Source organism: Lathyrus oleraceus, chromosome 1 (genome assembly GCF_024323335.1).
Source record: "Lathyrus oleraceus cultivar Zhongwan6 chromosome 1, CAAS_Psat_ZW6_1.0, whole genome shotgun sequence".
In the NCBI taxonomy this organism is placed as follows: domain Eukaryota; kingdom Viridiplantae; phylum Streptophyta; class Magnoliopsida; order Fabales; family Fabaceae; genus Lathyrus; species Lathyrus oleraceus.
This window is the reverse complement of record NC_066579.1, coordinates 292,726,514-292,798,602: the sequence shown is the minus strand read 5'-3', so window position 1 is coordinate 292,798,602 and position 72,089 is coordinate 292,726,514. Positions and strand designations below refer to the sequence as shown.

Below are 72,089 nucleotides of genomic sequence, written 5' to 3'. Positions count from 1 at the left end.
CTTTGAAATGTCATTATTGTGGTAAATATGGTCATATAAAGCCTTTTTGTTACAGACTGTATGGTTATCCAAAACATCTAACACAACCTATGGTTAATCACGTGATGATTAAAACTAGAAAGGAATGGAAACCTAAGGTTATTGATACTAGTCTTATAGCCCATACTTATCTTAATGCTTTAGCTAGAGAAGACTGGTACTTTGACAATGGATGTTCTAGACATATGACATGGGTCAAGAAGTATTTAGTGGACATCAAGTCTTATTCCACCAGTTTTGTCACATTTGGTGACGGAGTTAAAGGTGAAATTAAGGGAGTAAGAAAGTTAGTTTGTACTGGACTTCCTAGACTAGATAATATTCTTCTTATGAAAGGATTGACTACAAATCTGGTTAGTATTAGTCAGTTATGTGATCAAGGTTTAAAAGTCAATTTCACCAAGTCATAATGTTTATTTACCAATGAGAAGAGTGATGTTTTGATTAGGGGAGATAGATCTAAAGTCAATTGTTATTTGTGGGTACCACAAGAAACTACTCATTCTTCCACATGTTTAATGTCCAAGGAAGATGAATTCATGTTGTGGCACCAGAAGCTTGGACATCTGAATCTCAAAGGTATGAAGAAGATTATGTCAGAAGAAGCTATTAGAGGTCTACCAAAGCTCAAAATTGATGAGGGTAAAGTTTGTGGTGAGTGTCAAATTGGGAAGCAACCCAAGATGTCACACTCAAAGGTGCAACATCAGACTACTTCCAAAGTTCTATAACTTATTCATATGGATTTAATGGGGATGATGCAAGTTGAAAGTCTTGGTGGAAAGAGGTATGTCTATGTGGCTATAGATGATTTTGTAAGATTTAATTGGGTGAACTTTATCAAAGAAAAATCAGATACTTCTGAGGTTTTCAAAGACCTTTGTCAACGCCTTCAAAGAGAGAAGGAAAGTGTATTTGTTAGAATCAAAAGTGACCATGGCAAGGAATTTGAAAATGCCAAATTTTCTGAATTTTTCTCTACTGAAGGTATTGGTCATGGATTCTCATCACCCATCACTCCTCAGCAAAATGGAGTTGTATAACATAAGAATATAACTCTATAAGAATTAGTTAGAGTCATGCTACATGCAAAAAATCTTCCTTATCATTTTTGGGTTGAAGCCATGAACATTGCATGCTATACTCACAATCATGTCACTCTGAGAGCTGGTACATCCCCTACACTCTATGAATTATGGAAAGGGAGGAAGCCTACTATTAAATACTTTCATGTTTTTGGGAGTAAATGTTACATCTTGGTTGATCGAGAACAAAGGAGAAAGATGGATCCCAAAAGCGATGAAGGGATATTTCTTGGTTACTCTACAAATAACAGAGCTTATAGGGATTTTAACTCCATAACCAAAGTCATGATGGAATCCATTAATGTTGTGGTTGATGATTCAATCAATGAGAAAGGGATTGATGTCGACGAGGATGTTGGAACATCATCTCAGCAGATTGATGATCTAGAAAATGAGGCAAAATTTGAGTCCAACATTTAGACAACAAGTATTGAACAAGATAATCCTCTAGCCAACAAATGTCCCTCTATTAGAATTCAGAAAAATCATCTAAAGGAGCTTATTATTGGAAATCTTGACGAAGGGATCACCACTAGATCCAGAGATGTGATATCCAATTCTTATTTTGTCTCAAATTTTGAACCTAAAAATGTGAAGGAGGCCTTAACTGATAAATCATGGATCAATGTTATGCAAGAAGAACTAGGTCACTTCAAAAGGAATGAAGTGTAGGACCTAGTACCCAGTCCTGAAGGAACGAACGTTATTGGCACAAAATGGATTTACAAGAACAAATCTGATGAAAAGGGAATTGTAACCGGAAACAAGGCTAGGCTTGTAGCTCAAGGATATACCCAAATTTAAGGAGTTGATTTTGATAATACTTTTGATCATGTTTCCCATCTTGAATCCATAAGATTGCTCTTAGGAGTGGCATGCATGCTAAAATTCAAGTTATTTTAGATGGATGTGAAAAGCGCCTTCTTGAGTGGGTACTTAAATGAATAAGTATATGTTGAACAACCCAGGGGGTTCATAGATCCTAGTTTTCCATATCATGTTTACAAACTAAGGAAAACTCTATATGGATTGAAGTAAGCATCTAGGGCTTGGTATGAAAGCTTAGCTGAGTTTCTGGTCAATAATGGCTACAGGAAATGGGGAGTAGAAAAGACCTTGTTTGTTAAAGAAGAGCATGGTAAACTCATGATAGCTCAAATATATGTTGATGACATTGTGTTTGGAGAGATGTCGAACCATATGGTTCAACATTTTTTCAAGCAAATGCAATCTGAATTTAAGATGAGTCTTGTTGGTGAATTAACTTATTTTGTTTGTCTTCAAGTTAAAAAAATGGATGATACTATCTTCATTTCTCAAAGCAATTATGCTAAGAATATAGTGAAGAAGTTTGGCCTAGAAAGTTCTAGTCACAAAAGGACACTTGCAACAACACACTTGAAATTAACTAAAGATGAAAAAGGTGTTGGTGAGGATCAAAGTTTGGACATGAGTATGATTGGTAGTCTTTTGTATCTTACAGCTAGAAGACCATACATCACTTTGGCTGTAGGAGTATGTGCTAGATATCAAACTGAGCCCAAAACTAGTCACATTACACAAGTGAAGAGGATATTGAAATACATCAATGGTACTAGTGAGTATGGCATGTTGTATTCTCATAGCACTAACTCCATGCTTGTAAGGTATTGTGATGTAGACTGAGCAGGTAGTGCTGATGATAGAAAAAGAACTTATGAAGGATGTTTCTTCTTGGGAAAAAATTGTATCTCTTGGTTCAGAAAGAAGAAAAATTGTGGGTCATTGTCTACAATTGTGGCTGAGTATACTGCAACAGAAAGAAATTACTCTCAATTGATTTGGATGAAACAAATGCTAAAGGAATATAATGTTAAACAGGATGTCATGACATTATATTGTGACAATCTGAGTGCAATCAATATATCCAAGAATCCCATTCAACATAGCAAAACAAAGCATATTGACATTCGTCACCATTTTATTAAGGATCTTGTTGAGGATAAAATTGTTACTTTTGAGTATGTGGCCACTGAGAAACAACCGGAAGATATATTTACTAAGGCTTTGGATGCAAATCAGTTTGAGAACGAATTGAGAATTTTCACTTTTGAGGAGTTATAGCAATTACAGGTTTAGAGACGTGCAACTAATACTTTCTCTGTCCTCCATTTAGTGGTGCACGAAATTTCAGGGAAATCATTACAAACTTTCCATAACTTACTTCCAACATGCCTTTAACTCCCTTTTACCTACATTATCACTCTCATTCTCTCTAAACTCAGAAAACTATTCAACATTGCTCTTACTTACTCTCATCTCACAACATTCTCTCATACCATCAATCTCAACATAAAATTTGTCGAAGACTAAGATTTCAAGATGTCTAAAGCCTCAGACTCAACACCCAACAAAAGTTCCAAAGATCAATCGGCCCCAAATCCATCAAAGGTTAGGGTTACGCGTGGTAATACCAAAGAGGGTTATTCGGATGTTATCACTGATGCCACTCCCATCACCGTTATTCCAGGATGCATTCCAACAAAAAGAGGGACTAAAACACCTGCTGCAAAAATGACTAAGCCTTCAAATGTAAGTGAATCCTCTACCCCCTCTGTGTTGGTTCAAACACCCCTAGTGATGTTAGGAGTGTTGAATCTTTTGTTGCTATCAAGAAATCTCATATTATGAAAAGTTTGTATCTTGAACCTATCAAAACCCCTAATGTCAAACCAGATGTTATTCCCTCTACAAAAGGTCTTGTCATTTCGAATGTTGTGGGTAGTGTTGGAACATCTGGAAATCTTCCTCTGAAATTGTAAGTCTAGATAACCCTAGAGCTGAAAAAGACCCTAGGTCAATCTAGTTTGAATGTTGTTGTTAATGACTTTGTTAATAAAAGTATTCATGTGTTACTCTCTAAAATTTTGGTTGTTGACCTTGAGTCTGGTGTTGCATCGAATGTCGCAAAATCCTTGGCCCAACCTAATCATCATGTCGAAACCACACAAGAAAACTCTCATGGTGAATCTGACAATGAGTCTGTTCCTATTGAGTCTCTTGAAAAATCTCAAGAGGATGTATCTAATAAGAAGTCATAAGAGGATATGTCTGAAGCTGAATCAGTTAGTGGTGAGAAAGATAATTTTGATGATGAAAGTATGTCTGTTGAGAGTGAGAAAGATTTGTCTGACGAAGAAGACAAAGAGGAAAGTGCTAGTGTGAAGAAGGATCAGTCTACTGATATTGTCATTGTAGTTGATCTAGATTCTGATGATGAGTCGATAGGAAAGAAATTGACTCCTGGTATTGCTAAAATATTAAAGAATAGGAAAGGGATGGTTGTTGTGTCTGCAAGCAAGCCTTCTAAGGCGTCCAAGAAAAGTGTTGGTGTTTGACCTACAAAAGGGTGGAGCAAAGTTGTGACTCATGCTACCAAGAAAATGTATTTGAAAAGGAAGGAAGTTCCATAAAGTGAGTATGAGTATGATGTCAAAAAAATGTTCAAGACAGCATGCCTTCAGCTAAGAAGAGAGTTGTTGGAAAAAAGATTCCTGCAAATGTGCCTAAAGTTCCCATTGACAACATTTCTTTTTATTCTGTGGAAAAAGATGAAAAATGGAAATATGTGTACCAAAGAAGACTAACTTTGGAAAGAGAGCTTCGTAAGGATGCTCTTGAATGCAAGGAAATGGTGGATCTTATTGAGGATGCTGGTTTGATGAAGAGTGTTTATGGTTTTTGTAATTGTCATGAGATGTTGGTGAAGGAATTCATTGTGAACATTTCTAAGGATTGTGGTAGTAAGATGAGCAATGAGTATAGAAAGGTTTATGTCAGAGGTAAATGTGTGGATTTTTCTCTTAAAGTTATCAACAAGTTTAGGGGTAGGAGAGAGGAGGAGCAAGTTGAGATGGAAGTGACTGGTAATGTTATTTGCAAGGAGATCACTGCAAAACAGGTTAAATAATGGACAAGGAAGGGTAAGCTGTCAACTAGTAGTTTGAGTGTGAAGTATGATGTGCTCCATAGGATTGGGGATGCAAATTGGGTTCCCACCAATCATACCTCTACCATTACTACAGGTTTGGGAAAATTTATCTACATTATTGGGACTAAAACTAAGTTTGATTTTGGGTCATATGTGTTTGAGCAAACCATGAAGCATGCCAATTCTTTTGCTATGAAGATGCTCATTGCATTCCCCTTTCTGATTTGTGGTGTGACTCTCAATCAGCACCCTGGTATTTTGTCCAGCTTTAATGTTACAAGTAAGAGGGAATATCCTTTATCTTTCCACTATAGGTTATTTGCAGGGACACATGTCCCAGACATTGTTGTGACATCTGGTAAGGATGCTTCCAGCTCAACTTCAGGGGAAGGAATCATTGTTGAGCTTAAGGATACATGCAAAGCTTTAAATGAGACCATTGAGTCTTGTACTGAGAAGAAAATCAGACTTGAGAGCTGGATCAAAGCATTGTCTAAGGAGGATATTTATGGAAACTTGGATGGTGATAAGGAAGAGGGAAATAAGGATGAAGGAAATGTTGTTGCATGTGGTGATAAAGATGAGGAAACATATGGCAGTGCTGACATCTGATGTGCCATGTTTTTTTTTTGCTTTTGTATCTCTTTTCATTTGTGGGTTATGCCCTAGATATTTGTGCACATTGAGTGCATATGGTTTGTAACCTAAAACTCTGTATGATCTGCTACAACTTTTCTTTTTTGTTTTGTTTCTGTTCTTGGTGAATGCATTGTTGTTTTGTCAAAATTATGACTAAAAGGGGGGGGGGGAGTAGTTTTGGTAGTTTTTATTATTTGCCTTATTTTCCCTTAAGGGGGAGTAGTATTTGTTTATGACTACTATTTAGGGGGAATATGATTTTATTTTCTAGCTTGATGATGTCATGATAATGTAGTGCTAGTTTATGTGCTTGATATATGGTTGCATGTGGGGTCACATCTGATGTCTTGAGATCCTGACTGTGAGAATTTATTTTTCTCTGAAGAAGGTTCTTTTTGTGAGAGTTTATTTTTCTTTGATGTTGTGCTCTGTGAGGCTGAGTTTTATCTTTTTCTGTTGCGTATGCCTCTGATATGTCTTGGTGAAGTTCCAATTTTCACTGTGCATTTTTTTAAGACGTTCTTTTGAGGTAATGTTGAAGTTTTACCTTCTTTCAAGATGATTATGTATCCCTTTTGTTCTTGGTTATTTGTGCAAATTTATTGGTATATGCAAAATGAATTTTGCAAAAGTTGTTTTAGCCAAAATTTGTCAAAGGGGAAGATTGTTAGGTTGATTGTGTTGTGATTGGCCGCATTTTGTTAAAACAAGTGTTCTAACAAGATGTTGGACAAGATGGTTTGACATGTTGGTACGACATCATAGTGTGCCTTGTTTCACATTCTTGGAAGATTTGTTTCATGTGTGAGATCACTACAGATTCTGTGAAGATATGATTCACGTATACTACGGTACAAGAAGCGTGTGTTTCTAGAAGCAACAAAGGTCGGTTCAAGCTTTCTCGTGTTTCCTAAGAATGTATGTCAAAAACATTTAAGGAAACATTATATTCTCTTTAGAAAATTATGCTGAAGATCGTATTGGATCAATTGTTTTTTTATCCCGAATTGTTCATTAAGTCCATACTGCTCTCAGACTATTTAAAGGAAGACTTTAAACCTAAGAAGGTTTGTCACATGTGTGGAAGTGTCAATTAGGTTTTAGTCTGTTCATTGTTGTTTGTGAGCCACTCTCGTATCACCTTGATGTTAGAGTTGGACTGATAGTTGAGTTGTAATTGTGAATCACTCGTAAGCTTTTAAGCAAGAGTGGATTCTTTTTATTGGAGCGTGCCTCCTCTTTGATTGTTATCTTTGTTATCATGAGTTGTGTGATTGAGAGGAAGTGAGAGGGGTATCATATCTAGGAGAGTCTTAAATAGAAATATCACGGGTAATGATTAGGTGCGAAGACTGTAAACCGGAGGTTGTTTACATAGGACTTCAAAGTAATTCTATTATAGTGGATTTTACTTCCTAGCATGGATGCCCCCAGATGTAGGTGACGTTGCACCGAACTGAGTTAACAAATACCTTGTGTTATTTACTTCCTGCAATTTACTTTAAGTTGTTTATTATTATTTGTGTTGTTACACGGTCTTGACATTGCATTCGAAGTTCTGGTGTCCTGACATCGTATATGACATTTGTTCTCTACGTGCCGAAATTTCAATGGTGTTCTATTTGCTTGTACCAATTTGAAAGCTTCTTATCGAGTATACAAGGCCATTTATATTTGGTACAAAATTAGAGTGAAATCTTATAGACATAAATTGAACTTTTTAATGGCTATTTCATTGGTTCTCCATTTGAATTTTCTATTTTTGCTCTCGGCTTGACTAAGCTTGTTGATAATAGTAATTTTAGTCTCTTTATATTTTAAGTTGATTCCTTTGGTTATCTTGTTGTACCTTTTGGATATATATATATATATATATATATATATATATATATATATATATATATATATATATATATATATATATATATATATAAGTTTTCTTGATTGTTATGGTGTGGCTTTGATAGAAGTGTGGACTTCTAAACAAGCCATGGAGAGAATTGAGATCCCCATTGGTGGTTCCTGCAAATCAATTATGCAGTATAAACAACTGTTTTTCAATGCTTGTGATGTTACCTTCTGTTTTAACACGGGGTTGCTTATTTAGAACCCAACAAATGGAGTTGAGTAAGAAAGTGGTGAATAGTGTTTCCGCACCCATAGCTTTAATTGTTGATGCTATAAACAAGTTAGAATATTTTGTGTCTTACAATTACTTGGTTACTTGTGTTTCATTCGACAAATTCAAGGGTGGCAGTTGTTAGATGTTAATCCTAATGGGACTGGAAGATATTCTGCAACAACTACAAAAGTTGGCCCCTGAACCATATCATGTTAACTCTTAGCTATATCATGACTTTCCCATGATGGTGATATGAGAGTTGGGGGCCTAATTTCTTTTTCTGCTGCAATTTGTGTAGTTACTTTAATTGAAGGTTTACTTTATGATATGACATTGGGCCTTGTAATTTACATGATAAACATTGATAATTTCTTAATGCATCATATATATATTATTAGTACACCAAGTAAAAATATTGAAATGCTCCCAGATTTCGGAGATGCATCTCCAGACGCACTTTGAAACATTAAATGAATCGGAGATGCATCTCCGTAACAATTTAAAACATAAACCATATATCACACTTAAATGTCATTTTACACTTTTATTGTCCCGGAGATGTATCTCCATTTATTTTACGGAGACACATCTTCGTAACCTATCATAACAAAATAATTCATGTTATGTTTTGTTTATATTTATTCAAATGAATATTCATAAGCGTTACGTACCATGTTATGTGACGAGATTTAAATCATACAATCGATATGAAAAAAATGACATATATAAATTCAGATGGTCTAAAAATGTCATATATAAATAAAGTCAAAAACAACGATAAATTAGCATGAGGTGAAAACAAAGTACAATCCATAATGAATCCAAAGCACAACTTTTATATACTACTACACTACTATGTATCTTGGACTACATATCCTCTGCCTCCTTAGGATCCTCGACCATCAATCCTCCCTACCCTCCAACATTGTCTTTGGTACATCAATTCCCTCTGTGCCTCCGTCATGATGGCATCTAGGACATGGCTCACATCAGACTCATAAGGGAAGATACCTCTGTCAATGTATGCCTACGTAATCTCCATTATGTGACGACATCTAGTCAAGACTTCCTCAACATGATCTAATTGTTCTTGCTCCCTCTCTGGTATCTCCTGATGAGATGGCCTAGGTGAATCTCCTGGAGCAGCCTGTACCATATACATATGTGAGACACTGAAGAACCACCTGATGTACCTGTCAATGTAGCTCCAATCACTCTCATCTATGGTACTCCGTACCTGCTCTGGTACCAAATGACTCTCATAATAATCAAACATGGAATTCATCTGTCTACGTGTCAAATTAGAAGGATCAGAGACAACAGGGTGTCTGGGAATGATATAAGTGTAGTCGAACTTCCGCATGACGCGTTTGGGAATATGAGGAGCAGTGAGACGTGATCCGCAAGCCAACCATTCTGATTATAACATTATCTCGTCAAATGGTCGCATCTCACGATGATCGACATAGTTGTTGAAGTGCATTTCCTCGGAAACCAAGCAGTCAAGATACACTCGGAACGACCGTGCCACCTGGTTTCCTCTGAGAGGGACAAATGTAGTAGCACGCCACATATCCTCAGTGTAAGTCGGTACACTCGCCCAGCTGAAGATGCTCGGGAAGTGCTAAAGGATCCAAGCCTGAAAAGTTTAAAACATACAAATCATTGGTAATGGTATTGCAAAGATGAAATGAAAATGACATAGAAACATTAAAAGACCAATAAATATTACCGTTAGTAGTGTGATGTTCTCGGTGACCTGCTTCGTCTTCCACCTACAACCCTCTAATAACTTTGAGTAAAAGTAGACCAAACAAGCGGCCCCTAGTTGTACTCATGGATCCGCTCGAAATCCTTGAAAAACCATAGGTAGACGACATTTGTATAAGTGGAACTCTTGTTCCCAAAAATCGTACTGCCAACCAAAATATAGTATGTATGCTCTCATAGGATAGGCTCTATAGAGCCTCACGTGATCGTCATCGCCTCTAGCCTCCTCAACTCTTTGGAGCTCATTTTTATATACAGTGACAACTTTATAGGACCTCCTCCAAATGGCTCTGGCTCAGCAGCCTCATCATCCGGAGGTGGCACTGGCTCAACAACATCAGTAGTAGGAGGCGACACTGACTCAGAAGCATCATGCGTCAGAGGTGGCACTGGTGCCTCCGGTATCACCGGTGACTCGGGTACCTCTAACGCTTGTGGGAGGATGGAGGGAGTGATGCGTTGGTAGGTAAAACCCGTCTCCTACGGGAAGAAGAAAATGGAGAAGTATGAGGAGAAGCATGAGCCCGAGAAATAGATGTCTCTGCATGGCCAGAGTGAACATGAGCCTCCGAAACCTGACTTTTCTCCCGTCACACTGATGCATGATGTACAATCCTCCCGTGCCTCAGCCTATCGTGTCTGTCAACTATAATGCATGTAAGTTAAAGTAAAATAGACAATTAATGCAAGCAAGCAACACTACAAACAAGAAAATAAAAAGCAGCCTGCTATTTTACAGAGATGCATCTCCAGGTAATATCAAACCAAATGTTAAAAAATTCCGAAGATGCATCTTCGGAATTTTTTGCAACACTTTAGTTCATCAATGAAGGCAATACATAAACGCAAACCTCAAAATAAACGGCTTGATCATGATTTTCAACAAACAAACATGTTTTACAGCATGTATAAACTAACATTCTTGCATTTGCTACTCATTTGATACCTAAATACTCATTTTCTACTAATTTACACAAAAAACTCAAAACTTATCAAAACATCAAAATCTTGCAATTTTTCACTTTGCTTAAGTGTTGGATGATGTTTCTGATGTTGATTGAAGATCCTTTGAGCTCGGTTGTTTGATTTTGGACTTGATGATGAAAAACAAGAGTTTGAAGAGAGTTTTGAGTATTTTCATAAATGAGGAAGGAGAAGATTTTTTGCGTGATATACGCTCTAATACATTCAAGAGATATATCTCCGAAATAAGTTTGAAGATGCATCTCTGGATATTTTAACGTTAATTCAGAATTAGGTGTGTCTGGAGATGTATCTCTGAAATCTAAAAACATTTAAGTATTTTCATGTGGTATTTAAATAATATATATAGTGCATTAAGAAATCCCCAAAAAGATTAAACAGGATAAAGCACATGTTTGTAAAAGCTCGCACATGTGGGAAGCTCAAAGAGAGACATGAATTTGTCATACTTTATGCTTTCTATTGCGATCCGTTTGAATCGCCCGTTTGAGTCACTGATTCATCATACTAGAGGTGAAGTTCTCAATTAAGTATGAGCCAATTCTCATAATGGGATCACCAACACAAACTGCACTCTTGACATTTAGACCGTATATCAGGGGAAATGTTTACATCTTCAATGGTTTACTATGGCTTCTATTAATTTTACTATTAGCTACAACCATGAGCAAAGTCCTTAATGCTCAAAAGACATACTCTAATACAACACTAAAAAAGCATGTTCAAGAAAATATTCACATTTACTTTGAGATTTTTGAGAGCAATCCGCCATGCCATTCGACCATGTACCAATTTCCAGAAGAAGCACAGGTTCAAGATATTATTAATTGGTTGTCCAGAGAGCTTATGAAAGACTAAGCTATTAAATTTTATATTTCATCCGTTTTATATATCATTGTTCTGAACACTAATTACCTATACACATATTTCAGCTGAGTTTTCAAAACACCAATTAGACTAATTACACATTTTTCCGTATGAACGAGTCCTAAAAAAAATATAAAAATTCATGTAAACAAAGAAATAAATTGAGTCAAGAAAAATAGGGTTTTACCTAAAATCAATCAAAATACAAATTACAACACAAACCATGACTGGTCCTGTATAGTGTTGTATTCCTTCAAATTTCATATTTCATACAAGTGCTAATTAAAAAATAAAACCCTTAAAAAATATCACCATGTATTGTAATGACTGGAAAGCCTTAGTAAGGGTTTGCTTGAGTCCTAAAATTAGGGCCTTGTAACCGCCAAATTTGTTTATAGTTGGTTTTGTTGATTTTTATGGATAAAGCTGGAGATTGATATTAAGGTAATGTTTTTCTTTAATATTAATATTTATTAAGTTTTAAAATTATTTTAGTTTAATATAATAAAACAAAAAAATAGTATTATGCACGTGGCTTAATCACTTTTAAATTTTAACTTATATCAGAATATCAAAATTATAATTGTGACAATGATTTTTTCAATGGATCATAATTGAGGATTAAAATTGTAATTTAGAGTGTGTTTGTTTCAAGGTTTACAATTATATTCCTTGGAATAATATTCTCAGGATTATTATTATCAGGAATATTATTCCTACTCATATGTTTGGTAGAGATTTAAGTTTCTTAGGAATAATTATAAAATTTATTTAATTTAAAATTATAAAAAAATAAAATTAAAAATAAATGTGAAAGATAGTGGGAAGTTATAGTTGGTTAAACTTATTTCCATGGGAATGTTGTATTCCCACCCTTTAAGCATTGGAATAAAAGTAAAAATTCATGTGTAAATAAGATTCCTAAGAATAAAAGGTTCCTTGTAATAATTTCGTAAAACTTGAATCAAACATGGGAATATTGCATTTTCATAATCATATTCCTGGGAATATTTTTTCAAACCTTGAAACAAACACACAATTAGTTTATATTATTTTGTATTAATATTATTTAAAATAGTATTTTTTTTTATTTAATGTAACATTTTAAATATTATTAAATTATTAATTTATTTTAATATGTTAATATATTTTAAAGAAAAAAACTAAATATATTTTAAGTAACTTTTTTAAATTATTGTATAATCTATTATATTTGATATTAATGCATATAAGTCATATTTTGGAGATATATTTTTTAAATTAAGTAAAATTTATTATTATTGTGTAATATATCATATTTGATATTTTAAATTCATGTTAAGTATTCAATCCATTGAGTTTGAATTTTTACGTCAGTTTATAACAATTCAAATAGTAAAATACATAATAATAATAATAATAATAATAATAATAATAATAATAATAATAATAATAATAATAAAGATAGATAGATAGATGTATATTCAAAGAAAGATAGAAAAAAATTATTAAAGTTAATTATTAGTCAAGACAAAAATATTATTAAAAAATAAGTAAAAAATAAATTGATTTGATACTATTTTGCCTTACTATTAGATAGAAAATAGAAAGAATAAAAACTGCATTATAAGTCTTGCATGAAGTGTGGTGCAATTTGTTGGTGAAGGCTAAATAGAGAGTGTGCTTCTCTCAATAAATTATTTGTGAAGGCTAAATAGAGAATATGCTTCTCTCAATATTTTATATTTTGAACCCTTTAAGCACTATCGATCCTTATGTAATCATTCAATTTTAAATTTTTTGTATACAAATTGTTTGTAGAATTGAACTTAGCTGATATAGTGTGTAATAATTAATAAAACTCACATCTCAAAACTCAAATTACGAGACCCATCATCAACAAATCAAAAACAAAAATGAAAACCAACCTCTAAACCAATTCAAACACTTCATTCTGATCTAGTATTTTTTATTAGGTGATCAAGGTTTTCACTAAGTTTTTTTTTCATTTCTTTAATGGAAATTTAAATGAAACTGTGGCCGACCTATATTAGTTTAAATTATTTTTATTCACTTGATTTTGTAGTAGTAGTATATTCATAACTTAATTATAGGTAATACTAAGCAATATAGGTGATATACAGTGTAGAAGAAGAAGTCAAGAGGCCCGTGAGTGTAGGGTACTAGGCTTGGTCTTTGTTTCCATTTCACATACCCATGTTATACCATATTTATATTACTCCACATGATAATGTATTTACTTTGTCCTTACTTCAAGACCTTGTACAATAGATATGGTTTGAGAGATGAATTTGTTTCAAGTAATATTGGATCCAAGAATGTTTCAACTAATATGTTTTTTTATGTTTTAGAAGGTTTTTATGTGTAACTGCTAATAAAAATGGCTCGCGGACAAATTGTAACACCCCGATAAAAATAAGATAATTATTTAATTTAAGTTAATATTATATTTATTAATTTAATTAAATAATTGGAATTATTGGATTATTATTATTATTGGAATAATATTATTGGATTTTTATTATTGGAGTATATAAGTTGGAATAAGGAAAAGAGTTCCATTTTTTGGTAAAGAGGGTTTTACGTGAAAAGCAGAGAAGCGGCTGAAAAGAGGAAAAGGGCAAAGAGCAGAGCAAGAGGAAGAAGGTTGGAGAAGAGAAAAGCTTGAAGCTTAAAGATTCGCCGGATTAATTCAGGTAACGAGCAGTGATTGAGTAGAAGCTAGTGCTTGGGGTCTAGTGTAGTCTCCTTAGTGGGTCATGCTCTGATAGATGTAACATCGGGACGGGATGTTTCACCTTGTGGAATAATTCTCATGTAATGTGTTACATGTGTTGAATGATCGATTTGATCTCTATCCGCTGCGTATTTTGCAATGCTTTATGTTTTGATATAATAAAAGAGCATGACAGTTATTATGATGAATGGTGTGAAATGATTGTGTGACACCCTTAATTGCGTATTACTCTGATTGATATATTGTTATTCTAATTAAATATTTGGGGAATTTTAGAAGGGTGTTACATTAGTGGTATCAGAGCAGGTCGGTCTGTCCGGCCAGTTGTCGTGTCGTTACTGTCTAACAATTGTGTATTGTTACTAATCTAACTTTTAAGTTGTGTTGTGGTGATAAGTTGAAATGGCTGGAAGGAATGACGCTGCAATGGCTGCCGCAATGCAAGCGATGGCACAAGCTGTGCAGAACTTGCCAAATGCTGGTGGAGATGCTGGATCACGTAGCTTGGCGACTTTTCAAAGAGAGAATCCGCCGGTGTTTAAAGGGAAGCATGATCCAGATGCAGCCTTGGGATGGTTGAAAGAGATCGAGAGAATCTTCCGTGTTATGGATTGCACTCCAGCTCAGAAGGTTCGGTATGGTACTCACATGCTAGCAGTCGAAGCTGATGACTGGTGGCTAGAGACTCACGAGAGGTTGACCGTGGCAGGTGAAGTCATTACTTGGGATGTATTCCGTAGGGAATTCATGAGAAAGTATTATCCGGAGGATGTCCGTGGTAAGAAAGAAATTGAGTTCCTTGAGCTGAAGCAAGGAAACTTGTCTGTCACTGATTATGCTGCAAAATTTGTGGAGTTGTCCAAATTTTATCCTCATTACACTGATGCTGGTGCTGAATTTTCAAAGTGCATCAAGTTTGAGAACGGACTGCGCTCTGAAATTAAGAAGGTTGTTGGGTATCAGAAGATACGCATTTTTACTGAATTGGTGGATAGCTGCAGGATATTTGAAGAAGACAATAATGCTCATTACAAGATTGTCAGTGACCGCAGGGGCAAGCAACATCAAAATCGTGGCAAGCCGTATGATGCTCCAGTGGGAAAAGGGAAACAAGGAGCTGCTCCGGCTCAGAGGACTAGTAGGGGAGGTGCTCCTGCTGGTATAGTTTGCTTCAAATGTGGTCAGGCTGGTCATAAGAGTAATGTATGCACTGCTGAAGTAAAGAGGTGTTTTCGCTGTGGTAAGACTGGCCATGCAATAGCTGATTGCAAGCACAAGGAAATGATTTGTTTTAATTGTGGCGAAGAAGGGCATATTGGAAGTCAGTGTCAGAAGCCAAAGAAATCTCAAACTGGAAAGGTGTTCGCATTGACCGGAACTCAAACCTCCAGTGAGGACAGACTTATCCGAGGTACATGTTTCATAAATGGTACTCCTTTAATTACTATTATTGATACCGGTGCCACACACTGTTTTATTTCTGCTAACTGTGCTCGAAGACTGGGTTTAAAATTGTCCGCTTTGGATGGTGAATTGATTGTTGAGACCCCAGCTAAGGGATCAATAACTACTTCCTTGGTATGTTTAAATTGTCCTTTGTTGATCTTCGATAAAGATTTCTATGTTGATTTAGTATGTTTGCCGTTGAGTGGGATGGATGTAATTCTTGGTATGAACTGGTTGGAGTATAATTATGTTCATATAAATTGTCATCATAAGTCGGTGAGGTTTTCCACTCCTGAAGAGGAAGGAGTTGACTTATTACCTTTCAGAGAATTGCGAAAATTGATGAAAGAGGGAGCTCAGATGTTTTCTTTGATGGCGACGTTGTCGGTTGAGAGTAAAGCTAAGATAGAGGAACTGTTAGTGGTGAAAGAATTCCCTGAAGTTTTTCCTGATGAAATTCCTAGTGTGCCGCCAGAGAGGGAAGTTAAATTTACTATTGATCTGGTGCCTGGTACTAGGCCTGTTTCGATGGCACCGTATAGAATGTCGGCATCTGAATTGTGTGAATTAAAGAAGCAATTGGAAGACTTACTTGAGAAGAAGTTTATAAGACCAAGTGTGTCACCGTGGGGAGCTCCAGTGTTGCTAGTAAAGAAGAAAGATGGTAGTATGAGGCTTTGTATCGATTATAGACAACTGAATAAAGTAACGATCAAGAATAAGTATCCACTACCGAGAATAGATTATTTGATGGATCAATTAGTGGGTGCTTGTGTGTTCAGTAAAATTGATTTGAGATCGGGCTATCATCAGATCAAAGTGAAAGATGAAGACATCCAGAAGACAGCGTTCAGAACTCGGTATGGACATTATGAGTATTCTGTGATGCCTTTCAGTGTGACTAATGCGCCGGGAGTATTTATGGAATACATGAATCGTATCTTCCATACTTATCTGGATCATTTTGTGGTAGTATTTATTGATGATATTTTGATTTACTCTAAGTCCGAAGAAGAGCACAAGGAACATTTGAGATTAGTGTTGGATGTTTTGAAAGATAAGAAATTGTATGCGAAGCTGTCCAAGTGTGAATTTTGGTTAAGAGAAGTCAGTTTTCTCGGCCATGTGATTTCAGGAAAAGGTATTGCTGTAGATCCTTCCAAGGTAGAAGCTGTATTGCAATGGGAGACTCCTAAGTCGGTTACCGAGATTAGAAGCTTTTTGGGGTTAGCTGGATATTATAGAAGGTTTATTGAAGGATTTTCTAAGTTAGCACTTCCGTTGACTAAATTAACTTGTAAGGGTAAAGCTTTCGTGTGGGATGTTCAGTGTGAAGAGGGTTTTAATGAATTAAAAAGGAGATTGACGTCGGCGCCGGTTTTGACTTTGCCAAATCCGGAGGAACCGTTTATAATTTACTGTGATGCTTCATTGATGGGTTTAGGAGGTGTGCTCATGCAAAATAATAAAGTAATTGCTTATGCGTCGCGACAGTTAAGAATTCATGAAAAGAACTATCCTACGCATGATCTTGAACTTGCTGCTGTGGTGTTTGTGCTAAAAATCTGGAGGCATTACCTTTATGGTTCCAGATTTGAAGTTTTCAGCGATCATAAAAGTTTAAAGTATCTATTTGATCAGAAAGAGCTGAACATGAGACAACGTAGGTGGTTAGAATTGCTTAAGGATTATGATTTCGGTTTGAATTATCATCCAGGAAAAGCAAATGTTGTGGCCGATGCTTTAAGTAGAAAGACCTTGCATGTGTCAGCAATGATGATTAAGGAGTTGGAATTAATTGAGCAATTCCGTGATATGAGTTTGGTTTGCGAAGTAACACCGCAGAGTGTAATGCTAGGAATGCTAAAGATTAATAATGATTTTATGGATAGTATCCGAGAGGCACAGAAATTGGATGTGAAATTAGTAGATATCCTTAATCGTTGTGGTCAATCAGAGAAGAGTGACTTTAAGATTGATGCAAGAGGTGTGCTAAAATTAGGGGAAAGAATTTGTATTCCTGATGACGCGATTTTGAAAAGAAGCATTCTAGAAGAGGGTCATAGAAGCAGTTTGAGTATTCATCCAGGAGCTACTAAAATGTATCAGGATTTGAAGAAAATATTTTGGTGGCCCGAAATGAAAGAAGATGTGGCTCGTTTTGTGTATGCGTGCTTAACTTGTCAAAAGTCGAAGATTGAGCATCAGAAGCCTGCTGGGTTGATGCAACCGTTGGAAGTTCCAGAGTGGAAATGGGATAGCATTTCTATGGACTTTGTAACGGGGTTGCCTGCTACTTTAAGAGGGCATGATTCGATTTGGGTGATCGTTGATAGGCTCACGAAGTCGGCTCACTTCATACCTATTAACATCACTTACCCAATTGCGAAGTTGGCAGAGATTTACATCCGAGTAATTGTAAAATGGCATGGTGTTCCTCTGTGTATTGTGTCGGACAGAGATCCGAGGTTTACATCGGGATTTTGGAAAAGTCTGCAAGATTCGTTGGGCTCTAAGTTGAGGTTGAGTTCGGCATATCATCCTCAAACTGATGGCCAAACGGAGAGAACTATTCAGTCATTGGAGGATTTACTGAGAGCTTGTGTTCTTGAACAAGGAGGTTCGTGGGACACTTATCTTCCATTGATCGAGTTCACATATAATAATAGTTACCATTCTAGTGTCGGAATGGCGCCTTTTGAAGCATTGTATGGTCGTAGATGTAGAACTCCGTTGTGTTGGCACGAATCTGGTGAGGGTGTAGTACTTGGACCAGAGTTAGTTCGAGAAACTACCGAGAAAGTGAAGTTTATCCGAGAGAAGATGAAAGCTTCTCAGAGTAGGCAGAAGAGTTACCATGACAAGCGGAAGAAGGAATTAGAATTTCAAGCTGGTGACCATGTGTTTTTGAGAGTCACGCCTGTGACCGGTGTTGGGAGGGCTTTGAAGTCTAAAAAGCTCACTCCTCGCTTCATTGGTCCGTATCAAATCTTAGAACGGGTTGGAAAAGTTGCTTATCGGATGGCATTACCACCTAATCTTTCGAATTTGCATGATGTATTCCATGTGTCGCAGCTTCGGAAGTATGTCTCAGATCCGTCTCATGTGGTTAGTATGGATGATGTGCAAGTGCGGGATAATTTAACAATGGAGACAAAGCCTGTACGAGTTGAAGATCGTGACACAAAGACTCTTCGAGGAAAAGAGATTGTGTTGGTTAAAGTTGTTTGGTTGGGAGCTGCGGGCGAAAGCATGACATGGGAACTTGAGAGTCAGATGAAGGAGTCTTATCCGGAGCTATTCGCTTGAGGTATGTTTTCGAGGACGAAAACTCTTTTAGTGGGGGAGAGTTGTAACACCCCGATAAAAATAAGATAATTATTTAATTTAAGTTAATATTATATTTATTAATTTAATTAAATAATTGGAATTATTGGATTATTATTATTATTGGAATAATATTATTGGATTTTTATTATTGGAGTATATAAGTTGGAATAAGGAAAAGAGTTCCATTTTTTGGTAAAGAGGGTTTTACGTGAAAAGCAGAGAAGCGGCTGAAAAGAGGAAAAGGGCAAAGAGCAGAGCAAGAGGAAGAAGGTTGGAGAAGAGAAAAGCTTGAAGCTTAAAGATTCGCCGGATTAATTCAGGTAACGAGCAGTGATTGAGTAGAAGCTAGTGCTTGGGGTCTAGTGTAGTCTCCTTAGTGGGTCATGCTCTGATAGATGTAACATCGGGACGGGATGTTTCACCTTGTGGAATAATTCTCATGTAATGTGTTACATGTGTTGAATGATCGATTTGATCTCTATCCGCTGCGTATTTTGCAATGCTTTATGTTTTGATATAATAAAAGAGCATGACAGTTATTATGATGAATGGTGTGAAATGATTGTGTGACACCCTTAATTGCGTATTACTCTGATTGATATATTGTTATTCTAATTAAATATTTGGAGAATTTTAGAAGGGTGTTACACAAATCAACCCATAATAACTGGAGATGGAGGAAATCAAGAAGATCTTACTTCTAAGTAACTTAAACAAATCACTTTGTCATGTCATGCATAGGCCTTTTATGTCTTTTTAAAAGGGTAATCTAACAACTGATTTGGTAGGTTCCTTATCCCGTTTTATGAACTAACTTCCATGTACCTACTATTTTCGTTCAGTTTTATAGACTAAGTGTGGTTCAAATTTATCTTCTAGTTTACAAAGACTAATCTCAACTTCAAAAAAGATACTTTTCTTTGGATATGTTGCTGGTGTTATTTTAATTTTTTGAGTTACTCTTATAATTTAATATGTGGTTTAAAAGCAAGCTAATGATATAGATTTGTTATATTTAAATAAATAAGTTATTCTATTGCAATTCCAACTTTAATATAAGGATATTTTATATAGAAAAATATTTATTATTAAGAAATCATGAAAATAAGAAATACAAATGAGTTTGAATATGATTATTTAAATTAATGGATTATATGAATACATATTGGATTAGTCGAGTTGTATATTTGAAATTATATTTTAATCAGAAAAATGCTCTATTAATCACTACTTTTAATGATTTTGAACCACCTTAAAGCTTAGTTATAAAATGTTCTAAGTTATGAAGTTTTCCACATTGTTATTATCACAAAATTTATCACTAATTCATCACTAATTTTAAATATTATTTTATCAATATTTTTAATTCATTAAAGTGCCATTAATTGTTAATTCATTTTTTCTTCGCAGGTAAACTTGGCTTTAGATGTACGGTAAGCTTGATTTGATATATAAAAAATCGTTAATTAAAACTATTAATTATTAAACATTAATTTTTAAAAATGTTATTTAAAATTATTAATTATTAACTTATTATCTAAAAAATATTTTTAAAAAATTAGAATTTAATTTTGATTTTTTTTAAATAATCCAAAAAATATTTTATTTTAAATTAATAAAAAATTGATATGGAAAATACGATGGACCAGCTTAGTACAGTAGTGTTCAGCTCACTTAAAATAGACCACCTATTAATTTCTTTTATCCATCCAACATTTTTTAACAAAATTTAAAAAGGAAGACCAAAACTATTTAAAATAAAATAGAGAAGTTAATTTTGTGAATGAATTATAATAGAGGGAAAAATGTAATATAACCTAAAACAAAAAATACATAATAAATAGCATTGTGCACTTCACTAAAAAATGTATTAATTGTACTAAAAAATGTATAAAAAAAAAAGAAATTATGAAATATTTTATAAAATTGTCTTTTATTAATGGTATTGAAAAGATAAATTTATATAATTGAAATGAGAGAGAATAATAAATATTTAAGGATATAATATAAAAAATAAAATTAATGATTCATTGTTATTATAAAACGACTTATATTATGTTACAAAATATTTTTCTAAAACGACCAACACTTTATCATATCAAAACTTTTTAAAAATAAAATAGGACAAAATTGACCATAATACGGACCTTAATTATAATTTAGTCCATATTATTTTAAATTAATATTATTTAAAATATTAGTATTTTATAAAATGTAACATTTTAAATATTATTAAATTATTATTATTTTAAAATGTTAGTAAATTAAAAAAAAATACACACATTTTAAGTAAATTTTTTAGATTATTGTGTAATCTATATTTATAATAAGACATGCAATTCTTATGTTTGAGATATATTTTTTAATAATTAAATAAAATTTCTGATTATTATGTAATATATTATATTTGATAGTTATATATACCACCCTATTTTAGTCTAGTGGCATATCATATCATTCTAAATCCATATTGAAAATTTGATTTTAAATCATAAAATATTTAAAATTATTATTATTATTATTATTATTATTATTATTATTATTAAATAATATTCTGGGGTCATTATTCCGGTATATAGCATTATATATTTGCTTAAATGTTTGTATTTTTTTGCAATGTAATGTTTGAATAACATAAGATTTGTTTACAAATTCAATGTATTTAGTGCTGTTATTATATTGTATGTTATAAATACATTAAGTAAATATTTTATAATTCATTTATTTTATAATCAATTAGGTAAAAACTCAAATTTGACAATCTTAAATCCAACAACTAATTTTTAATTAAAAAGTTCAGACCACTAATATATTATAGTAAAAATGGTTGCATAAATAGTTGAATTTGAGACTCTACTTGCTTTATTTCAACTAGTTTGTAGTAAAAAAATGTTACATAAAAAATTAGTCAATACAAATCAAATTAATATATTAAATAAGTTAATAAAAATTATAAAATATATATTAAGATATTATTATTATTATTATTAGACATAAAGATTTTACAACAAAAAAATTATTATAGGAAAATTTGATTAAGAGAAATAAACGGACAACGTTTCATTTGTGAAACAATCTAAAATTTAGAAAGAACACAAACAACTTCTACCTTTATAAAATATAAATAATAGATAACAGCGAAAAACTATTTCTTTTAAAATGACTAAAACATGATACTAAATGTATCATAACTCACTACTTGAAATGAATAACTCATGATATTCTTATGAGTCATTCTTTAAAAAAAATTACAAAGATGAAAAGAATGCTTTTTTCAGCTTAATAACTTCTTTACTACTTATCATTATAAATGACAAATATCATAGATTCAATTCATCATGACATGTGGATGATATCAACTACTAAATGAAGGTAGCAAAGTTCATTTTCATTTTTCATGATTCACACCTAATAGATTTCAAAATATTTCTCATAGAATGAAATGTTCAACTAACATCAAGTTGACGAAATTTGTGACTAGGAGTATTAAAAAAAAACACTTAATCGAACCGAAATTAAAATAAAAGATTAATGACTATCCACTGTCAAAGTTTTATACGATTAATTCATCACCATCACTCATTTGTATTACTTTATAAATTTTTAAAATAAAAGTCAAATTTGTTCCAATATCCAACGTCTATGATTAACGGACTGCGTAGTGTAAAATCCTTTTACACTATCGATGTATTTCAATTAAACTCTAAAAATAATTCAACAATTATAAAACCGAACAATAAACTAAATAATAAATAAACTGGAATCGAAAAATACTAAAAGCAATTTTAAATATTTTATTAAAAAATTTGAGGAAAAAAGTATTATGGTTCAATTTTTTAATTAATGATTCGAATGGAGAAAAATCATCTTTTTAACAGTTTAGTACAAATTAGAATTTTGATTAAGTTTCGTTCAGAGTAAATTCATATAATTTGGTTGATTGGGTTAACCTTTTCCTATGGTTCGACTCATTTTTTGAATAAATTCATATAATTCGGTTGATTTGGTTAACCTTTTCCTACGATTCGATTCATCACTATACCATGAACTTGTGAGACTAGTTCAGCAACTTATAATCTTGACTAGACATGCTAATCTACATAAGATTGTAGTTTAGTAGTAAAAGCAATAGTAATGCTGATATAAATTGTACATGAACTTGTAATAGCAAAGTGATAGACTTAATAAGAAATAGACAGATTAATTTGAGTATTAATTTGTGATACATGTCACATAAAAAATAAATAACACAATTTGAGAAAATAAGAGCAAGATAGACACATTTAGCAACAAAATCTATCAACCAAGTCAAAGTTCATATTTCACTTAAAAATCTTAATGCCAAATAATTTCATGAAAGTCCTCCATTTCGGTTGTTGCGGCATTTAAGAGTTATTCAAAGATATAGTGCTTGTCGACAGCAACAGAAACATCCCAAGTACAACTCATGCCTTTAGGAAACACAACCAAATCACCAGCACCAAATTCAACCGACTCATTTGCTCCATTTGGTGTTACCTTAACTTTTCCTTCTAAGAGATAGCATGTCTCTTTTGAATCATAAGTCCATGGGAATTTGCTTGGAGGACAGCCCCATCTGTTACATCAAAATAGAGAAACAATTTTAGGAAGAAATTGAAGTTATGAATCATTTGGAAGCAGATAATCAAGAAAGAAGAGCAAAATATAAAGAGTGAATTTTCAACCTTAATTCAACATTGACACAAGAGAATAGAGTAATTCAAGAGTTTTGAATCTTAACTCAAGAAATTGAGATAAAGGTGTCTTTTGGTGAGCATTTGTCAAAAATGATTTTAAATAAACTAGATTTTGTAAAGTTGAGTATGAAGTAAAGCAATTTATATTTAAATGTTAGTATTCTAAAAGCAAGTTTGATATAAAACTTGGAGAAACTTTTCAACCTTACACAATGCTGATTCAGAATAACCAAACATCTCCATGAGAAAACTCAAGTTTTACACTCCTTATTGTGTATCCAAACATGTAAAGCTTGTGTTTGGTTATGTCCAAACACTGCAGAATCACACTTGGGTTGGTCAATCTTTAACCCTTTTAAAATGTATTTGAGATTTGTCCAAAAAATGTATAAGGTGTATCGAAACAAAAGCTAACATTTTCTATGGGACACTTGTCTTAATTGTTCGACACCGTGTCGAATGAGTGTCATACACAGTGCTATCAAATATTTTCCATGGAAGCGTTATGGTAGTTATACATGACGGTTTTTGGGTTCACCGCAGTAGTAAAGATCGGTTAATAATGCAGGATTTTTTTCGCTATAACGGTACCGCTTAGCGGCCGGTATGACGGGATTTTGGCTCTCCGCCATGGATCGTCATCCATCACCAACAACACCGGTCATACGGGAGTTAGGTACCACGACACGCCTAATCCTAGAGGTGTCAAACCAAAGAATAAATTCTATATTTTGGAAATACTTGTTTGAGTTTTCCAACATGTATCGTACTAATGTCAGACACCGTAATGCGTCTATTCCTAGAGGTATCCTTGCTTCATAGATAGATTCTAACCACAAACTCAATTTTACAAATGTCAGACACCGCAACACTTGTTAGATTTCTAGCTTTATGGTAACATGAAATCAATAATCAAATTGATTGAAAGTAAAACATAAATCACTTTAAATTCAACTCACTTTTCACTAAAAATGAACTCATTCAAAACCAATTTTCATCTCTACATAACCAAAGAAGCGCTTAATTACAATAACAGATAACATTCTCAGACATCGTTCCTACAAGTTTAGCAACAAAACAGAATGAAATCAAAATCACAAAACTGAACAATAAATAATAAAAATAGTCCATTGCTAAGCTTTGAAGATCACATTTCAGAGGATTAACCAAAAACACAACGCAGAAAGTAAAGGGTATAATGATCTAGGTTATACCAAGCTCATTTTTTTTATGAAATCATAATAAAAATATTTTAAAACAAATACAAAATTAATGCAAAATGTTGGAATAGAAAGAGAATAGAGAGATTACTTGGACCATTGCCTAACACCGAGTTGAGTGAGTTTTTCCTCAGATGGGTTTGTTTCAATCTTGACGCCCAATTTCTCGGTAACCTTGCTCATATTCTCTCTTTCTTCGATGCGAAACCAGGAGTGTTAATAAGGTAAGATATCGTTCACAAGAAAACGTAGTATATGAGAGGAAGGGTTTGGTTTGTTGGTAAAAAAATGAAAAGCACAATTATCTTTTAAAAATAACTTATAAGGATGAAATTGTCTTTTTAATTATATTTTGTGTCTTCAAACTTACATTAATGATATTCAACAATTATATATTTGACTAGATAAGTCACGAATTATTTTTTAAAATAATCAATATTTTTAATTTATATTTTAAAATAATCAATATTTTAAATAAGTTATTAAATTAATTATTTTCAAATAAAAAAATTAACTGACAAGAAAAATAGTTATTGCAAGTGGCGCATGCTTTCAAAATTTGTATACAGACGTCATTCCGTATCACGTGCATGCATCCTTTAGGAGCATGTGCCATAGGAAGTTGTTACTATTTTATTTAGGGTTTATATAAATATTGCATCTCCTCACATAATTTTTCACATATCTTCTAAATTTCTCCTTTAATATTTCTTCAAAATGTTTTCATATATGTGTTCTTATATTCACAAGAGAAATACCAATTTGATTTATTCGGTAGTAAAGCCTCTGATGAAGATCCGACTCTGGAACACATAGACGTTTGAGCATCTCAATAGGAGCTTGATCTGTTGGTTAGATGGAGACATTGTAGAGGGCGAAAAAATCAGAAGAGTTTAAAGACTAGTTACGATGTACAACGACAACGGAGAAATTCATTTTTGGGAGTCAGTTAAAATTGATAGAGATGTTTGCATTATAATGCACAGTTGTGAGGAAATTATCCGGATGGTTGTAATCGCATAATTATGTTGTTTAGTCCTTGTATTTGTTTGCCTTGTTGTTTAGTTGTTGTTTAAATTGGTGTAACCAAATGTTATGATATTTATGAAATGAACGTTATTTTCAATATAAAATAAAATGGTTACATATAAAATTATGTTGTTGTGATTGGTCCAATATTGGAACAGTTTGTAGATTGTGTTTGGGTTGACGACTTGAACTACATAATCTCACCAATTTGTTCATCGTATCCCTTTCTGTTAGAATACGTGTGCTGTTAGGGCGACCATTTTTATTTCTTTGCATGTTTCCATTGTGTCAAACTATCTCCCCTTGATATGCAGGTCAATAATCCTCCTTTGGTACCACCGGAAATCTATTGTTGTAAATATTGCATATGTTTATGACTTTGTAAATGACAAATAGTAAGTTGGAAGTGTCATGCCGATACTTTGAACATACCGATATGACATGGGAGAAAGGCATACAAAAGGCTTGGAACTTTTTGCGGTCGCACCAACCTCGATCTAGTTTAACTCGATAATATCCCCCTGGCATTCCTTTATTATGATCCATTGCCTAATCTCCATTGAACCAACCTTTATTAAGGTCAAACACTGTGACCACATGTGTGTTAGCTTTGGCAGCTTCCTCCTTAATGAATTTCATTGAAGTATCACTGAACAATTGCCCCGATTATAACACTAAACTCCATTTTGAACGTCGGATCTCAAATAGTGACCCTAACCTAAAATATCTTGCTCTCACCAAAGCGCTAATCGGTAGGTTTCATATGCATTTAAAGACAAAGTTAATTGATTCCATTAGACTTGTTGTCACGTGACCCCATCGTTAACCATTTTAGTATGCACTGGTCTACTTCTCCAATAGAATATTATCGATCCACCTTACTACATCTGCATTTGTCAATCTGATGTCTTCACGACAGTGTTTGAAGGAAGGTTGTGTTAACGCATACCATGTGTTCACAACCTTCTTCCTTAAAATCTTGTCTTTGATCTCCCGCATGAAATTTTGAGTGATGTGTCTAATGCAGTAGGCATGCGTTAAAGGAGGATCATGCCAGTCGTTATCAAGATTTTTATAGTAACTCTTAATTGATGGATGTCTGTCTGAAATTAAGCATAAGTTAGGCTAAGGAGCAACGCGTAATGGGAGATTTTTTAGGAAAAAACTCCATCCACCAGTAGTCTCCTCTTCAACCAAAGCGAAGGCGATTGGAAAAATATTGTTGTTGTCATCTTGTGCCACTGTCATGAGTAGCGTTTCTTTATATTTCTCGTACAACAATATTCCATCAATTTGTATAATAGTTTTATAGAAAGAAAAATCTTTGATGCATGGTTCACACGCCTAGAAGAGTCAGTGGAATATGTCATTTCCACTAACACAAGTCCTGTATGGGGTATATGTCGACAGGGTCTCCAGAATGGTAACACTCCCCAGAGCATAGTGCTTAAGTTCCACAAAGTATTATGGAAGTTCTTTATACGAATCCTCTTAATTTCTTAATAATTGTTCAATCGCCTTACTCTTAGCTATCCATGCTTTCATGTACGATGGAGTATAATTGTGTCGTGTAACGATATGTGAGATTATTATACTCACCTCCAACGACAGATTATCACTAATGACAAACAAGATTTCATCACATATTAACTGAGAGCTGATTTGCGATGATCCTGCATCGGATTGGTGATTATGCAAGTGTAAGTTGAACCCATAGAACCTTTCTCACAAGAATCACTCCTCTTCCGGTAAGATGTTATCACTCGGAACATGCAGAGCACATTACGACACAAGATCTTATACCTCATCACATTAGTTCAATCGAATCTATAATCAAATGATATTTTCATGTGATACTTTTTAGTAGCTCTGACACAGTTTCCTTTTGTACGAAATCTATCTCCCATTTTTAGTGATCCTTTTGTTTGCATATACGGGTTGTAAAATATATTAGAGATGGTTCATCTGCACCCAAGTTCAAGTTTATCGTGTTTGAGGCGGACAATACTGTTGGTGTAAGCCCTAGAGGCCAATACATTTTGGTACTTGTATCGAATAATAAAAGGCATTCTCTTTATTATGGTTGATTAATAAAGTCCCTGGAATAGATAGTCCGTTTAATGTATTAAGTGTGACTTAATCATGAGAACACATTAAACATAAGGACACTATTCCTAAAGTATCCGTAGTCGAGCTTTAGTGTGAAGTGGGATAACATTAAAGCATTAAGACTATTATGTTTGTAGACTGATGATCACATCTCATGGATCATGGATAAAGAGTTATCAAGTCTTAAACATAGGTATGAATATTAGGAGTAATATTTATACCGGGTTGACCCGCTATGAGAATACTATATAGAAAGTTATGCAAGGTGTCATAAGTTATTCTCATGGTGATAATAGTGTATTCCACTCTTCGACCTGAAACCACTATGGATCCTAGATGTAGAGTCGAGTGCTTTATTGCTGATCCAACGTTGTCCGTAACTGGATAACCATAAAGACAGTTGATGGGTACTCCACAAAGCATGCTGAGGGACATGAGTGACCTAGATGGAATTTGCCCATCCTGCATAACAGGATAAATGTCTATGGGCCCAATATTGAACTGGACAAGGATGACACGGTATATGCCTTGTGTTCAATATAGACATAAGGGCAAAAGGGTAATTATACACATAATTATTATCACAGAAGGAATTGTCAGATCACATGACATTTTCGTGTCTTGGGTAGCAGTGATGTGTTGCTAGATACCGCTCACTGTTTATTATATTAAATGTGTGATTTAATATAATTGCCAACGTCGCGAAAACCTACAGGGTCACACACAAAGGACGGATTGATGAGAGATAGAGTAACTAAGGAATATCGTAAGGTACGGTGCCCTTAAGTGAATTATAGAACATCGTAAGGTACGGTGTACTTGAGTAGAATACGAAATATGGTAAGGTACCATGGGCTTAAGTGATTTTGGGCATATTATAAGATATGGGCCAAAATACACTTAAGTGGGCTTTTAGCTTGAAGCCCACACAAGTGGTTCTATAAATAGAACCCTTGTGCAGAAGCAAAAATTTGCGGTTGCATTCTTTTCGTTTTCACTCTCTCTCTCTCTCACTCAAAGCCTTCATTCGTACCAGCTAGCACTGAGATTGAAGGAACCCGTTCGTGTGGACTGAGTAGAGACGTTGTCATCGTTCAACGTTCGTGATCGCTCCGTGGATCTGCATCAAAGGTTTTGATTGTCACAAGAGATCTGCACCAAAGTGTCATACCCCAATTTTGTCCGGGCATATTTAAATTTTTGTAAAATCGATTTCATTTTTAATTTGCATCATATGCACGACATAACATGCATTTTATAATTAATAATACCTAAAATATCAGTCAGGATAAATTTGTTGAAAATACAGAGAAATCGGTTGAATCTTTTCTCAAGAACGTGCAAGAATCAGCGGGTAAAAAGTTTCAAAATTAAAATTACAGAAACCAGTAGTATTAATCTACAGTTCACGTAGTTTAACCTGGTGTGCTCGTGGTATTTTTCAGCGGCTGTTTCGGTTGCGTTTTGACCCGCCTGAGCCTTTTAACCGGTGCAAATTTATTTCAGAATTTGAAGAAACGCTGTATTTTTTCAATAAGTATATTTTGTGCTGATTATTTTAATGCGTCCGATTTAATTTTTTCGAGTAAATTTATATCCAATTTCTATTTTTAATCATGTCATTTTATTTCTTTTATTCAAAATATCAAATTAAATAATTAGAATTTTTATTTGTGATAATCATATTTTTAGTTAAAATTAAATAACAATAATGATTTTCAAAATAATAATATTAGAATAAAATAGCATTGGATTCTCCTTTTTTAAGTTGACAGCTCACTCAACCCCTTTCTTCTCTCAACACGTTTTCTATCAATTCACATACATAGACTCTCTTTCCCTGCTACCTAGAGCCACACACAAAATCACTCTCCATCATCTCTCTCACTCCCTCACGCTACCTCAGACTCTAAAAGGACTCTCACCCACAATACTCTCTCTGACCACGAGTATACAAAAGACCCACTCACATGTTATAGGGGAGGCTAGAAGCTTTAAAAAAAAACAATTGAAAAACTCAGTAAATAAAAAGTAGGAGGAAGTCCTTCTTCTTCCTGGAGATCACGCCTCTACGTCACTTCCCTCACCACCAACCAAATCCCTCACCATCTTCGAAACCACCACAACGACGACACATTCTTCTTCCTCTTCCACACAAAACCACACTTCGTAACCTCCATCAAATCCGCCTCCATTTCCACTCCCATCATTGCCAACACCTCCACGTAACCGTTCTCCGTCCGCAACCCATCTTCATCATTCACCTCCACCGTAAAAACCCACGCGCCGGCGGATTCAAACAACCACACAACACACATCGCCGGCAAAAATCCTTCTCCAACCGCCGTGATCTAAAGCTGACGAACACCACCGTCGCCACGCCCTTCTTCCGCTTCACCCTCACAAACCCTCTTTCTCCGAATCTCCTTCGCCAACAAGGAAAATCCGACCGCCGTACCACCACACACGTGACTCGCATCTCCGATCTACTTTTCCATTTCGATTTCAACTTCACCCTTTTCCACCATCACAGTTTCACCATTACATACCCTTGAAACCACCTTCAATCTATTCAATCTATATTGCTACTAGTTCGCTCACCTTCATTTGCATATACCAGTTGTGGACCGGTCATAAGCTTCAACTCGCATCACTGCTCATGAGAAGGAGAAATATCTATTACTGTTATGTGAACTCTAGTGCAGGTTAAAAAAGCGGAGCGTAAGCGAGGATTTGGCCTTTTAGATGTTCGTAAAAAGCGGAAACCACAATAGCACATAACTTAATTCTCTACATCAAGGAGGCGGTGCGTGTTGGATTCAATTGAAGTTTCGGCGTGCCCAATATCGCAACAGCATTGACATCATTGGACAGCGTTGGTAACACTTTGAAAGATTAATTTTTGTGATTGAGTTTTTTTAATTGTTAGATTAGGTGTGATTTAGTGATGAACTGTGTTGGTGTCTTGTGAACCTTGTGAGCGTTCACGTAACAGGTTGCTGTTTTCTTAAAACTTCGAAAGGTGAATTTTCCTTAACTGTGTTGGTATCTTCTAACTTCGAAAGTTGCTATTTTCTAAAAACTTTTCTGCGTTACCATGTCGAATTGATGGTGCGGAGCTGCTATTTTGCTTTTATTTTCGCTGCCGGTATAGCCGAGTTCAATAGGTGGATTTCACTCTGTTGATTTTTCTTTCAGCATATTTATGTAATGTCAAAGTTTTTTATGTCATTTTCATTCTGTGAGTTCTATTTTTTGATGAATGGTTTGCTGCTACATTACTCTGTTAAATCTTGAAATTGGTTTATTTAGTTTTTTTTTTTTTCTTTCTTTTTTTTTTGGTGATATTGTAGTAACCTTTGGTGAGCTGCTATTTTTTCCATTGCATTTTGAAAACTGAGTTTGGTTTCGACATTATTTATAAGCCAGCATACCGCAAATTGTTTCTCTCTTCAGATACTTAGTGTAAAGTTGATGCATCCCTCCTGAGTTCCGGGCCAATTTATTTTGATATATCTCCTTATTTTATTTTGGTTAGCATACATTTAAGTGGTTGAATTTACTTAATTTAAACATGAGTTCTTTTACAAAAAAATAATTTATTATCATAATTTGTCTAATGATCAACTTAATTAATTAATATATTTTTAATATAATTTGGATAATTTATCCACCCTCTTTTTCTTAGAGATCTGTACGAAGTATTATTTGTGTTTGATTTTTCATGTGTATAAATTGATTGGTTTCACATGAGTGGCATGTTACAAATCACAATAAATCATTTCACAATTCCATCGATTACTTATGCCATTTCCACTCTAATCAAATTATTTAATCAATTAAATTTTATTTAGTTAGTTAATTTGGATTAATTAATTTTAATCAATCTGATTATTTGATCTAATTAAATAATTTTGGTAATTAATTTTAATTATCTTAATTAATCGATTTAATCGAATTTTAATAAATTAATAATTAAATATTGATTGATTTCTTCCACTATCATTTCATAATACACACTCGATTTCATTCAATTTCATCATCAATCCAAAACCACCATTAAATCACAATTCTCGATTCAACATCGAGCCGATTTTCAAATACCTTTGCAAGTCGATCGCTTTCAAGCATCGCCATCAACCTCACATAGCTTACTCTTGGGCTTTCTTACAATGAGACCTATTCGATTTTAATCGAGTAGATGTTTGATTCACTAAATAAAATCCATTTCATTCATAAACACAAAATTAAAACCTCGATCCAATATCGAGTATTTTCATTCAAATCAAATTAACGTATCCAATCACAATCCAATACCATTACATTTGGAAATGAAAAGGGGGATGGTTTTGAGTTTTCAACTCCTCTCCTCGATTATTTGAATACGAGTTCTCTTACTCGGTTAGTCAAATAGTCGTCATTTCCATCCACCTAAGCATAAACAAATCAAACTATTTCATAATAACAAAACGAAAAGGGAGATGACTTCGAGTCTTCAATTTTTCTCCTCGATTTATTTGAATACAAGTTCTCTTACTTGGTCAGTCAAATAATTGTCGTTTCTCTAAAAACTTCTAAATCAAGATTAAATCAAATTATTTTCACAATAAGCTAAATGAAAAGGGGGTTGACTTTGAGTTTTCAATTTCACTCCTCAATTGTTTGAATACGAGTTCTCTTACTCGGTCAGTCGAACAATTGTCATTTTTACAAACATACAACTTAATCAAATCATTTCCATAACAAACTGTACGAAAAGGGAGATGGTCTTGAGTTTTCAATTCCTCTTCTCAAATGCTTGGATATGAGTTGTCTTACTCAGTCATTCGAGCACTTGTCGTTTATTCTAAAAATACATCGACCATACATAAACATATTTTTATAATCACTTAGATGAAAAAGAAAGTGGTCTAGAGTTTTCTATTCCTTTTCCCGATTATTAGGATACGAGTTGTCTTACTCGATTATCCGAGTATTCGTCATCCATTTAAAACACCTTAATTATTATCAAATCATTTCTATAATTAAGGATGAAAAAGAAAGTGGTCTAGAGTTTTCTATTCCCTTTCCCGACTGTTAGGATACGAGTTGTCTTACTCGACTATCCGAGTAATCGTCATCCAACCAAAAACATCTCAACCAATCAAAACATCCAACACATTAATTCAACTTGTCACCCCCGTGTGACCAAAACTCTTTTCAAAAAGAACACAATTTAATCCTTTCTAATGCGCATAACAAACCAATGCTTAAGCCTCCCCCGAGAGTAGACAAGCCAGTGTTTAGCCTTTAGGATGCGATATAAATAGTTGTCCATTAAAAAACACCAACCAACCGTAGTTCCCCGAACTACGAATGCTCTGATTTCCTTATTGCACTATAAGGATACGTAGGCAGGAGATTACTGTATCTTCGCGAGCACACTAATAAAAAACCTCCCATTTCTCTCTTCCGAGGTTCTCATCCATTTCTATTTTCAATATTTTATAACCCAAAGATAACAAACAAACATAAATTAACACCCGAAACACAAATTAGAACTAAAAGGTTCCCGTTGAGTACAACGGACGTAAGGGGTGCTAATACCTTCCCCTTACGTAATCCACTCCCGAACCCGAATATGGTTGCGACGACCATTATTCTATTTCCTAAAGGTTTTATCGATATTTTCCTATCCCTTCATTGGGATAAATAAAGTTCGGTGGCGACTCTGTTCGAACATAATTTTTCCGCGACCATCGTGAGGAATCGTATTTTTCGAGATGCGACATAAAGGTTTCAGTCGTCACAAGAGGTAAATATTCTATCACTGATCATGACCATTCGTAAGGATCTCTAAAGGAGAAAATTTTAATTTCCGCTGCGTTTTGGACCGCAATTCTCCTTCAGTGGTATCAGAGTCACTTACGAAACCATGACTCGGATAGCTGTTTATTTTCTGTATTAATATGATTAAAAGACATAATGAATCAATTAATTAAACGAGTAATTAAATTTGGCATCATGAGTGTACGAGTTGGATGATTGATGTTGACTATGCTTCGGAATCCGACATTAGTATGGTGAAGCAGCGATACATCGATCGTCCATAGGTTACGTGTAACACCCCGATAAAATATGATAATTATTTAATTTAAGTTAATAGTATATTTATTAATTTAATTAAATAATTGGAATATTATTGGATTATTATTATTGGAATATAAAGTTGGAATCAGAAAAGAGTCCCATTTGGTAAAAAGGTTTTTCACGTGAAAACAGAGAAGCGACTCAAAAGTGAGAAAATGGCAAAGAGGAAGAGCAAGAGAACAGGGGTTGAAGAAGGGAAAAGCTTGAAGTAAAGGATTTGCCGGATTAACTCAAGTAAGGGGAGTTTATCGTCGTTTAATGGGTATTATGGGTTAACATGTAATGGGTAGTAATAAGCCATTGAATTGACCCTAATTGGGATGAGGAATGCTGTAAATGGTGATGAATAAGTTATGTTAAAACTGTAATTGAATCTATATGTGGGTGAGTCGTAAATTTCTGGACGTGTAGCTTTTTACGGAATTGAAATCGGAGGTCCGGAAGTCCTCCGACGGCGAGAAATGCGGGAAATCTGCATTCTGTTTTCGTGTTAGCGCAGGAACAGCTTTCTGTTCTGCGTTAACCGGTTAACCCAGGGTGTTAACCGGTTAACACTGTTATGATTTAGAAAAATTAATTTCTGTTCTGTGTTAACCGGTTAACCCAGGGTGTTAACCGGTTAACACTGTTAAAAATTGCCAGAAAGCGTGTTCTGTGTTGCGTTAACCGGTTAACCCAGGGCATTAACCGGTTAACACTGTTTGGAAAGTGGAAAATTGATATTCAAATATTGTGTACATATTTGACGTTTGGCCTATATTGGTGTATGATATAGTAGGGATCATTTCCCGTTGTTTTGAGCAGTATAGGTATTAGTAGAGCGTGCTAATACTGTGATTTATTATTTGGCATGACATGATATGATTCTGTGATAAATATGCTGATAATGTATGATGGTATGCATAATGTTGTGAATATATCTATTATGTATGCAATTGTGGATGGACTGTTTATGGCTTAGAGTGTGAGCATATGTCCATTGTGGATTGTTGTTGATGGTTGCATGCTAGGTGATTTAGCGTGCATAGTATCGCCTTTATGGTGGTAGCTAATTCTCATGGTGAGGAATTAGTGAGTGAGTTATTGTGGATTGTTGTTGATGTTTGCATGCTAGGTGAATTAGCGTGCATAACATAGCCCTTGGGGTGGTAGCTAATTCCCATGGTGAGGAATTAGTGTGTGAGTCACTAGGTCTCAAATGAGTGGGACTAGTGAGCTTGGTAGCCGTATCTGGATTTGATCGGTGAGGTTGAACTATGTGTTCACGAATAGTCGGTACCGCATGCATGGAGTCTCATTGCATAATGTATGTATGGCGTATAATATGAATGGATGTATTCCAATATTATACGTGTGTTTTGTGTTGGGTTGAGTATGATTATGATTTTGAGTTGATGTTGCCGTTACTGAATGTGTGATCTGATTTGGGTGATGAAATGTGTTAAATTACTTAGCATTACATGATATTTTATAATGCTTATTATATCGATTGAGGAACTCACCCTTACAACTATGTTTCAGGTAACGAGCAGTGATTGAGTAGAAGCTAGTGATTGGAGTCTAGTGTAGTTCCTTAGTGGGTCATGCTCTGGTATATGTAACATCGGGACGGGATGTTTACTTTGTTTTCATTTGTGGTTGTTGAACAGTTTTACATGTAATGTGATTACATGGTTTGCATGACTGATTAGATTTCTATCCGCTGCGGATTGTGCAATGCCTTGTTTTGATTAATAAATGAGCATGACCAGTTATTTTGATGAATGGTGTGAAGTGTCAAGTGTGACACCCTTAAATTGCATATCTACTCTGATTTATATTTTGTTGAATTAATTAATTATTGGGGTATTTTAGAAGGGTGTTACATTAGTGGTATCAGAGCATAGTCGGTCGAGTCGAGTCGTAATTATTCTGTTTCTCTGTATGTGATAGGTGTTGTGTACTCCTATCAGTACTTATTGTTTTAGCTTGTTGGGTTCTTAGAATAGAGATGGCTGGAAGAGGTAGAGACGATGCTGCGATTGCTGAGGCTCTGGGTATGCTAGCTGGAGTACTTGGAGGGAATCCGAATGTTGTGGGATTGGGAGCTGCTCGTCAACTGAGTGAGTTCCAGAAGAACAATCCTCCAATGTTCAAGGGAGCATACGATCCAGATGGTGCTCAGAAGTGGTTGAAGGAGATCGAGAGGATCTTCCGAGTGACTGAGTGTGTCGATAACCAGAAGGTCAGGTTCGGTACGCATATGCTGTCAGAGGAAGCAGATGATTGGTGGGTTGCTGCCCGCACTGAGTTGGAAGCTGCTGGGAGTGCTGAGATCACTTGGGCGGTGTTCAGAGAGAGATTCTTGAGGAAGTACTTTCCAGAGGATGTCAGAGGAAAGAAAGAGATAGAGTTCTTAGAATTGAAGCAGGGCAACCGGTCTGTTACTGAGTATGCTGCTAAGTTCACAGAGCTGTCGAAGTATTACACTCCCTATGATGAGGCTACTGGGGAATTTTCGAAATGTGTGAAGTTTGAGAACGGGTTACGTCCCGAGATCAAGCAGGCTATTGGGTATCAGCGGATTAGAGTGTTTTCTGACTTGGTTGACTGTTGCAGGAATTTTGAACAGGATACCAAGGCCAGAGCGGAGAGCTATCAGCAGAGGGTTGATAGGAAAGGCAAGAATCAGAATGATCGTGGGAAACCGTATGCAGCTGGCAAAGGTTTCCAGAGACAGAGTGGGATGAGGAGACCTAGTGGGGGAGACTCCAGTGCCCCTGCTAAGTGTTACAGATGTGGTCAGGCTGGACATCGTATCCATGAGTGTACCAGTGCTGAGAAGAAGTGTTTCAAGTGTGGAAAAGGTGGTCACTTGGCTGCAGAGTGCCGGTTGAAGACTATGACTTGTTTCAACTGTGGAGAGTTGGGTCATATTAGCCCACAGTGTCCTAAGCCGAAGAAAGAGAACCAGTCGGGAGGCAAGGTCTTTGCTTTATCGGGTTCTGCGACTTCTGCAGATGATCGTTTGATCCGAGGTACGTGTTATATTAATGGCTTTCCTCTTGTAGCTATTATTGACACAGGTGCGACTCATTCCTTTATATCTTTGGATTGTGCTGTGAAACTTAAATTAGAGATATCTGAGATGCATGGGAGTATGGTGATTGATACTCCTGCGAAGGGTTCAGTGACTACTACTTCAGTTTGTTTAAATTGCCCTTTGAGTATTTTTGGTAGAGACTTTGGGATGGACCTCGTGTGTCTTCCACTAGTGCAGATTGATGTTATCCTGGGTATGAACTGGTTGGTGTTTAACCGAGTTTATATCAACTGTTTTGATAAGACTGTGATCTTTCCTGAGATTAAGGAAGGAAAGAGTTTGTTTCTATCAGCAAGGCAGGTGAATGAGGCGGTAGCAGATGGGGCAGAGTTGTTTATGCTGTTAGCGACTTTGGAGGCTAAAGATAAACTGGTGATTTGCGATCTAGCCGTGGTGTGTGATTTTCCTGATGTGTTTCCTGAAGAAGTGAATGAATTACCGCCAGAGCGTGAAGTTGAGTTCTCGATTGATTTGGTACCTGGTACTAGGCCGATATCGATGGCTCCGTACCGTATGTCTGCTGTTGAGTTAACTGAATTGAAGAGTCAGCTGGAAGATCTGTTGGATAAGAAATTTATTCGTCCGAGTGTGTCACCGTGGGGCGCACCAGTGTTATTGGTTAAGAAGAAAGAAGGTACTATGAGGTTGAGTGTGGACTACAGGCAACTGAATAAAGTGACGATCAAGAATCGGTATCCTTTGCCGAGGATTGATGATTTGATGGATCAGTTGGTTGGTGCGAGTGTGTTCAGCAAAATAGATTTGAGATCGGGGTATCATCAGATACGTGTGAAAACTGAGGATATTCAGAAGACTGCTTTCAGAACAAGGTATGGACATTATGAGTATTCTGTAATGCCTTTTGGTGTGACTAATGCGCCTGGGGTATTTATGGAGTATATGAATAGGATTTTCCATCCGTACCTAGACAAGTTTGTTGTGGTGTTTATTGACGATATTTTGGTGTATTCGAAATCTGAAGAAGAGCATGCTGAACATTTGAGAGTGGTTTTAGGAGTTCTACGAGAAAAGAAGTTATTTGCTAAACTGTCCAAGTGTGAATTTTGGTTAGAAGAGGTTAGTTTTCTTGGTCATGTGGTTTCAAGAGGTGGTGTTGCTGTTGATCCTTCTAAGATAGAAGCGGTATCTGAGTGGGAAGCTCCGAAGTCAGTTTCTGAGATAAGGAGTTTTCTTGGACTTGCAGGTTATTATAGGAAATTCATTGAGGGATTTTCTAAGTTGGCGTTACCGTTGACGATGTTGACTAGAAAGGGGCAAGCGTTTGTTTGGGATTCAAAATGTGAAGAAGGTTTCCAAGAGTTAAAGAGAAGGTTAACTACTGCTCCTATTCTGATATTACCAAGTCCATCGGAACCATTTGAGGTTTACTGTGATGCTTCATTGTTGGGTTTGGGTGGTGTTTTGATGCAGAATAAGCAGGTTGTAGCTTATGCTTCGAGACAACTGAAGGTTCATGAGAGGAACTATCCGACACACGATTTAGAGTTGGCAGCTGTGGTATTTGTTCTGAAGTTATGGAGGCATTACTTGTACGGGTCAAGATTTGAGGTTTTCAGTGACCATAAAAGTTTAAAGTATTTGTTTGATCAGAAAGAGCTGAATATGAGACAGAGGAGATGGTTAGAGTTTCTGAAGGATTATGACTTTGGTTTGAATTACCATCCGGGTAAAGCAAACGTAGTGGCTGATGCATTGAGTCGGAAATCATTGCATATGTCTATGTTAATGGTTAAGGAATTGGATTTAATTGAGCAGTTTAGAGACTTGAGTTTGGTGTGTGAGAGTACTCACAATAGTGTTAAATTGGGAATGTTGAAGTTAACGAGTGGTATTCTGGATGAGATTAGAGAGGGTCAGAAATCCGATGTGCTTTTGGTTGATAAGTTGACTCTAGTGAATCAAGGTCAAGGTGGTGAATTCAGAGTTGATGAGAATGGTGTTTTGAAATTTGGTAATCGGGTGTGTATTTCGGATGTTACCGAACTTAAGAAGAGTATTCTTGAGGAAGGACATCGTAGTGGCCTGAGTATTCATCTTGGGGCTACGAAGATGTATCATGATTTGAAAAAGTTATTTTGGTGGCCGGGAATGAAAAGAGAAATTGCGAGTTTTGTTTATTCTTGTTTGACTTGTCAGAAGTCAAAGATTGAGCATCAGAAGCCGTCTGGGCTAATGCAACCGTTGGCTATTCCAGAGTGGAAGTGGGATAGTATCAGTATGGATTTTGTTTCTGGTTTACCGAGTACAATTAAGAATTTTGAAGCTATTTGGGTGATTGTTGACAGATTGACAAAATCGGCTCATTTCATTCCGATCAGAATGGATTATCCGTTAGAGAGATTAGCTGAGTTGTATATTGAGAAAATTGTAAGTTTGCATGGTATTCCGTCGAGTATTGTTTCGGACAGAGATCCTAGATTCACATCGAAGTTCTGGGAAGGTTTGCAGAGGGCTTTGGGAACTAAGCTGAGATTGAGTTCTGCATATCATCCGCAGACTGATGGTCAGACTGAGAGGACGATTCAGTCACTGGAGGATCTTTTGAGGGCTTGTGTTTTGGAAAAGGGAGGTGCTTGGGATTGTTATTTACCTTTGATTGAGTTTACCTACAACAATAGTTTTCATTCGAGCATTGGTATGACACCGTTTGAAGCTTTGTATGGTAGGAGATGTCGGACACCTTTATGTTGGTATGAGTCCGGTGAGAGTGTTGTGGTTGGACCGGAGATTGTTCAACAAACTACGGAAAAGATTAAGATGATTCAGGAGAAGATGAGGATTGCTCAGAGTCGTCAGAAGAGTTATCACGACAAGAGGAGGAAGTCACTTGAGTTTCAAGAGGGAGATCATGTGTTTTTTCGTGTTACTCCGATAACTGGGGTTGGTCGAGCTTTGAAGTCGAAGAAGTTGACACCTCGATTTATTGGTCCTTATCAGATTTTGGAGAGGATAGGGGAGGTAGCCTATCGTATCGCTTTACCGCCGTCACTTGCGAATTTGCATGAGGTTTTTCATGTGTCTCAGTTGAGGAGGTACATTCCTGATCCGTCGCATGTGGTCCAAGTAGATGATGTACAGGTGAGAGATAACCTGACTGTTGAAACATCACCTATGAGGATCGAGGATCGAGAGTTGAAGCAGTTGCGGGGTAAAGAGATTGCTTTGGTAAAGGTAGCTTGGGGAGGACCAGCAGGTGGCAATGTGACTTGGGAACTTGAGAGTCAGATGAATGAGTCTTATCCAGAGTTATTCGCTTGAGGTATGTTTTCGAGGACGAAAACTCTTTTAGTGGGGGAGAGTTGTAACACCCCGATAAAATATGATAATTATTTAATTTAAGTTAATAGTATATTTATTAATTTAATTAAATAATTGGAATATTATTGGATTATTATTATTGGAATATAAAGTTGGAATCAGAAAAGAGTCCCATTTGGTAAAAAGGTTTTTCACGTGAAAATAGAGAAGCGACTCAAAAGTGAGAAAAGGGCAAAGAGGAAGAGCAAGAGAACAGGGGTTGAAGAAGGGAAAAGCTTGAAGTAAAGGATTTGCCTGATTAACTCAGGTAAGGGGGGTTTATCGTCGTTTAATGGGTATTATGGGTTAACATGTAATGGGTAGTAATAAGCCATTGAATTGACCCTAATTGGGATGAGGAATGCTGTAAATGGTGATGAATAAGTTATGTTAAAACTGTAATTGAATCTATATGTGGGTGAGTCATAAATTTCTGGACGTGTAGCTTTTTACGGAATTGAAATCGGAGGTCCGGAAGTCCTCCGACGGCGAGAAATGCGGGAAATCTGCATTCTGTTTTCGTGTTAGCGCAGGAACAACTTTCTGTTCTGCGTTAACCGGTTAACCCAGGGTGTTAACCGGTTAACACTGTTATGATTTAGAAAAATTAATTTCCGTTCTGCGTTAACCGGTTAACCCAGGGTGTTAACCGGTTAACACTGTTAAAAATTGCCAGAAAGCGTGTTCTGTGTTGCGTTAACCGGTTAACCCAGGGCGTTAACCGGTTAACACTGTTTGGAAAGTGGAAAATTGATATTCAAATATTGTGTACATATTTGACGTTTGGCCTATATTGGTGTATGATATAGTAGGGATCATTTCCCGTTGTTTTGAGCAGTATAGGTATTAGTAGAGCGGGCTAATACTGTGATTTATTATTTGGCATGACATGATATGATTCTGTGATAAATATGCTGATAATATATGATGGTATGCATAATGCTGTGAATATATCTATTATGTATGCAATTGTGGATGGACTTGTTGGTGTAAGCCCTAGAGGCCAATACATTTTGGTACTTGTATCGAATAATAAAAGGCATTCTCTTTATTATGGTTGATTAATAAAGTCCCTGGAATAGATAGTCTGTTTAATGTATTAAGTGTGACTTAATCATGAGAACACATTAAAACATAAGGACACTATTCCTAAAGTATCCGTAGTCGAGCTTTAGTGTGAAGTGGGATAACATTAAAGCATTAAGACTATTATGTTTGTAGACTGATGATCACATCTCATGGATCATGGATAAAGAGTTATCAAGTCTTAAACATAGGTATGAATATTAGGAGTAATATTTATACCGGATTGACCCGCTATGAGAATACTATATAGAAAGTTATGCAAAGTGTCATAAGTTATTCTCATGGTGATAATAGTGTATTCCACTCTTCGACCTGAAACCACTATGGATCCTAGATGTAGAGTCGAGTGCTTTATTGCTGATCCAACGTTATCCGTAACTGGATAACCATAAAGGCAGTTGATGGGTACTCCACAAAGCATGCTGAGGGACATGAGTGACCTAGATGGAATTTGCCCATCCTGCATAACAGGATAAATGTCTATGGGCCCAATATTGAACTGGACAAGGATGACACGGTCTATGCCTTGTGTTCAATATAGACATAAGGGCAAAAGGGTAATTATACACATAATTATTATCACAGATGGTTTTGTCAGATCACATGACATTTTCGTGTCTTGGGTAGCAGTGATGTGTTGCTAGATACCGCTCACTGTTTATTATATTAAATGCGTGATTTAAATATAATTGCCAACGTCACGAAAACCTACAGGGTCACACACAAAGGACGGATTGATGAGAGATAGAGTAACTAAGGAATATCGTAAGGTACGGTACCCTTAAGTGAATTATAGAACATCGTAAGGTACGGTGTACTTGAGTAGAATACGAAATATGGTAAGGTACCATGGGCTTAAGTGATTTTGGGGATATTATAAGATATGGGCCAAAATACACTTAAGTGGGCTTTTTAGCTTGAAGCCCACACAAGTGGTTCTATAAATAGAACCCTTGTGCAGAAGCAAAAATTTGCGGTTGCATTATTTTCGTTTTCACTCTCTCTCTCTCACTCAAAGCCTTCATTCGTACCAGCTAGCACTGAGATTGAAGGAACCCGTTCGTGTGGACTGAGTAGAGACGTTGTCATCGTTCAACGTTCGTGATCGCTTCGTGGATCTGCATCAAAGGTTTTGATCGTCACAAGAGATCTGCACCAAAGGTTTCGATCATCACAAGAGGTAAATATTCTATCACTGATCATGACCATTCGTAAGGATCTCTAAAGGAGAAATTTTAATTTCCGCTGCGCTTTGGGTCGCAAATTCTCCTTCAGGACTGTTTATGGCTTAGAGTGTGAGCATATGTCCATTGTGGATTGTTGTTGATGGTTGCATGCTAGGTGATTTAGCGTGCATAGTATCGCCTTTATGGTGGTAGCTAATTCTCATGGTGAGGAATTAGTGAGTGAGTTATTGTGGATTGTTGTTGATGTTTGCATGCTAGGTGAATTAGCGTGCATAGCATAGCCCTTGGGGTGGTAGCTAATTCCCATGGTGAGGAATTAGTGAGTGAGTCACTAGGTCTCAAATGAGTGGGACTAGTGAGCTTGGTAGCCGTATCTGGATTTGATCGGTGAGGTTGAACTATGTGTTCACGAATAGTCGGTACCGCATGCATGGAGTCTCATTGTATAATGTATGTATGGCGTATAATATGAATGGATGTATTCCAATATTATACGTGTGTTTTGTGTTGGGTTGAGTATGATTATGATTTTGAGTTGATGTTGCCGTTACTGAATGTGTGATCTGATTTGGGTGATGAAATGTGTTAACTTACTTAGAATTACATGATATTTTATAATGCTTATTATATCGATTGAGGAACTCACCCTTACAACTATGTTTCAGGTAACGAGCAGTGATTGAGTAGAAGCTAGTGCTTGGAGTCTAGTGTAGTTCCTTAGTGGGTCATGCTCTGGTATATGTAACATCGGGACGGGATGTTTACTTTGTTTTCATTTGTGGTTGTTGAACAGTTTTACATGTAATGTGATTACATGGTTTGCATGACTGATTAGATTTCTATCCGCTGCGGATTGTGCAATGCCTTGTTTTGATTAATAAATGAGCATGACCAGTTATTTTGATGAATGGTGTGAAGTGTCAAGTGTGACACCCTTAAATTGCATATCTACTCTGATTTATATTTTGTTGAATTAATTAATTATTGGGGTATTTTAGAAGGGTGTTACATTACGCAATTGAGACCGATCAACTTATATATGATATAAGTAATCCTAATGCAAAATACGGTATATGTGATATACTGTTTCTGTTTCGTTCATTCGAACACTAAATGATTGTTTTCCTTTGAGCGATCAATGGTCATTTGCTTCGGAATTCGACATTAGTATGGTGAAGCAATGACCTGTTGATCAATCATACTGAATCAACAATCGAGGTGTGTTTGACGGTCTGAAGTTGGCGCATTAGGGTTGGTGACGGCGCAAGGGTTGTGCCGTCGAGGAGTTGTGAATTTAGGGCTTTTTGGAAGAGGTCCGAAGACTGTTTCAAAGTTCTATTAGTTTGGCCGCGTGAAGCTCGTATGACGAGCGTAACAGGCGTAACAAACTGGATGCGTGACGGTCGTAACACGCCCATGATGGTCGTCACACTCACATTGCCTGTGACGGTCGTCACACGCCTGTGACGGTCGTCACACTCCCAGAGTCAAAATTTTGGGGTTCCTGTTTTGTGACTATGCAAGGGTTGTGTTCATGCAAAACAATGTCCATTTCAAATGAATTGTTCATTAAAAATTTGGACAGGGGCGCTGCCCCTCCAACCCCGCAAGGGCGCTACCCCTTGACCCCGTCCGCTGATCGGTCAGCGGAACCACCGGCTAACTCTGCGTAGTGTGATCGGTCGCCAAAATTCAATTTGGTTTTAATTAATTAAAGGAATTAAAATTTAATAATAACAATGTGTTTATTATTATTGCCTTGTGGTGATCAGTTATGGCCTTAGTTATCCTTTATTTTGTTTTGGGTTTTTTTTTTAAATACGACCTGCGTGTCGTGCCTCTCCTTTTGATCTCTTAATGTAACTTCTTTTCTCATCTCAAACCCTCGTATGTAAAACGAGTTTCTTCTGGAATGTAATGTTATGAATAAAGAGAAGAAGACAATGTTATGAAGAAAGAGAAGATTTCAATATCAAAAGAGGACAATCTTGAAGATCTTGCTTGGAGAAGCTTAGAGAAGAATTCAATATTAAAGGAGGACATCCTTGAAGATCTTGCTTGGAGAAGCTTAGATCGTTGTAGGTTAGCTTAGGTTCTCTCATTGGCTTGGGAGAACAATTGCGCTAGGGGCCATAACTGTTTCATTTTGTTTGTATGTATGTTGATGCATGTGAATGTATGTTGATGCATGTGAGAGACGATTTATATGATAAACAAGCCGGTGAGATCATAACAATTGCAATTCCCTCAAACTAAAATATTAAGTTTATGCTTTCCAAGTTTTAGCACTCATCAAGACTAGTATCGGATAATGTAGGTTTCGCCAAAGCGAGGTGCATGTTCTATATTAGTAAGGTGCGATGGGATAATTGTAATATCCAACTGCTAAAACAATGGGTCAAACTTAACTAAACAAATTATGATGATATTATATATGTTTGCTTTCCAAGTTTTAGCACTCATCAAGACTAGTATCGGATAATGTAGGTTTCGCCAAAGCGAGGTGCATGTTCTATATTAGTAAGGTGCGATGGGATAATTGTAATATCCAACTGCTAAGACAATGGGTCAAACTTAATTATAATAATATCATATATGTTTTAGAAGCAAGAGTTGGGAATGATCCATATGATGGATTCGAATAAGGAGTTATTCACCCAACTGAAATTTTCGAGAGTTGTATGAGATACAATTGGAAGGAGTTCCTACCTAAATAACCTAGTTTTGTGTAATCCGCCTACGCGGACTTAGAACGAAGTGAAATATGGATCTCGACCCACTAGAAAATCTTCCAACGGGATTTTCCGAATCAAATGATGAGGGTCATTTGTTTTGAGTAAAATAGTGGGAGCATATTTGATTAAAGGCCTAATTAAATATGTCAATGATACTTATATTTTCTTAATCCTTATGTAGATAACCATGACATCAAACACCTCTAACAACATCTTGCGATCAATCCTTGACAAGGAAAAATTGTCTGGGACAAATTTTCTGGATTGGCACCGAAACCTGAGGATTGTCCTCAAACATGATAAAAAGCTGTATGTCTTGGAGACACCTGTTCCTGAAGAGGAACCTCCTAGTTCTGCACCTAAGGCAGAAAGAGATGCTTATAAGAAGCATGTCGATGATGCCAATGAAACTGCTTGTCTCATGTTGGCTACCATGAACTCAGAATTGCAAAAGCAACATGAGAACATGTCAGCGTTCGATATGATCGAACACCTGAAGCTGCTCTATCAAGAGCAAGCAAGGCATGAGAGGTTTGAAGTTTCAAAAGCCCTTTTCCAAAGCAAGTTAGCTGAGGGAGCCCCTGTAGGTTCCCATGTACTCAAGATGATTGGGTATGTGGAAAACCTTGAGAGATTGGGTTTTCCCCTCGAAAAGGAACTTGCGACTGATTTGATCTTGCAATCGTTGCCAGATAGTTTCAGTCAATTTGTCCTAAATTTCAATATGATTGATATGGACAAATCTCTTCCTGAACTGCTCGCCATGTTAAGAACTGCCGAGCAGAATCTGAAGTCAAAAGGGAAGTCCATTCTGATGATCGGAAATGGAAAGAGACAGAACAAAAGTCCCACCAAGCAGGGTGATAAAGGGAAAGGCAAGGAAGTTGCCAAACCCAGACCCACCGTTGCTGCTTTGAAGCCTAGTGGAGGCATAGCAAAGGCAGGCATCTGCTTCCATTGCGGTAAGACCGGACACTGGAAGAGAAACTGCCCAAAGTACCTGGAAGATACGAAGAATGGAGTAGAGACTTCAACTTCAGGTATTTTTGTTATTAAATAAATTTATCTACTTCTGCATCATGGGTATTAGATACTGGATGCGGTTCTCACATTTGTACAAATGTGCAGGGGCTGAAAAGGAGTAGAGATTTGGCAAAAGGTGAAGTTGACCTACGAGTTGGCAGTGGAGCAAAGGTTGCTACTTTAGCCGTAGGATCTTATGTATTGACTTTACCTAGTGGTTTTAAAATTCAGTTAGAGAACTGTTATTATGCACCTGCAATTAGCAGGAATATTATTTCCATTTCTTGTCTGGACAAGTTTGGTTTTTCATTTATAATAAAGAACAATTGTTGCTCAATTTATTTGAATGATATATTCTATGCTACTGCACAAATGAGCAATGGACTATATGTCCTTGATCTCAAAATGCCTATTAATAACATTAATACTAAAAGGGTGAAACCTAACGAGTTAAAACCAACTAGGTAAGAATATTAAAACTCTTCGATCAGATCGAGGTGGTGAGTATTTAAGCCTAGAGTTTGATCCCTCTGAAAGAGTGTGGGATCCTATCCCAACTTACTCCTCCTGGAACACCCCAATGGAATGGTGCATCTGAGAGAAGAAATCGAACCCTGTTAGACATGGTCCGATCCATGATGAGTCACGCCGATCTTCCAAACTCCTTTTGGGGACATTGACAGCAGCTTACACACTTTAACCGTGTTCCATTCAAAAAGGTTGAGAAGACACCATATGAGATATGGAGTGGTAAGAAACCACATATGTCTTACATAAAGATTTGGGGTTGCGAGGTTTATGTGAAACGACAAATTTCAACTAAGCTTGAGCCCAAATCTGACAAATGCTTATTTGTGGGGTATCCTAAAGAAACAAGAGGGTATTACTTCTACAATCCTTCTGAGGGCAAAGTGTTTGTCGCTCGAACTGGAGTTTTCCTAGAAAATAATTTTATTTCCAAAGGAACCAGTGGGAGGAAAGTAGAGCTTGAAGAAATTCAAGAATCACAAAGCATCGACACACCTATGGAGGAATTGGAGCAGGAAACACAAGTAGTTGTGTAAGAGCAACCTGCTCAAGTGGAACAAGACCAACGTAGGTCAGGCAGGATACGTCACCTACCTGAGATATATGGATATCTGATCAAGGTGATGTATTACTCATGGATCAAGATGAGCTTGTGACCTACTCATGGAATCTTCGTTTTGATGAAACAGTAAAACAATATGGATTCATCAAGAACGAAGATGAGCCTTGTGTCTACAAGAAGGTTAGTGGGAGCATGATCGTATTCCTGGTATTATATGTAGATGACATATTACTTATTGGAAACGATATCCTTACCCTGCAACAAGCAAAGTCTTGGGTGGGGAAATGCTTATCTATGAAGGACCTAGGTGAAGCAGCCTATATATTAGGAATCAGAATCTATAGAGATAGATCATAAAATGCTTGGCCTAAGTCAGAGTACATAGACAAGGTGTTGAGACGCTTTAATATGAATGATTCCAATGGTTATGTGTTTTGCTGAAATGGTGGCGCTGTGAGCTTGAAAATTTCAAAGCAAGATACAGTTGCTGATTCTACAACCGAGGACGAGTATATTGCTGCCTCAAATGCAGAAAAGGGAGTTGTTTGGATCAAAAAGTTCATTAGTGAACTTGGCATAGTCCCTAGCATTGTGGATCCCATTGGTCTCTATTATGATAACAATGGTGCTATCGCACAAGCCAAGGAGCCTAGATCTCACCAACGATCCAAACACATACTTAGACGTTATCATCTCATTCGAGAGATAATAGATAGAGGAGATGTGAAAATATGTAAAGTACCTACACTTAACAATATAGTTGACCCACTGACAAAGCCTCTTGCGCAGCAGAAGCATGATGGCCATACTAGATCAATGGGCATACGGGGTATGCCTGATTGGCTCTAGTGCTAGTGGGAGATTGTTGGTGTAAGCCCTAGAGGCCAATACATTTTGGTACTTGTATCGAATAATAAAAGGCATTCTCTTTATTATGGTTGATTAATAAAGTCCCTGGAATAGATAGTCCGTTTAATGTATTAAGTGTGACTTAATCATGAGAACACATTAAACATAAGGACACTATTCCTAAAGTATCCGTAGTCGAGCTTTAGTGTGAAGTGGGATAACATTAAAGCATTAAGACTATTATGTTTGTAGACTGATGATCACATCTCATGGATCATGGATAAAGAGTTATCAAGTCTTAAACATAGGTATGAATATTAGGAGTAATATTTATACCGGATTGACCCGCTATGAGAATACTATATAGAAAGTTATGCAAGGTGTCATAAGTTATTCTCATGGTGATAATAGTGTATTCCACTCTTCGACCTGAAACCACTATGGATCCTAGATGTAGAGTCGAGTGCTTTATTGCTGATCCAACGTTGTCCGTAACTGGATAACCATAAAGACAGTTGATGGGTACTCCACAAAGCATGCTGAGGGACATGAGTGACCTAGATGGAATTTGCCCATCCTGCATAACAGGATAAATGTCTATGGGCCCAATATTGAACTGGACAAGGATGACACGGTCTATGCCTTGTGTTCAATATAGACATAAGGGCAAAAGGGTAATTATACACATAATTATTATCACAGAAGGAATTGTCAGATCATATGACATTTTCGTATCTTGGGTAGCAGTGATGTGTTGCTAGATACCGCTCACTGTTTATTATATTAAATGTGTGATTTAATATAATTGCCAACGTCGCGAAAACCTACAGGGTCACACACAAAGAACGGATTGATGAGAGATAGAGTAACTAAGGAATACCGTAAGGTACGGTGCCCTTAAGTGAATTATAGAACATCGTAAGGTACGGTGTACTTGAGTAGAATACGAAATATGGTAAGGTACCATGGGCTTAAGTGATTTTGGGCATATTATAAGATATGGGCCAAAATACACTTAAGTGGGCTTTTAGCTTGAAGCCCACACAAGTGGTTCTATAAATAGAACCCTTGTGCAGAAGCAAAAATTTGCGGTTGCATTCTTTTCGTTTTCACTCTCTCTCTCTCACTCAAAGCCTTCATTCGTACCAGCTAGCACTGAGATTGAAGGAACCCGTTCGTGTGGACTGAGTAGAGACGTTGTCATCGTTCAACGTTCGTGATCGCTCCGTGGATCTGCATCAAAGGTTTTGATTGTCACAAGAGATCTGCACCAAAGGTTTCAGTCGTCACAAGAGGTAAATATTCTATCACTGATCATGACCATTCGTAAGGATCTCTAAAGGAGAAAATTTTAATTTTCGCTGCGTTTTGGACCGCAATTCTCCTTCAAATACACATGACCAGAAGGTAACGACTCTTGCTCGTGGTCGACAATGTCATTGTTCACCATTTGATAAACCAATATGTATTCTTCTTCTTCTTCCTCGTCAATATCATCAACTTCAACTTGTTTTGGGGTAAGGCAACATAATAATATATCTTTAAAATTTTATAGTTAAACGGGCCTAACGGGCTACCCGTTGCCTATAGAGGTTAGCCCTAATGGAAAACAGGTTTTTTGAGGTCGAGCTAAAAGGGCCCTGAAAAAATATAGGCTCTAATTTTAAGGCCTAAGTAAGACCTGTGATTTTTCGGGCTTGGAGGGCTGACCCATATGGGTAAGCTCATTTTGATAGCTCTAAGGACAATGTCTTAACTACTAGTAACGACTCTATCAAATCTTTCCATTTTGGGCCTACGTAATCAATTGATTTTAGCCATTTAGTAGATTGGGACAAGAAACCAATTGATTGGATCATTAAAATGACCCATGGATATATTTTTCTTTTCTGATTTTTTCATCTCCTATATAAAGGTTGGTTGCCTCCTCTTCATTTCACACCAATTTTTGAAGCTCTTAATTTTTTTTAAACTTTTCTCTCTATTTTATCCCTCTCTCTATAAACATTTTTTATTCACTTAAGTTATCTTGTTGCTTTCGAGTGAAAAACTACTTGTGAGAGAGAAATTGTATTGTCGGGTTGTTGTTGTAATTCTAAAGAGTGTGATACTATTAGGATATCGAGTTTGCTTATTGAGATAAACTAGTTATAAAACCTATGTGTTGGTTTTTGGTGCTTTGTTGGAAAAAATTTTATTTGGTTCATGAGATATGTCTGGAAAATCTCTATATTGGTTTGTTAGCTTAGCATGGGTAAAATCTTCCATTGTTAGTTATGGATAAGCCTTTGTAAAATCTCAAGATTAAATTGTATCAAGATTCGTGGACATAACTATAAAAACTAAAAGTTTATAATTAAAATCTCAAGAAGATATCTTCGGGACATGAGTAGGACAACATTCGACTGAACCTGGATAAATCATTCGTGCAATCTCTGTAAACCCTTATCTCTTTATTTCAACAATTTATTTTACTACTTTACATTTTGCTGCTCAATTTACTCCACATTTAAAAAATACTAACATGATTTGTTGTTTAAGTAAAATCAATTGTGAATTTTAAATACCACAATCCCCCTTCCCCCCATTGGACTATTTCTTGAAGTCACTTTTCCAAAAATTATCTCTTCTCTTAAATTAAAAAATAAAAACCTATTGGAAGAAATAAAAAGTCGTAGAGAGAAACAAGATGACCTAATTCAAAACTCTTCCTCCTCTTACAAAATCTTAGATAAATCTACCAAGTGTGATTAATGTAACATTTTGAAAAAAAATTGATGATCTTTAAAACATATTTGATTAATCCACTAAAGAAATAAATAACTTGAATCTTTTATTAGAAAATCAAAGAACATGTTACAATAAGGCTGGTCTTGGTTATGAACCTAAGAACAACAGTAAAAGCTTTAGTAACATTTGCCATGCTAAGTCCACCTCTCATTGCAAGATCTCAAATGAAACTATTGTAATAAAGAAGGTCATATTGTCATGTTATATTTATTAAGAAAAGCTATGAGAGCAAATAAAGATATCTTTCTTCATACTTTTATAAAGAGCATTAAAAACATAAAAAGGGAAAGATATATGCTCATAATATGTATTTCACTAACACCAAAGGACCCAAAAATATTTGTGTATTATAAAGGTAGAAAATTCAAGTTGTGATGCAGGTGATGATATTAATAATTTCTCTTTAAATCTCACCGTTGAAGAAATAAATATGCTATATTATTCCATTCATATGAAGGAATAAATCTCTTAACATAATAAAAACAAGACAAAATCATTGAATCTTTGATTTTTGATAAGATTCCTAATCTTATCCTTTAGTTGTTCAAATTGATTAAAACTTTATTGCACAAGTTACTTACTCAGTTGTGTAACAAGAGTAATAAAATATGTTCAATTATTCTATATGTATGGTATTTAAAAACATTAGTGTAAAATAATTTTTAAAACATTAATGTAAAATCTTTTTAAAAACATCCTTTCGAAAATACCATTGTTATATAATAACTTATACATATTACTTTTGATAAACTAACCCATATTATGTAGAAGTAGATGTTCTTAAGTGTGCAGGTATCACTAAAAGAACATCCTTGGAAGATGATGACCAATGGAAATAAAAATGTCAAAGACAAGAGGAAGTCTGAAGTTCAAATAGATTAATTCAAGTTGAAGAAATCAACTTAGAGAATCAATAAAATGGAGGACCATTAAGGACCATCCCATTCATAATGTTAATATTCTAAGTAAATTACATGTCGACACTCCCTTAGTTAGGTATGTAACTTTGTTGATTTGTTTCACAAATTGAGGCAAAGGAAATTTATGAAGTCATCATCAAATAAAATTTGTTTTTTACTATGCAATAAAGGTTAAATCAATTTGAGAGAAACAACATTTGGAAACTCATTCCTAAACCTAATTGAGTGATTGGAACCTTAATGGATCTTTCGCAACAAGTTTGATGCTTTTGAAAATGTTTTGAGAAATAAAACAAGACTTGTTACAAAAGGTTACAATCAAAATGAATGCATAGATTTTGATGAAACTTATGGCCTTGTAATTCGATTACAAGCCATAAGGATGATTCTAGTCTCCTCATGCATTATATTTTCATTCCATAAGGATGTAAAAAGTGTACCTTTGAAGAAAGATTTTGTGCCTAAGGGACTCTTCCGCGAGAAAGATGCTCTTACCACATGAAGCTCTACTTGGAACCATTAAATCACTTCGCCTTTTTAGATTTTGTGCTTGAGGAACTGTGGGATGAAATAATTTTACTGTGCTCAAGCCAATGCAATTTCCCTAATACTGGATGAGTCCCCAATAACATGTCACAAACTTCCCAAACCAAATAGTAACTCTGGCGTCCAAAGTTGGTCGTTGTATTGGACCTGAGCCTAACTGCCCTAACCAAACCACATTTCCTACTGGTTTAAATTCTGGGGCACGTAACACGCACATAATCAGTCAATCGAAGGAACCACATCTTTCATGATTACAAGAACTAAGTCTTCCCATTCCCACGTCTCTGATCGAAAGAAAGGGAAACCGCTCCTCCAAATCTATGATCCAGGTCCAAGGAATTTCCTATATATACCCTATTTACAGAAGGAAAAAGAGATCACAAAATTCCCTAAAAAACATATATAAAAGTTTTCCATTACTCTTTTCTAGACGGACTTTTAACATACAATAAATCATAAATCTCTTATAACCTTACACAACTTAAGATTGTCACTCATTATACATTTTTAGCGTAGCGATTATAATTTGTGTCATTTAATTTGCCAAAAGAATTCAAAGGCTTAAAAGTGAAATTTAAAATATTTAGAGAGATAAAAAAAACTAACTTAAGTCATTAAATAATATGTTATTAAAAAAATTCAATTTTGTTTTTGAAAAAAGCGAAAAAGCAAATGCAAAAGGACTCATAGAAAACATGTAAAATTAATTTGAAATTCAACTCATTAGTCAGTATTTGGTGAGCACAGTCGCAGTGTTAGAATCAGAGCAATCCAAACTTCTAGAAATTGGTTTATATATATATATATATATATATATATATATATATATATATATCAGAAAATACACAAGCAAAATTGAAGGAAAAAATGAACAACGATGACAAGGGTTTGCTGTGGAAGCTTCCGGTGGTGAGGTCCAGCAGTTTTGGAAAAATGGGCCCCGGATTCGGTGTTGGTGCAGGCTGTGGTGTTGGATTCGGCCTTGGTCTTCTCGGAGGTAAAGTTCAGTTCTTGTAATCAACGAAAGTTTCAATTTTTCATTGATACTCATGTTAGAAAAGTTTTCTTGTTTGATTATGGTTCATTTTCTAGTAATCAATGAAAGTTTCAATTTTTCAATGACCCTTTTGTTAGAAATAGTTTCTTGTTTGATTATAGTTATGTTTGTTGTAGTTGTTTTGTTGATTGACTAGAAAAGGTAGATGATTTGGCTATGACAGTACCGAAAGAAACAGGGTATGTATAGAGTATAGTAATAGATGTGTAGTTTAATTGTTAATTATGGAGTGGTGTTGTTGAATTTGAATGTTTGTTGAATGTTTTACCAATATTAGTCAAAATCGGCCAATAGTAGCGTTATAGCGGGATAGCGGAGCGGAGGCAGGTCGTTATGGGAAGAGCTTTAGCGGTGCAGAACACTATAGCGGCACTATAGGGTAAATAGTGGGATAGTGGAGTGGAGTGGAGTGGTTCCCGGCTTGGAGCTTTTTTTGGTCTGCTATCCTTTTTTCCTCTGAAAAACCGAAATTATACCTTAAATTCAAAATGGTTTAAGGGTGATTTTTGGTTTTTCAATCAAATTTGAGTTGAGACTCCTCCCTCATCTCTCCCTGCACTTCTTTCTTCCCTCTTAGCCGTCCTCTCCTCCCTTTGCTCCATCATTTCATTATTTGATTTATGAATATTTTATTGGTTTTGAGTTATTCGCATAATTTTACATTAATACGTGTTTATAATTATTCTATGTAATTTGTCTAAAAAATAATCAGTCATCCCATTATACGCTATCCCACTTTTGGGGCTGGCCGCTCCGCGCTGCTATTTGGGATTAACTACTCTGGTTTTACCCATATTTTCATTTGCTTGGATATGGCATGGCTATTGCTTAGTTGTTTGATAGTTCTATTTAGTTAGGTCAGTGTTGTCAAATATCAGCCATGGTGGATTTAGTAGTGGATTTTTTTCGATTGTCATGTCCAATTTGTTAAGGATTGTGGTGCCATCACTTTTAATGTGGATTTGTGCTTTCTGTTATGGTTTGTCATCCACAATCGGTAACATTGAATAGATATGGTAACACTCATATCGGTGTGAGTCTAGACAGTTCAATTTTGATTTGACCGTCCATGTTTTGACTTTATGTTTTCGACGGGCTTTGAAAGACTTTTGGGATAGTGCTCTGTACTCGGTGTGTCATCGTGCTTTTGTTTCTGCTAAGTTATGAGCATATCTATTCTTGTTTTTTGTATTGTCCATCGATGTTGATTTGTGATGCTATGTTTGTTCGGTTTGGTTTGCTTTGGTTTAGCCTGTCATGGTTGTTATGGATCTTTTTTATTGGTTTCTTTGGATCGTAAGATCTTACGTGTTAAGGATATCTAAAAGTGTTACGATCAGAGAAAGATCAATTTCGTTGCCGGCATGGTCAAGATCGTGCTAAGGATCTTTCGCGCCGTGCTAACAGTCCGAGTTTTACGATCTTTCACATGCTAACCGATCCTACTTAAGATCTCGTGCTTGACTACATTTATTAGCTTTGTTTCTATGTTAGAATGTTGAACACTTACTATACACATATTAAGTTGTGCTTAGTAATTGATTTGCCATATTTACACATCTCAGATGTTTTAAACAACTTTTTATCTCTACATAGAATCAGTAGTTTTATGATTCATAAATTCTCATGCAAAGTACTTTTCTGACTCTAGGAGTTGGTTTTGGTCCTGGAATTCCTGGCATGCAAGTTGGTTTCGGATTTGGTGCTGGATGTGGTGTTGGTTTAGGATTTGGTTATGGCATTGGGAAGGGAATTGCACAAGATGAGTATAGAAGGTACTCTAATGTCGGAAATCCTTTTCGTAGTTCCGGAAATCCTTTTCGTGGTGCTCGAAGCGTTATTTCCGAGTAAGTAAATCGCATAAATACTTTCCTTGTATGGACTTTGGATAACCAATTTAACTAATCGCTTATCATATAAGTGCTTATATAGTATGAAACACTAATCCTGAACACAACACTGACACTGCCACTATGACACCAATAATAAATTGATAGCATAAATAAATGTGTTGATGTCGTGTCGGTATCGAATACAGACACTTCTTTGATCAGAAATGTCGGTGCTACAGTCATGTATAAGCTATTTCTATGACAAAAAAGGTAGAGTCAAATTGTTTTCAACGCATTTTAAACATTTTTTGTTGTTATTTTCAGAGATGATATTACTGGACTTGTGGATGACATTGTCATAAATACTAAAAAGCTTATCAAGGCAACATCAAGAGAAATTGACAAGTGGAGAAGATGATGAAATAATCCATTTATTTTTTCATGTAAATTGTATCTTTGCTGGTAATTTAGACTAAATTGCGATAAACTTTTTGCGTGTCAACATAGTTGGAATTCCTCTATCGTTAGCGACTCCACATAAAAAAAAAACATGTCAAAGAGTTGGAGCAGCAGGACATGGTGAGATAGTAAAGTTTCATATTGATTGTAAAATTTCATATTCTAGGGTTTGGTCTCTTTCCAAAAACATCCATATATTTTTGAAATATTTTTTAATCAAACTGAGATGTCCAAAAACATATTTGTTGACACCATAGATCTAGAAATGTATTAAATACTCTAACATGCAAAACATCTTGGTCATTGGATCAACATCAGTCGGTCGGTATATGATTTGGTGAAGTTAGAATATAAACCGTTTGATTTCGATCTAACGGTGTAAAACATTTATGACTACAAACAACTATCTGAGCGATTGAAGCAGTCTCAAACAATTCGGAGATACTCTTTTAATTTTAAAATCAGATCCATAACAAATAAATAATTAATGTATTTGATCTATATAGATTTTACGCTACTTTGAATTATACAATAATATTAATTCCTTGACTATTTGACTGTAGAAAAATATTAAAGATAGAAATCTTAAATTCTCATATACATCATCTATTCAATAAATTTAAAATCAAAATTTAAAAGTCTTTTTTATTACAAGTGTAAATAAATTATTAATGAAATGCTACTACAATTATATTTATATGGTATCCATTATTTCAAAAATTCTATAAAAAAAAAAAAACAAGAACCACAAATGAATGGTAGAAACAAATCCAAGAAAAAGATAAAACATGTTATCCAAACACAAGCAATCTCCAAACACAAAATCCACACACATCAGCAGCATCATCTTACATGTATCATATACCAACCAATCAAATCCATACCTAGGATTACACATCTATAATCCGAACCAATCAAAAACCATGATATGAATCCTACCTGTCATGTCTACATCCACTAAACCATACATCATATAAACTAACTAGTATCCACCTCTTCACATTGTGAATTCAGCAACACATTGATTCATCCGAGCTTTGGTTTTTGAGTTGAGGATTCTGAAAACTATGGCTTCCATTGCTGCTTCAACTGCAGCTGCTTCACTTGGAATGTCAGAAATGCTTGGAACTCAAATTAAATTCAGTGGTGCAACAAGGTCTCTTCCTTCTTCTTCATCTGGTTCTAGCTTTAAAACTGTTGCTCTTTTTTCGAAGAAGAAGGCGGCTCCGGTGAAGCAGAAGGTGGTTGCTCCGGCCAACGAGGAACTCGCCAAGTGGTATGGTAAGTCAACAACAAACAATGTTTTGTTATGTTTGTTCATTTGTTGTGTTTGAAGCATAATGTAGCACAAGGTTTTCTAAACTATAAGGTTTCATATAGTAAAGAGATATGTTCGGTTTCACGTTTGGAGCACTCATAATTGATTCTCGGTGTGTAGGAATGATTATACTTTTCAGAATTAATTTTACTAGGATTTGTAGCTTTTGAGTTTAGACGTGCATGTTTGTATTAACACTTGTTTTGGTGGAATTATGGTGTGCCGTTGTGATTTTAGCGAAAACTAGACTTTAGAACTTCAATGAAATTATGGTGCTATCGTGTTTTTTGTCGAATTCAGAGTTAATTCAACGAAGCAAGTAGAAAGAGTGTCTTGTGGTTCCGCGGTTAGCACAATTGATTTTAGTTAAAAGTAAATTTAAGGTAGAATGATGTATGATTGAATACATTCACGCGAAAGTGAGTTAAAACAATAAATTTGTCGTGTTAAGGCAAAAGCTATAATTTCTAAATTCAAATTAAAATCAATTCTAGAGGTTAAACCAATTTTAATCGAGAAATGCAACAAAACATACCGGAATCTGTTTTCTGTCTTCAGAATCACTTTTACTCTCTTAAAAATGAATCCAAACATCCACTAAGTGATTGAAATTCGAAAACTAGTTGCTAAAGCTTTTGGTTCTTGGTATAAATTTGGTGGCAGGTCCTGACAGAAGGATCTTCTTGCCTGATGGTCTCTTGGACAGGTCCGAGATTCCCGAGTACTTGACCGGAGAAGTCCCCGGAGAGTATGTGACTTCTCTTTTGAAACCCTTTTAACTTTTATGTTGAAATTTTGGTTCTAATTTTACTTAATATGTTTTTATTTGTGTTTATGCAGCTATGGTTATGATCCTTTTGGTCTAAGCAAGAAGCCTGAAGACTTTGCCAAGTATGTCTAAATCTTACAATGCACATAGATACATTGAGGACTCTTCAAAAAACCGAACCGCAACGGAAAAACCGAACTGTGACTGATAGTTCACGACGATTCAGTTTGGTTGCGAACTATCTGCCATAGTTCGGTTTTTGTTTTTTGGTTTTATTAAGTAGTACTAAGATTCATTCTTTTTATTAGATCAGTTTTTGTGAATATTAGAAGTTTGGTATGATTTAGTTTTTGGCCACAATATTGCTCACGCGGTAGCCTCAGCAACCGCATCAGACCGCAATTGCGGTGTGATTTCTAATCACAGATGCTGCCGCATTAATAACTGCGTCCTATAATTTCTCATATGTTTGTTCAGTTATTTTCATCAAAAATCAAAGTTTCATAACCCCAAAACTAAATTTTCTTCTGATGTAATGAAAAATCTTAACTTTAAGCGTCTCTCACCTGTATATTTCTAACTCCTCCATATCAAAATTCACGCCGCAACAGCTCCAATGCGCGTCGCATTAACCGCGATGACTGCAATCGCAACACCTGCAACCGCAATTTAAAACCATGCACGTGCTTGTGTTAAATGGTTGTTACATTAGTTGTGTGGTAATGTTATGATCAATGGATTAATGCAGATATCAGGGATATGAGTTGATTCATGCAAGATGGGCCATGCTCGGTGCTGCCGGATTCATCATTCCCGAGGCTTTCAACAAATATGGAGCCAACTGTGGTCCCGAGGCTGTTTGGTTCAAGGTATGCAAACTCTAAATAAGCATTTAACTTGATGCGTGATTTGCGATTTGCGTTTTGATTCGATATAAAGCTGAATCTAGACGATATGAATTCTGGACATGAATCTACATTATAAGATATAATTTTCGTATTGAAATGAATGTAGACCGGAGCACTTCTTCTTGACGGAGGCACGTTGAACTACTTTGGAAAACCAATCCCCATCAACCTTATTCTCGCTGTTGTTGCCGAGGTTGTTCTCTTGGGAGGTGCCGAGTACTACAGAATCACCAATGGACTGGTATGTAAACATTAGTACCATTTATTGAGTAAACAATCATTTTGGTTTTGTTTCATTAGTACAACTCAGATGGTAGCTGCAGACACATTCGATGTACTGGGGAGCGGATTCGAACCCGCGATTTCCCCACTATGCTAATTGACAAAAGTTTGAGCCGTTGTATCGAGATTAAAAATACATCGTTCAGTAAATTGGTAACCAAAAGTTTGAGCAATTGATTTACAAATTGTTACCTATTTTTGACAGGACTTGGAAGACAAGTTTCATCCAGGCGGTCCATTCGATCCATTAGGTCTAGCAAATGATCCCGACCAAGCTGCAATCCTAAAAGTGAAGGAAATTAAGAATGGAAGACTTGCTATGTTTGCCATGCTTGGTTTCTTCATTCAAGCTTACGTCACAGGAGAAGGACCTGTCGAGAATTTCGCCAAACATCTCAGTGATCCTTTTGGCAACAATTTGCTCACTGTCATTGCTGGAAATGTTGAGAGGGCTCCAACTCTGTGATGAATCAAATCATTTTCATGCTTTTTTGTTAATCCAATCTTGAATGTGTACAATACATCTCACTGAAGGCATTTTGCTTTATTTAATGGAAGCAAAACTCACTCTTCATTTTTACCGCATGATTAGTTCCGTCCGTAATTTAGACTTTACATACTGCATGATTAGTTCGGTCCGTAACTTAGACTTTACATTCTTGAAAATTTTCCGATTTTATTCGTCTGATTATATAAATTTTTACCTCAAAATCTAACCGGCAAAGCTGTTTCAAGTTTTTGAAGGCTGAGTTAGTTAGTCGAAGTTTAACTATGATAAAATAAATAGAGGACATATTTAACCACAATTTAACTGCGATAATATTTTATGAGGCTCTATATAGGTCTTGAGTGGTAGCGCGTCTTGCACGTCCTCAAAGCAAATAAAAACATGAATTTGTTTAAATTGCCGCATTTGCAGCTTGAAAAGCTCCATTAACCAGTTTTGTTTTTATCAACTCCAATATGTTAAAAACCTGTTGAAGGTTAGAACAATTAAGTCAAAAGGGAGAAGATTGAAAATTTTGGTGTGACTAATTAATAGACTTAACATGTTCAATAAAAATGATATGTGAGGGATGAAGAATGTTTTAGTTTTTCACCTCAAAGTGCTGCTTCAAGGCTGGTGCATGCTGATGAAGGGCTACATATATCTTCTCAAGTAATATCAAAAGTGCTTCCACTTGATCTCCAAGAAGATCAACCTGTATTTCAAATATACAATCTTTAGTTTTTTTTTTAGTATTTTCATATAGAAAAATGACATTTTAACTCAACACAGCATAGTCGTTTCAAGTTTTTGGAGATTTTGTGCAAGATTAGTCGTTTCAAATTTTTAGAATATGTAAAGTAGTCAACATTACACGTCTTTAAATACAACCCTGATCGTACATATATTTTTGTTGGAGACACAACAAACGGTTTTATGTTTTCTCTCTCTTCGTCACCCACCCGACTAACAAAATGTTAGATATTGTATAGTGTTAAATTTGCAGTGTTCAGATAGCACTACTATGCAAAACTTTTCAAGAAACATCTTTGATTGGGTTAGTACTAACTATATATTGTGTATGATTTATGCAACAAACCTCAGCTTCAGCATTTTGGAGATTCTGACATCTTCTAATGAAGGCCTTTTGGTAAAGTAACTCATTTCTTCTCAAACAAGCAACCATCTTAATAATTGAATCCATACAAAATTTCATCTTTTCCAACCTATATGCATATTTAAAAAAAAAATAAAAAAAATAAGAATCATGCATTAAATAGTATCCATATTATAAATATAAGTAAATGATGGGTGAAACTTATAGATTTGAATTGTCTACCGCTAAAATTTCACGCATTCACGCAGTCGGCATATCGATGACTATTGGATCGAGATTGGACTGTTCATATTTAAAACTCAGTATTTTAGAGTTTTTAAAAAACAAATCAAAATTTGTTTGCTTTCTACACTGCCCGATATAGATTCAAAGGCCTTTGATATATTGATTGCATGAATGAGCGAGATTGTAATTTTAGAAAATCCAAATCCGACACATACCTCATAGTCAACATCTCTAATTTTTGGTGTACCGTTGCCTCAAATTCTACAAATGTTGTAGATTCAAAAGAAGACACGTTCAATTCCTCTTGTTCATTATCAAACATTTGATGACGAAAACTTTCCGAGTCACGTAGCCTATGTCCCAAGCTTGTCCCTAGCTCCTTTAAAATTGCTTTACTTATACCTAATTGTTGTAAAACATTTTCTACCTTACTTGTTAGTGAAGAAAAGGTTTGTTCTTCCCCAGTTATCAAATCTTCAAATAACTCATACTCATGTAGATCGCCGCGTTCTGAACCTAAGTCAAGTTGTTTGCTATGTTCTTTGATCTCAGAACGTGCACTTAACATTAGATTCTCCCCGACTTCAAAACAACCTAGTAGAGACTCTAACAATATAAGTGTCAAATTCTCATGTCCTTGAAATTTTTGCACTTGATTTAATACCATAGTAGAGAAATTCTCTTGTATGTTGATGTTTTTTCTACGATGAGAATTTGAAATATTCACAAAAACTTCCAATGTTTCCTCAAACACAAATTGATCTATTTGTTCTCTTATTATATTTTCAACTTTGCAATTTGTCACCATTTTGTTGAATTCTTCAATAGTCTTCTTAACCACAAGCATGCATATATCTTCCTTTATGTTTCCTTCTATTTCATATTCCACATTTTCCTTAGCTAAGACAAATTCATGATTGTATTTGACATCCTTAATTGCCTCAAAAAAGACAAGAAAATTTGTGTCTTCTCTAATTCTCCTTTTGATTTTGTTTGTCTCAATTTTTTCATTCAACTCATTCATCCTTTCTTTTAAGTAACATTTATGTACATTCTCTTGTACTAGCTTCTCAAACTCAATCTCATCTACTTGTGATGATAACTTTTTACTTGCCTCAAAAAAGACAAGAAAATTTATGTCTTCTCTAATTCTCCTTTTGATTTTGTTTCTCTCAATTTTTTCATTCAACTCATTCATCCTTTCTTTTAAGTAACATTTATGTACATTTTCTTGTATTAGCTTCTCAAACTCAATCTCATCTTCTTGTAATGATAACTTTTTCCATGAGAGTGTTTCCTTGTGATGAATAGCTTTTTGGTGGAAAAGAGATTCACCTTGTTTCTCATTCCTTTTTATAAAATTATCAAATCTTTCACTTACAATATAGATTTTCTCCTTCACAATGCTTAGTTCCTTCCTTTTCCTTGACGACGACGCTTTCTTCTGATGTTTAATCCGATTTAGTTCTTCGTTCTTTTGTCGAATAATAGATTCATGATTCTTGATGATCTTAGCAACTAAACTTTTCTTTTCATTCTCTTCATCTTCTTGTACCACTCCCTCCTTATGATCTCTTTCTTCCGCCTTTGGCAGAAATTTATGAAATGTTTCCTGAGTTCCTTCTTCCGACGAAGACTTTGTCGGGGAAGAAAGGGCGGAAGAATCATATTCATCAGGAAATGAGTCATGCATATTGACAAGTTCATTCTTTAAACTTGTAACCTCATTCATTATTTTTGACCAATGCTCTTGCCAACGTTTGTGAACATGATTCTCATTCCTTCTAGCTTCTACCTTGTTGAAGTTGTGAGATTTTATATAAAACGAAGTAAGAAAATAATAACAAATAATTTGATTCAAATGACTAAATATCAATCTCTCTATATAAAGATAGTCTCAATTTTAAATTAAGAACAAAGTATGATCTTGATAAAAACAAACACTTTTAGGGCCCGTTTGAATCAGTTTTGCTTTTCACTTTTTAAAATATGTTTTATAAAATTGTTTTGGAAAAGTATTTTTAAGAAGAAAACTATTAAAAAAATTATTTGGTAACATGACTTTTCAAAACTGTTTTAAAAATGAGAAAATAGAAATATTTGTTTGATAAATTATTTTTAAAAACAGTTTTAAAAATGAGAAAATAAAAAATGATAACTCAAATGAAAACAGAAATCCAGAAATCCAAAATTAAAAATGAAAAACATGTTAAACCTGTTTTTGTTTTTCACTTTTAAAAACAATAAAAATGAAAGAGTTTTTAAAAACAGTTTTCTAGAACATTGTAATCAAATAAATTTTTAATTTTATAAATTTTGAAAACAAAAAAACTGTTTTTAAAAACTAAATCAAACACACCCTTAAATCTTTCAAGCCATTTTTAATTCCACCATGAAGGATCAATTCCACCAACAAAATTCTATACATACTGATCCAACACAAAAATTGAATTTCGAATCTAAAATCTTGAAAGAGTTCATTCTCATATCTCAAACTTTCATCAACAACTGCATACTAACTACTAACCTAAAATCTAATCATAAAAAGATACTATAAAATATCATAATATTCCTACATACCTCAATATTCTCTTGGAACTCCTTCAGGGAACTAGTAATCAATATAGAAATCATATCATTTTCAATTTTCAACTTCCATTGCATTTCTTTTGGCCTCATCTCACATGAAAAAAGAGCACTTTGCATCTTACAAAAAGCAAGATCCATAGTTTGCTTCAATACATCAATATCCGAACCCATCTCTTCAATCTTTTTTGTGTCATTCACAACAACATTATGTGTTTGTGTTACCACATTTTCAACCATGTCAAGTTGTGGTTCAAGTCTTTGTTTAATATGCAACATTTGTTGATCCATGCTACTCCTCAACTCACCTAAACCATCATCACTCTTAACTTTGTTCTCACTAGTTGTTTGATTTTTCTTCAATCTTGCTGACAACTCTCTATCCTTCTCCGAAATAATCAATTCGGATTCCTCGAGACGTCCTTGAAGACGGTCCTTTATTTCTCTCAAGTCGTCGAGTAGTTTTTCGTGATTGCTTTCGAGACAACTACTATCGGTCTCGGCGAGGACAATGGTTACACAACCTTCAAGTTGCATCACTGCCAATTCATAAAACTTGGATATCTCATTCAATCTTTCAAGAACTCCGGTTTTTGTTTTCATTTTCTCTTGAGCTTTGTTCATGGCGCGATGAACTATTGACATCATTGTTGAATCTGTTAACGATACTTCAAAATTTCCATCCATGTATCCAAAAATTTCATCCATTTCTTCACCAAGAATTCACAAGATACAATTAGTTGTAACTTTATTATGAACAAATACAATAATAATGGTAAATGCTAAGCCATTTAGAATGTGAGTTGATTGATTAGATTTGAAAATTTCACTAAAATTGGATATTTGAATTGATCTTTTCAATAGCTTTCTTGGGTAACCACGTCTTAAGGCATTCTTTAAGGAAAATTGTATGTGACATTTGAAATACTTGTAGTTGTGGGGCTAAGTATGGGAAGGGGGTGTGAAAAGTAATATTTTTAATTATTGTCTTAGGCACAATAATATAAATCACATTGAGAAACCATATGAGAGGTTCTAATTTTAGAGACCTTTATGCTGTATAAGCCTCCAAATAGGTAGAAAATTAGAGGAATTGATGAATTGATTCCAAATAGTTTTAGCAAGGCATTGTGACACTCAACAAGTACAGTATGACGATTCAAACATTATGCTAAAATTGTAGAATAAAGGAATATTCTAATTACAATGTGTTTACAAACATTATGCTAGAATTGTAATTATGTATTTTTGTAAAATTATCGTCTTATTTTACGTGCCATAAAACTTTAGTTATTGCGATAAGAAAATCTCAATACTGGGTTTTTTCTTCTAAAGAAGTGGGGCACCTGATGATTGAATATTTATATTGGGGGATTGCAAAGGTTATAATTACTTGTTTAGTAAAAAGTTATAATTAAAATAAAGTCATAATAGAATTAGTAATAGGATTTTTAGGTGAATGATTTAAAAGGGGAGCTTAATCACTTTTATAATTATATTTGTCAATCGGGGTAAAACTAACTACTATAAACAATATATTTTATGACAAATTTTTTATCTTAACCAACAAATAACTAAGGTATATTTTGTTGGAAGCGTCATGATTAATTTTTTCTAAAATATATACAACCTGTTTCCTCGATTTTCTAAAACAAGAGGAATAGATCTTTTAGGAACCTCATCTTAAATCTTAGTTATTCTATTTTCTGTTTTTTTATTCATTTTTCAATTGACTTAAGGATCAAGCGTTATATTTTCTCAATTGACGTCTTTCTCTTTTTCCTTATTTTATTTATTTTGAATTACGAAATTAATATTTATTGAATAAAAAATAAATACTCCTGATACAAGTAAATTAATTTTTTTAATCATTTTTTTTTAATTTTAAAATGCCCTTATTTTTCTATTATTTTTTATTTATTTTTAATTTGTATTTTTCCTCGGTTATTTTGCCTAACCGATGCATAATAACATTTGTATGAATTTTTTAGAATATGTCGATTTTTTTAAAACTTTAAATTAATGTATTCCCTCGGTTATCCTCTATACCCGGCGTGAAATTCTTTTGCATGAATACTTCACACAACTAAAATATAATTTACCATTTACATATCAACACTACTCTTTTCAGGGTCATTCTCTTATAAAAAACTAGACGATTTTCGTCTTCGTCAGTACACCATAAACTCAGATTCCATCATCTCTTCCAATATCAATTTGAACATCAACTCTTTCAACCTAACTCAAACAAAGCTTGCTCATCACATTTTCGGTACTTAACTCACTTTATCTAGTGTTAGTTTGAGAAAATTGTGTCACTATTTACCAGTGTTTTTGGTAAACAATCACAAGTTTGAAAGTGTATGAGATTAAGTTGAAAAATCTCCAAAGCAATTTGTGCAAATAATTTGTGTGAACACACGTGCGTGTGAATTGAATGCAGCGTAGAAAAAGACTTTAAAGGTAGTCAAGTTGTGATAAATGATAAGGTAAAATGCAGTAAATAACATTAAACAAAGAAAAAGAAAAAATTACATGTTTCGTTTAAAGAAACAAAAAATACTAAGAAAAAAGGATGGACACAGACGCATACATGTTTCTCGGTCAACTGCTTCACTCTTTGACTCGGGTAATCCGGTGGTATAGAGAGTATGTATGAAATTTTGCAATCCTTGATCCCATGTATGGGTCTGCTATTTATTCTATTTAGAAAGTAACCGTCGATGACAATTATGATCGCTGGGAGATTTGTTTCATTTGCTCCATGTTCAGTCCTTCAAGTTCCCACTAGTGCGCTTACGTGTCTTCCAAAACGCAATCTATTTTCCACCCATGTTGAGTGGTAACTACTTTCCACTTCTTCCACTTCTTCACGAGATTTTTTTTTTAAAATAACCAATTTTTTCAAAATAAACTCAAAAATAACCAATTTTTCAAAAAAAATAAATACCTCTATTGCAATACCAAAAACTAAATTTATTTCATAGTATGTCAGAGTTCATTGATTCCACAAGATTTGTTGTCATGTGGCCCCAACGCTGACCGTTGTTGTATGCCCTAGTCCACTTCTCCAACGGAATACTATCGATCCACCGTACCGCATCTTCGTTCGACAATCTTATTTCCTCGCAGTAGTGTTTGAAAGAAGGTTCTGATAATGCATAACCTGCATTGACAACCTTCTTACGCAACGTCTTATCTTTGATTTCCCGCATAAAATTCTGAGCAATATGTCTAATACAAAACACATGCGTCGAAGGAGAATTTTGCCAGCCATTGTCAATGTTATTATATGCATTAATGATTGAGGGGTGTCTATCAAAGATTAAACACAAGTTAGGCTGAGGTGCAACGTGCAATCGGAGATTTCTTAGGAAAAAACTCCATCCCTCAGCAGTCTCCCCTTCAACTAAGGCAAAGGCGATTAGAAAAATATTGTTGTTCCCATCTTGTGCCACTGCCATCAGTAACGTTCCTTTGTATTTTCCATACAACCATGTACCATGAATTTGTATAATTAGTTTACAGAAAGAAAAACCTATGATACAGGGTTGATACACCCATAATAGACGGTGAAATATTCTATTTCCAACAGCGCACGTACCATCTGGTGTATATGCGTGCAATGTTTCCATCTTGACAATTGTCCCAGGAGCATAGTGTTTTAGAGCCAACAGGTATTTTCGAAGTTGTTTGCAATACTCCTCCCAATTGCCAAATACTTTTTCAACAACTTTTGTTCTAGCTATCCATGCCTTCCTATATGATGGAGTATACTCGTACTCTGCCCTAATATGCGAGATTATTGTACTCACCTTTAACGATGGATTGTCGCCAATGACAGATAATATTTCATCGCATATTAGCTGAGAGCTTAGTTTACGATGATCCTACATTGGGTTTGTCAGCATGCATGTGTGATCTGGACCCATTGATCCAATCTCCCAAGACTCGCTCCTCTTCCGATACGAAGCTGACAACCTAAAAAGGCAGTGCTCATTCGGATCATAAACTTTATACCTCGATGCATCAGTTCTGTCAACTCTGAAATCAGCTGATAGTTGCATGTGGAATTTCTTAATGACTTTTACACATTCCTCTTTTGTGCGAAATGTGTCTCCTTGTTTCAGAGATCCTTGCATTTGCACGTAAGGATTGTACCATACATCTGCCGAAGGTTCATCTGAACCCAAATTTAACCTTGTCATGTGTTGGGGTGGGTAACATACATGACTTTCTGGTATTGGCTCCTCTTCCTCTTCAACGTTCACCATCGAGTCAACCATGATCTCAGGTTCCTCTTCTTCGTCGTCTAGAACATTCACCTCAGCTTGTTCGTCATCAGTCTCACAAAACACTTGTGACTGATTAATGTACTAAGACTCCTGTTGTTGATGTGGTAATATATACAACTTTATATCGTTGTAACCGGATTGTTCGTGACTGCCAAACATATGCTGAACATCATCGTCATCTCGAATCTTTTTTTGATAAAATTTTACCTGGTTTTCTACAAACCAAACCGGATTTTTATAGATGATCTGACCCACATTATTGCAATGCAACTTCTTTTCTATTCTTTGTTTCAGATGTGAAAAATTTGATCGTCGATTTATTATAAATAGGGCCACCTCTGTGTTTCGAAAACAAAAACCGAATAACTGATGATCAAATATTTCACCTTCGACATGGGCACTGATCATGTAATGTTATGTGGAAGACATTATATTGAAATATTAAATATGTAGATAGTTTAAATGGAATTGGAATTGAATGCATTGCTAAGTTGTTCATCTGCACAACATAAATAGCTTGGTCATTGGTAAGTTGGTCGTTGCATTGATAACTTGGTCATTGTCTGTACAGACTTGACCATGCATGCAGTAGAAGGAATCCAACACACAGAGAAAAGATTGAAAAGAATACACATGCGCCAGGGAAACAAAGAATCTCTGAGCTTTGTGCCATAAGATTCCAACCTAGGCGCCCATTCCCTAGGCTCCATAAAGTAACTGAGGCGCCAAAGGGTTGGGCGCCTCTTCACAAAACTACACTTAGGCGCCACTAGAAAGGGCGCCCCTTCCAATTGCCCTGCACTAAGGCGCCAAGAGGAAGGGCACCTCTTCCTTGCATGTGATAAATCACATGTAGGCGCCACTAGGAAGGGCTCTTCTTCCCTTGCATGTGCTTTCTTCACATGCGCCAAGAAGATTCCTCACATGCTAAATTTCTCTTCCATTCTGAATTTTGTCATTCTCTTGTCTCCTCTTGCCTTTCCATGCAACCAATCACACTCTTTTTAGGTTCCAAACCTACTCACTCATTCATCTATAAATAGTCTCTCATATCAACAATATCAAATCATCTTCATCAATACTCAAGTATTTTCTTCTACCACACTTCTTTCATCTACCAAACTCAAGCTTTGCAAATTCAAATCATGTCTTTGTTGACTACGGGCGATGAACATAGAGGCACAATCGAGAATATCTCGGCATTTGTATGTTATCTCTCTCTTTTAGTTTCTATTTTTTTACTACTTATAGATATCTTTTTTGTGTTATACTTTTGTTATGTCTCTCTTTTGAGTTTCTATTTTTAGATTACTTATAATACATATCTTTTTTGTGTTATACCTTTGTTCTCTCTCTCTTTTTAGTTTCTATTTTTGGATTACTTCTAATAGATATCTTATTTGTGTTATACCTTTGTAATCTCTCTCTTTTTAGTTTCTATATTTGGAATACTTCTTATAGATGTGTGTTTGTTGAGTTTGTATTTCTTCTACTAATTGTATTTTCTTACTTTTTTATTATTAGGATCCGAAGCGGTTTAGATGCCGTGTACATGAATATGTACCCCACGATCCTTTAATAGAACCATATATTAGAGGATGTGGATTTGGAAATCTACTAAACATTGTTTCGTACTCGGTGGACTACAAGTTCATTCTGGATTTGTTGGAGAGGTGGAGACCCGAGACCCACACATTTCACCTTCCAATTGGTGAGTGTACCGTCACACTTGAGGACATGTACATGTTGTCGGGTCTCTGTATAGACGGAAAGGCAGTGAATGGGCGAGTTAACCAAGACAACAATATATGCAATGAATTATTGGGTGCCCCTTTGTTAGACGACGAAACTGAGGGAGACACATCCGATCAAGCAAGGGGGCAAGGTATAGATTTAAAATACCTAAAACAATATTATGCCAGTATAGTATTGTCCGACGATTCAACCGAGTATGAGAAAATCATAAAAGCTCGATGTTACATTATGATTTTATTTGGTAACTTTTTGTTTCCAGAAAGTACAGGTAATTTTGTGAATATAATGTATTTATCTTTATTACGCAACATTAATAAGGTAAACACTTATAGTTGAGGTTCAACTGTGTTGGCCCATCTATATAGTGCAATGTGTAGAACTGCAAAAAAGAATACTTGTACTTTTTTTTCATGTGCTTATTTGCTTCAAGCTTGGGGTGGTCGAGAATGTCGTCGCTCACCCCGATAAATGAGCGCCCATTCGTGTTCCCGTTTGCAACCAAGTAAGTCTAACACTTTACCATTCACCATTTAGTTAATTATATTTATTATTATAATTAACAATAAATAATATTTTTCACTTCTTTTTATTATCTTATGTGGTTAGTAAGGGGAATGAACTACAATAGGTGTCCGAAACACGCTATTGTAGTCTATCAAAATCTATTGGACCACATTGGACATGACGATGTAATAATCCTACCGAACTATATTTTAATTTAAAATCACTTCTCAAATTATTTTCCATCTAACCATTTGGTTTTGTTTTACAGTTTGTTTGGAGGCCATATCTGGGTCTGAATCATGATGTGAACCATGACGATGCTGCAGTTTGGACAGCGAAGACACCGATTATCCGATTCACTACAGTCGAAATGCACCAAAGTGATCGGGTTAAACTGCAGTTCGGAATGCGAAAACAGATTCCAGAATCTCCCACGTGTTTGGGGAATTGGCATAAAAAAAGGGTCGATGCACAGTGTGATTATTCTGACTGGAGAGACTTTGCAAAAGACATGTGTCGTCAATGGAGGAATCGACGATAACACATCTTGAACGAACCAGTCATCCAAGGTGCAAGACCCACTCAACAATATATGGCATGGTTTATGTCGGTAACAACTCAACAATTTGTATCTGAGCCGCGATATTTGATGGATCCACGCCAACATGCTTCGTCATCGTACGCCCCACAACAATTCACCACCCAACACCAATGTGAACCCACCCAAACCTAACAACCAACCACACAACATCAACCAACCACATACACACAACAACTACATACCTAACATCGCAACCCGTTCATGCCAACCACCCAACAACCAACCATCCAACGTCGCAATCCATTCATACCACCCACCCAAACACAAAACCAAGAATCAAACCCCACACCCACAATCGTCTATAGCCCAGATGATTCATACGGGTCACTTCATCGTAGCCCCCCATCAATGAACACCCAACTATTGTTTAACTATAGTACGCCCCATGAACCATTGCTTCGTTTTCAAAACGACTAAATGGCCCAATTTGGGAAACTATACCATCCCTAATTCACCCAACCCCAACGCCCTAACTACGATGACATGGGCACCAAAATCCATTACAGAAGCGCCGTTGACCAGAGCCCCTCCGGATATTGGGAGCAAATGATGACACATCTGTCAAATACCGCTGGAACTTCTGCCGGAACTTCCAACCAACCATCGCTCGATCAGGTCATCACCCAAAGAAGAAAAACACCTTTAGCTAATCGTGGGAGACCTTGGAGACAAACTAACGCATTGGGATGTGGAACCGGGGGACGTTATAATCAGGCGGGTCATTAGTTTTTTGTCTGTCCAATGTAACCAATTATTACATATTTAATAAATTTATTTTTTTTCATTATTATTTCTTATGTATTAAATAATAAATATTAAATGTTAAAAATAAAAAAAAATTTAAAATTTAAAATTTTTAAAAAACTAAATAAATATAAAAAAAATGAAAAAATAATAAGGGGTGTATGCGCCAGATGAAATGGCGCATACACCCACCATGAAAATGCACTAAGGCGCTAGAGGCATTGGCGCCTCCTCATGAGGGCCAATGCAGGCACTACAAGCATTGACGCCTCCTCGTGAGGCCCGATACATGTGCGCCAATGCTCCTGGTGCCTACTCTTATTGGTATGG

The 72,089-nt window shown here is 35.5% G+C and overlaps 5 protein-coding genes and 1 pseudogene across 5 annotated transcripts; 4 read left to right on the top strand and 2 right to left on the bottom strand.

Moving 5' to 3' along the window:
* LOC127103796 (uncharacterized) overlaps window positions 1-1,544 on the top strand; it is a 3,064-nt pseudogene extending 1,520 nt beyond the window's left edge.
* Window positions 1,545-4,617: 3,073 nt separating this feature from the next.
* On the top strand, window positions 4,618-5,706 carry LOC127103790 (uncharacterized). Its single transcript, XM_051041028.1, has 2 exons — window positions 4,618-5,029; window positions 5,189-5,706. Exons 1-2 carry the CDS (start codon window positions 4,618-4,620, stop codon window positions 5,704-5,706), a joined length of 930 nt encoding a protein of 309 aa, XP_050896985.1.
* A 17,464-nt stretch (window positions 5,707-23,170) lies between these two features.
* On the bottom strand, window positions 23,171-25,216 carry LOC127131117 (uncharacterized). Its single transcript, XM_051060052.1, has 2 exons — window positions 25,019-25,216; window positions 23,171-23,586 (listed from the first exon to the last, which is right to left on the bottom strand). The coding sequence occupies exons 1-2, from the start codon at window positions 25,108-25,110 to the stop codon at window positions 23,382-23,384; spliced, it is 297 nt and encodes a 98-aa protein (XP_050916009.1). The 5' UTR covers window positions 25,111-25,216; the 3' UTR covers window positions 23,171-23,381.
* A 28,421-nt stretch (window positions 25,217-53,637) lies between these two features.
* LOC127131108 (uncharacterized) lies at window positions 53,638-56,357 on the top strand. The gene is made up of 3 exons (XM_051060045.1): window positions 53,638-53,817; window positions 55,529-55,724; window positions 56,034-56,357. The coding sequence occupies exons 1-3, from the start codon at window positions 53,688-53,690 to the stop codon at window positions 56,125-56,127; spliced, it is 420 nt and encodes a 139-aa protein (XP_050916002.1). The 5' UTR covers window positions 53,638-53,687; the 3' UTR covers window positions 56,128-56,357.
* A 760-nt stretch (window positions 56,358-57,117) lies between these two features.
* LOC127131099 (chlorophyll a-b binding protein CP26, chloroplastic) lies at window positions 57,118-60,025 on the top strand. Its single transcript, XM_051060035.1, has 6 exons — window positions 57,118-57,449; window positions 58,150-58,234; window positions 58,327-58,377; window positions 59,004-59,124; window positions 59,270-59,404; window positions 59,651-60,025. Exons 1-6 carry the CDS (start codon window positions 57,236-57,238, stop codon window positions 59,909-59,911), a joined length of 867 nt encoding a protein of 288 aa, XP_050915992.1. The 5' UTR covers window positions 57,118-57,235; the 3' UTR covers window positions 59,912-60,025.
* Window positions 60,026-60,077: 52 nt separating this feature from the next.
* On the bottom strand, window positions 60,078-64,579 carry LOC127103783 (WPP domain-associated protein). The gene is made up of 5 exons (XM_051041020.1): window positions 63,855-64,579; window positions 61,490-63,069; window positions 61,032-61,158; window positions 60,546-60,647; window positions 60,078-60,419 (listed from the first exon to the last, which is right to left on the bottom strand). The coding sequence occupies exons 1-5, from the start codon at window positions 64,566-64,568 to the stop codon at window positions 60,345-60,347; spliced, it is 2,598 nt and encodes an 865-aa protein (XP_050896977.1). The 5' UTR covers window positions 64,569-64,579; the 3' UTR covers window positions 60,078-60,344.
* Window positions 64,580-72,089: the final 7,510 nt, after the last annotated feature.

Coding starts and splice junctions, on each gene's coding strand:
- LOC127103790 (XM_051041028.1), top strand. CDS start 4,618: ATGCCTTCAGCTAAGAAGAGAGTTGTTGGAAAAAAGATTCCTGCAAAT. Junction 5,030..5,188: donor AGTTGAGATGGAAGTGACTG/GTAATGTTATTT, acceptor CCATTACTACAG/GTTTGGGAAAATTTATCTAC.
- LOC127131117 (XM_051060052.1), bottom strand. CDS start 25,110: ATGAGCAAGGTTACCGAGAAATTGGGCGTCAAGATTGAAACAAACCCA. Junction 23,587..25,018: donor GGTGTTAGGCAATGGTCCAA/GTAATCTCTCTA, acceptor TTGATGTAACAG/ATGGGGCTGTCCTCCAAGCA.
- LOC127131108 (XM_051060045.1), top strand. CDS start 53,688: ATGAACAACGATGACAAGGGTTTGCTGTGGAAGCTTCCGGTGGTGAGG. Junction 53,818..55,528: donor CGGCCTTGGTCTTCTCGGAG/GTAAAGTTCAGT, acceptor TTCTGACTCTAG/GAGTTGGTTTTGGTCCTGGA. Junction 55,725..56,033: donor GCTCGAAGCGTTATTTCCGA/GTAAGTAAATCG, acceptor TGTTATTTTCAG/AGATGATATTACTGGACTTG.
- LOC127131099 (XM_051060035.1), top strand. CDS start 57,236: ATGGCTTCCATTGCTGCTTCAACTGCAGCTGCTTCACTTGGAATGTCA. Junction 58,235..58,326: donor ACCGGAGAAGTCCCCGGAGA/GTATGTGACTTC, acceptor GTGTTTATGCAG/CTATGGTTATGATCCTTTTG. Junction 59,405..59,650: donor ACAGAATCACCAATGGACTG/GTATGTAAACAT, acceptor TATTTTTGACAG/GACTTGGAAGACAAGTTTCA.
- LOC127103783 (XM_051041020.1), bottom strand. CDS start 64,568: ATGGATGAAATTTTTGGATACATGGATGGAAATTTTGAAGTATCGTTA. Junction 61,159..61,489: donor TTAGAGATGTTGACTATGAG/GTATGTGTCGGA, acceptor ATATGCATATAG/GTTGGAAAAGATGAAATTTT. Junction 60,648..61,031: donor TCCAAAATGCTGAAGCTGAG/GTTTGTTGCATA, acceptor TTTGAAATACAG/GTTGATCTTCTTGGAGATCA.